General features: G+C 47.7%; 2 protein-coding genes across 2 annotated transcripts; both read left to right on the top strand.

Annotated features, from left to right (window-relative positions):
* The first annotated feature begins 13,466 nt into the window (after positions 1 to 13,466).
* On the top strand, positions 13,467 to 16,983 carry LOC123085655 (acetate--CoA ligase CCL3). Its single transcript, XM_044507325.1, has 3 exons — positions 13,467 to 13,802; positions 14,724 to 15,314; positions 15,803 to 16,983. The coding sequence occupies exons 1-3, from the start codon at positions 13,551 to 13,553 to the stop codon at positions 16,697 to 16,699; spliced, it is 1,740 nt and encodes a 579-aa protein (XP_044363260.1). The 5' UTR covers positions 13,467 to 13,550; the 3' UTR covers positions 16,700 to 16,983.
* Positions 16,984 to 31,906: 14,923 nt separating this feature from the next.
* Positions 31,907 to 38,248, top strand: LOC123085654 (acetate--CoA ligase CCL3). Its single transcript, XM_044507324.1, has 3 exons — positions 31,907 to 32,252; positions 34,758 to 35,348; positions 37,183 to 38,248. Exons 1-3 carry the CDS (start codon positions 32,037 to 32,039, stop codon positions 38,077 to 38,079), a joined length of 1,704 nt encoding a protein of 567 aa, XP_044363259.1. The 5' UTR covers positions 31,907 to 32,036; the 3' UTR covers positions 38,080 to 38,248.
* Positions 38,249 to 72,089: the final 33,841 nt, after the last annotated feature.

The raw sequence follows: 72,089 nt of genomic DNA, 5'->3' as shown, positions 1-72,089 counted from the left end.
CTAATGCTCGCAGTAGCACCTGGGTATTTGATACTGGTTCTGTTGCTAATATTTGCAACTCAAAACATGGACTACGGATTAAGCGAAGATTGGTTAAGGACGAGGTGACGATGCGCGTGGGAAACGGTTCCAAAGTCGATGTGATCGCAGTCGGCACGCTACCTCTACATCTACCTTCGGGATTAATATTAGACCTAAATAATTGTTATTTGGTGCCAGCGTTAAGCATGAACATTATATCTGGATCTTGTTTGATGCGAGACGGTTATTCATTTAAATCAGAGAATAATGGTTGTTCTATTTATATGAGTAATATCTTTTATGGTCATGCACCCTTGAAGAGTGGTCTATTCTTATTGAATCTCGATAGTAGTGACACACATATTCATAATGTTGAAGCCAAAAGATGCAGAGTTGATAATGATAGTGCAACTTATTTGTGGCACTGCCGTTTAGGTCATATCGGTGTAAAGCGCATGAAGAAACTCCATACTGATGGACTTTTGGAACCACTTGATTATGAATCACTTGGTACTTGCGAACCGTGCCTCATGGGCAAGATGACTAAAACGCCGTTCTCCGGTACTATGGAGAGAGCAACAGATTTGTTGGAAATCATACATACAGATGTATGTGGTCCGATGAATATTGAGGCTCGTGGCGGATATCGTTATTTTCTCACCTTCACAGATGACTTAAGCAGATATGGGTATATCTACTTAATGAAACATAAGTCTGAAACGTTTGAAAAGTTCAAAGAATTTCAGAGTGAAGTTGAAAATCATCGTAACAAGAAAATAAAGTTTCTACGATCTGATCGTGGAGGAGAATATTTGAGTTACGAGTTTGGTGTACATTTGAAACAATGTGGAATAGTTTCGCAACTCACGCCACCCGGAACACCACAGCGTAATGGTGTGTCCGAACGTCGTAATCGTACTTTACTAGATATGGTGCGATCTATGATGTCTCTTACTGATTTACCGCTATCGTTTTGGGGTTATGCTTTGGAGACGGCCGCATTCACGTTAAATAGGGCACCATCAAAATCCGTTGAGACGACGCCTTATGAACTATGGTTTGGCAAGAAACCAAAGTTGTCGTTTCTGAAAGTTTGGGGCTGCGATGCTTATGTGAAAAAGCTTCAACCTGATAAGCTCGAACCCAAATCGGAGAAATGTGTCTTCATAGGATATCCAAAGGAGACTATTGGATACACCTTCTATCACAGATCCGAAGGCAAGACTTTTGTTGCTAAGTTCGGAAACTTTCTGGAGAAGGAGTTTCTCTCGAAAGAAGTGAGTGGGAGGAAAGTAGAACTTGATGAGGTAACTGTACCTGCTCCCTTATTGGAAAGTAGTGCATCACAGAAAACTGTTTCTGTGACACCTACACCAATTAGTGAGGAAGCTAATGATAATGATCATGAAACTTCAGAACAAGATACTACTGAACCTCGTAGATCAACCAGAGTGAGATCCGCACCAGAGTGGTACGGTAATCCTGTTCTGGAAGTCATGCTACTAGATCATGATGAACCTACGAACTATGAAGAAGCGATGGTGAGCCCAGATTCCGCAAAATGGCTTGAAGCCATGAAATCTGAGATGGGATCCATGTATGAGAACAAAGTATGGACTTTGGTTGACTTGCCCAATGATCGGCAAGCAATTGAGAATAAATGGATCTTCAAGAAGAAGACTGACGCTGACGGTAATATTACTGTCTACAAAGCTCGACTTGTCGCAAAAGGGTTTTCGGCAAGTTCAAGGGATTGACTACGATGAGACCTTCTCACCCGTAGCGATGCTTAAGTCTGTCCGAATCATGTTAGCAATTGCCGCATTTTATGATTATGAAATTTGGCAGATGGATGTCAAAACTGCATTCCTGAATGGATTTCTGGAAGAAGAGTTGTATATGATGCAACCGGAAGGTTTTGTCGATCCAAAGGGAGCTAACAAAGTGTGCAAGCTCCAGCGATCCATTTATGGACTGGTGCAAGCCTCTCGGAGTTGGAATAAACGCTTTGATAGTGTGATCAAAGCATTTGGTTTTATACAGACTTTTGGAGAAGCCTGTATTTACAAGAAAGTGAGTGGGAGCTCTGTAGCATTTCTGATATTATATGTGGATGACATATTACTGATTGGAAATGATATAGAATTTCTGGATAGCATAAAGGGATACTTGAATAAGAGTTTTTCAATGAAAGACCTCGGTGAAGCTGCTTACATATTAGGCATAAAGATCTATAGAGATAGATCAAGACGTTTAATTGGACTTTCACAAAGCACATACCTTGACAAGATTTTGAAGAAGTTCAAAATGGATCAAGCAAAGAAAGGGTTCTTGCCTGTGTTACAAGGTGTGAAGTTGAGTGAGACTCAATGCCTGACCACTGCAGAAGATAGAGAGAAAATGAAAGATGTTCCCTATGCTTCAGCCATAGGCTCTATCATGTATGCAATGCTGTGTACCAGACCTGATGTGTGCCTTGCTATAAGTCTAGCGGGGAGGTACCAAAGTAATCTAGGAGTGGATCACTGGACAGCGGTCAAGAACATCCTGAAGTACCTGAAAAGGACTAAGGATATGTTTCTCGTATATGGAGGTGACAAAGAGATAATCGTAAACGGTTACGTTGATGCAAGCTTTGACACTGATCCAGACGATTCTAAATCGCAAACAGGATACGTGTTTACATTAAACGGTGGAGCTGTCAGTTGGTGCAATTCTAAACAGAGCGTCGTGGCGGGATCTATGTGTGAAGAGAAATACATAGCTGCTTCGGAAGCAGCAAATGAAGGAGTCTGGATGAAGGAGTTCATATCCGATCTAGGTGTCATACCTAGTGCATCGGGTCCAGTGAAAATCTTTTGTGACAATACTGGTGCAATTGCCTTGGCGAAGGAATCCAGATTTCACAAGAGAACCAAGCACATCAAGAGACGCTTCAATTCCATCCGGGATCTAGTCCAGGTGGGAGACATAGAGATTTGCAAGATACATACGAATCTGAATGTTGTAGACCCGTTGACTAAGCCTCTTCCACGAGCAAAACATGATCAGCACCAAAGCTCCATGGGTGTTAGAATCATTACTGTGTAATCTAGATTATTGACTCTAGTGCAAGTGGGAGACTGAAGGAAATATGCCCTAGAGGCAATAATAAAGTTATTGTTTATTTCCTTATATCATGATAAAAGTTTATTATTCATGCTAGAATTGTATTAACCGGAAACATAATACATGTGTGAATACATAGACAAACAGAGTGTCACTAGTATGCCTCTACTTGACTAGCTCGTTAATCAAAGATGGTTATGTTTCCTAACCATGGACAAAGAGTTGTTATTTGATTAACAGGATCACATCATTAGTTGAATGATCTGATTGACATGACCCATTCCATTAGCTTAGCACCCGATCGTTTAGTATGTTGCTATTGCTTTCTTCATGACTTATACATGTTCCTATGACTATGAGATTATGCAACTCCCGTTTGCCAGAGGAACACTTTGTGTGCTACCAAACGTCACAACGTAACTGGGTGATTATAAAGGAGCTCTACAGGTGTCTCCAAAGGTACATGTTGGGTTGGCGTATTTTGAGATTAGGATTTGTCACTCCGATTGTCGGAGAGGTATCTCTGGGCCCTCTCGGTAATGCACATCACTTAAGCCTTGCAAGCATTGCAACTAATGAGTTAGTTGCGGGATGATGTATTATAGAACGAGTAAAGAGACTTGCCGGTAACGAGATTGAACTAGGTATGGGATACCGACGATCGAATCTCGGGCAAGTAACATACCGATGACAAAGGGAACAACGTATGTTGTTATGCGGTCTGACCGATAAAAGATCTTCGTAGAATATGTAGGAGCCAATATGAGCATCCAGGTTCCGCTATTGGTTATTGACCGGAGACGTGTCTCGGTCATGTCTACATTATTCTCGAACCCGTAGGGTCCGCACGCTTAAGGTAATGATGACAGTTATATTATGAGTTTATGCATTTTGATGTACCGAAGGTTGTTCGAAGTCCCGGATGTGATCACGGACATGACGAGGAGTCTCGAAATGGTTGAGACATAAATATTGATATATTGGAAGCCTATGTTTGGATATCGGAAGTGTTCCGGGTGAAATCGGGATTTTTACCGGAGTACCGGGAGGTTACCGGAACCCCCCCGGGAGGTATATGGGCCTTAGTGGGCCTTAGTGGAAGAGAGGAGAGGTAGCCAGAGATGGGCCCCGCGCTCCTCCCCCCCTTGGTCCGAATTGGACAAGGAGAGGGGGCCGGCCCCCCCTTCCTCCTCTCTCTCCTCTCCCCCCCCCCCCTCCACGAATCCTATTCCAACTAGGAAAGGGGGGGAGTCCTACTCCCAGAGGGAGTAGGACTCCTCCTGGCGCGCCTCACCTTGGCCGGCCAGCCCCCCCTTTGAGCCTTTATATACGGAGGCAGGGGCACCCCCTAGAGACACAAGTTGATCCACGTGATCATATTCTTAGCCGTGTGCGGTGCCCCCTTCCACCATAGTCCTCGATAATATTGTAGCGGTGCTTAGGCGAAGCCCTGCGACAGTAGTACATCAAGATCTTCACCACGCCGTCGTGCTGACGGAACTCTTCCCCGACACTTTGCTGGATCGGAGTCCGGGGATCGTCATCGAGATGAACGTGTGCTAGAACTCGGAGGTGCCGTAGTTTCAGTGCTTGATCGGTCGGGCCGTGAAGATGTACGACTACATCAACCAAGTTAACGCTTCCGTTGTCGATCTACAAGGGTACGTAGATCACACTCTCCCCCTCTTGTTGCTATGCATCACCATGATCTTGCGTGTGCGTAGGAATTTTTTTGAGATTACTACGAAACCCAACATGTGGGTCATCAGGAACCTTTGTATCCTGAAGGCCATCCTAAGAGAATTGAGCAGGATTCTCAGAGAAATAATATTGATGCACCTAGTCCTTCTAAAAGAAAGAAAAAGAAAAATGATAGGACTTTGCATGCTTCTAGTGAACCTGTTGATGACACACCTAAGAATCCCAATGATATTTCTATTTTCGATGCTGAAACTCAATCTGGTAGTGAGCATGAACCTAGTGATAATGTTAACAATGATGTTCATGTTGATGCTCAACCTAGTAATGACAATGAAGTAGAGATTGAACCTGCTGTTGATCTTGATAACCCACAATCAAAGAATCAACATTATGATAAGAGAGACTTTGTTGCTAGGAAGCACGGTAAAGAAAGAGAACCATGGGTTCAGAAACCCATGCCTTTTCCTCCTAAACCATCCAAGAAAAAGGATGATGAAGATTTTGAGTGCTTTGCTGAAATGGTTAGACCTATCTTTTTGCGTATGCGATTAACTAATATGCTCAAAATGAACCCTTATGCTAAGTACATGAAAGAAATTGTTACAAATAAAATAAAGATGCCGGAAGATGAAATTTCCACTATGCTTCTAATTATACTTTTAAGGGTGGAATACCTAAGAAACTTGGATATCCTGGAGTACCAACTATACCACGCTCCATTAAAAATAAAATATGTTAAAACTGCTTTATGTGATCTTGGAGCCGGTGTTAGTGTTATGCCTCTATCTTTATATCGTAGACTTGATTTGAATAAATTGACATCTACTGAAATATATCTGCAAATGGCTGATAAATCAACTGCTATACCTGTCGGTATATGTGAGGATGTGCCTGTTGTGGTTGCAAACATTACTATTTTAATGGACTTTGTTATTCTTGATATTCCCGAGGACAATAGTATGTCATTATTCTTGGAAGATCCTTTTTGAATACTATAGGGGCTGTTATTGATTGCACCAAAGGCAATGTCACTTTTTATGTTAATGGTAATGAGCATACGGTACACTTTCCGAGGAAACAACCTCAAGTCCACAGTATCAATTCTATTGGAAAAATTTCAACTATTACTATTGGAGGTTTTGAATTTCCTCTTCCTACTGTCAAGAAGAAATATGATATTCTTATTGTTGGGGATGTGCATATCTCGGTTGAGGTAACCTAGTGTTATTCGAAAATTCTCCGGTTCCATGTTATTCGGAATGAGTTTGTTAACAAGACCTGATCAATCTTGTTAGTGGATTCCTTTTGATGAGCATGAGATGGATGAATTTAGAAAACACAACTCTCTGTACCCTCTTTTTACTTTCTGTTATTTATATTAAATAAAGCAAAAATAGTATATTCTGTCCGTTTTCTGAATTATTCATGCAATAAAAAAATACCCCGAAAATAAAAGTCCTCTAAATGCCCTGAAATTTAAATATGATTTTTTCCTGGAATATTTGAGAATATTTGGCAGTGAGAACACAGCAGGGGGAGCAAGCACCTGGCCACGAGGGGGGAGGGCGCGCCCTACCCCCCTGGGCGCGCCCCTGCCTCGTGTGCCCATGGTGGCTCCCCTCCACTTATTCCAGCTACCACACACTCCTTCTTCCTCCCACAAACATCACTAACTGATAATCCCCAACTGCAAGGAATCATCGTAGCAATTTCCAAAGGTGGAAGTGATAAGTATGGAGTGTCAAACCTACAAGGAGCTAAAGGTAAGATCAATATTCTCTCAAGCCCTATCTGCCACTGATACGACTCTACGTACACCGAACGTTTGCTTCCAACTAGGAACGAGAAATAAAACTATGTTGTGGGTATGAAGATGATAACTTTGTATGATATTGGAGAGTTAAAATATAAAAGTAGGTGCTATTATCATGAAGTTAGAATATATTACCAAATATTATAAACAGCGAGTGTGGTATAATGGTGGATCGGTGTGCGAAATTGTCCTAGGCAATTGTTAACAAGACCGGTAATCACTATTGCAGTTTCATATGAGCGAGAGGCATAAGCTGACATACTTTCTCTACTTGGATTATATGCACTTATGATTGGAACTCTAGCAAGCATCCGCAACTACTAAAGATCATTAAGGTAAAACCCAACCATAGCATTAAAGCATCAAGTCCTCTTTATCCCATACGCAATAACCCCCTTACTCGGGTTTGTGTTTCAGTCACTCACCAACCCACTATAAGCGAATCATGAACGTATTGCAACACCCTACAGCGGGAACCCCTCACGCTCACGCGACACGGAGGACACCATAGGACAGCATCAAAGTAAAACATACAACTCATACCAATCTAGATCATCAATCAACCCAAAGACAAAAGATATCTACTCAAAACATCATAGAATGGCAACACATCATTGGATCATAATATGTGGCATAAAGCACCATGTTCAAATAGGGATTACAGCGGGGTGCGAGAGAGTGGACCACGTAAAAGAGATGAGGGTGATGATGATGATGATGATGTTGATGAAGACGATCACCGCGGTGATGATTCCCCTCCCGATGGCACTCCGGTGCCACCGAGAGAGAGGAGGAGAGGTTCTCCCCCTTGTGCTTCCTCCTCCATGGCCTCCCCCCTAGATGGGGAGAGGTTCTCCCTCTGGTCCTTGGCCTTCAGAGTGATGATGGCCCCTCCGGGATCCTCCTCCATGCCCTCCCCTCCGGCAGGGTGCCAGAGAGGGCCTACATTGGTTTTCGGTGGCTACGGAGGCTTCTGGCGGCGGAACTCCGGATCTAGGTCAATTTTCCGAGGTTTCTGTATTTATAGGAATTTTTGGCGTCGGTCTCATGTCAAGGAGGTGCCCGAGGTGTCCACGAGGCAGGGGCCCATGCCCAGGGGGGTGGGCGCACCCCCCACCCTTGTGGACAACCCGAGACTCTTCTGGCCCAACTCTTTTACTCTGGAGTCTTCTTTTGGTCCATAAAAACTCAAAAATAAGGAAAAAACAGAAACTGGCGCTGGGCTCTAGGTTAATAGGTTAGTCCCAAAAACCATATAAAATAGCATATAAATGCATATAAAACATCCAAGGTTGATAATATAATAGCATGAATACTTCATAAATTATAGATACGTTGGAGACGTATCAGCATCCCCAAGCTTAATTTCTGCTCGTCCTCGAGTAGGTAAATGATAAAAATAATAATTTATGAAGTGTGAATGCTAGAAAGTGCATAAGTTTCATCAATGATAGTTCCAATCACTTTTTCTAGCATCATTATATATCATAACAGTAGCTCATTTTCATAAAACTTTTCATGATCAAGTAACAAGCTATTCACATGTTAAAGTATAGATCATAAACTCTCTTGAAACTAAAAAACTATATTCTCAGTCATCAAACAATTGCAATTCATCTTACTTTCAGGAAGGGTCTATGTCAGAGCTTTGATTTAGCAAACTCCACATACTCAACTATCATTTAGTCTTTCACAATTGCTAACACTCACGTGATATTTATGGGTTCAAAGTTTTAATCGAACACAGAGAAAAATAGGGGCTTATAGTTTTGCCTCCCAACGTTTTACCTCAAGGGTAATGTCAACAACAATAGTTCATGAAAACTTACATCCAATTGGATATATATATATCAGGATCTTTCCAACACAATGTGCTTGCCAAAGGATAAAATGTAAAAAGGAAAGGTGAAGATCACCATGACTCTTGCATAATGGTAGAAGATAAAAGTAAAAGATAGGCCCTTCACAGAGGGAAGCAGAGGTTGTCATGCGCTTTTATGGTTGGATGCACAAAATATTAATGCAAAAAAACATCACTTTATATTGCCACTTGTGATATGGACCTTTATTATGCAGCCCGTCGCTTTTATTTCTTCCACATCACATGATCGTATAAAGCTTATTTTCACCACACTAATAGATCATACATATTTAGAAGGCAATTTTTATTACATGCACCGATGACAACTTACTTGAAGGATCTTACTCAATCCATAGGTAGGTATGGTGGACTCTCATGGCAAAACTAGTTTAAGGAATGTTTGGAAGCACAAGTAGTATCTCTACTTGGTGCAAAGAATTTGGCTAGCATGAGAGGGAAAAGCAAGCTCAACATGTTGAATGATCCAAGACAATATACTTTATTTCGGATATAAGAAAACATAACCCATTACGTTGTCTTCCTTGTCCGACATCAACCTTTTAGCATGTCATATTTTAAAGAGTGCTCACAATTACAAAAGATGTCCAAGATAGTATATTTATATGTGAAATCTCTCTTCCTTTAATATTCTTTCATGAATTGTTCAAGTGACTAATTCTACGTTTGCTAACTTTCAATAAGTTTGCTACCTATACTTATTCTATGTGAAGTCATTACTCCCCATGGTATAAGCATATGAAACATATATAAATTCAGATTTATTATGTTCAATTATTCAACCATTTACTCATAGGATATACGTGAATCACGTGAGTAAATGACAAACTACTCCAAAAGATAATAGTGAAGGACACTGAGTAGTCAAATAATTAACTAGCCATGGGAGGATTCTTTTTCATTTAATATTTCAGATCCAATTATTCTATTCAAACGACAAGTAAAATTGAAAATACGCTCCAAGCAAAACACATATCATGTGATAAATAAAAATATAGCTCCGAGTAAGGTATACCGATAGTTTTGAAGACGGAAGAGGGGATGCCTTCCGGGGCATCCCCAAGCTTAGGCGCGTGAGTCTTCCTTGAATATTACCTTGGGGTGCCTTGGGCATCCCCAAGCTTAGGTTCTTTCCACTCCTTATTCTCCTCATATCGATATCTCAGCCAAAGCTTGAAAACTTCAATCACACAAAACTTAACAGAACTTCGTGAGATAGGTTAGTATGATAAAGAGTAAACCATTCACCTTGGTACTGTCAAAGACAAAGATCATAATTTTTCTCACACAATTCCTACTGTATCATATCATTTATACAATTTATATTGAGAAATATAAGTCATAGAAACTAAAAAACAAGCAAACTATACAATGAAAACAAAATCTGTCAGAAACAGAACAGTCTGTAATGATCTGAACACTAACCATACCTCTGATACTCAAACAATTATGAAATAAATTTGTGGATGTGAGGAATTTGTCTATTAATCTTCTGCAAAAAGAATCAACCTAATCTCACTCTCCAATAAAAAATGGCAGCAAATCTCGTGAGCGCAAAGTTTCTGTTTTTTACAGCAAGATCACATTAACTTTCATCCAAGTCTCCCCAAAGGTCTTACTTGGCACTTTATTGAAACAAAAACTATAAAAAATTATTACTACAGTAGCTTAATCATGAGAACACAAAAAACATTAAGGGTAAATATTGGGTTGTCTCCCAACAAGCGCTTTTTTAATGCGTTTTAGCTAGGCATGATGATTTCAATGATGCTCACATAAAAGATAAGAATTGAAACATAAAGAGAGCATCATGAAGAATATGACTAGCAAATTTAAACCTAACCCACTTCCTATGCCTAGGGATTTTGTGAGTACACAACTTATGGGAACAAGAATCAACTAGCATAGGAAGGAAAAACAAGGATAACTTCAAACCTTTAAGCACATAGAGAGGAAACTTGATATTATTGCAACTCCTACAAGCATATATTCCTCCATCATGATAATTTTCAGTAGCACCATGAATGAATTCAACAACATAACCATCACATAAAGCATTCTTTTCATAATCTACAAGCATAGAAATTTTTCTACTCTTCACATAAGCAAAATTCTTCTCATTCGGAATACCGGGATCACTGGTTCCTAGAGTTGACACTCTTCCAAACCCGCTTTAGATGATAGTATTATTCATACTCAAAAAGATATAAGTGAAGTTCATGGAGCATTCTACAATTAATATAAACTAACCAATGTCCAGGCTCAAAATGTATAAGTGAAGCACACGAAGCATTATATAAAACGATACTCAAAAGATTTAAGTGAAGCACAAAAGGCAATTCTATAAGATCATACGTAAAATATATAAGTGAAGCTCATTAAGTATTCTATAAATTGATGAAGAGGCATCTCATACTAGCATGGTTATTAAATAAAAAGAAAAACACAAAGGACACAAATCATGTGAACAAAACAAAAACCGAGGTGTACCGATAATTGTTGAAGAAGAAAGATGAGATGCCAACCGGGGCATCCCCAAGCTTAGATGCTTGATTATCCTTAGAATATTTATTTGAGGTGCCCTGAGAATCCCCAAGCTTGAGCTCCTGCCTCTCTTTATTCTTCTCATATTGATAGCTCCTCGATCTTCGAACACTTCATCCACACAAAACTTTAACAAAAACTTTGTGAGATCCGTTAGTATAATAAAGCAAATCACTACCTTTAGATACTGTTGTGAACTCATTTTAAATTTATATTGGTGTAACATATACTGTATTACAACTCATCCATGGTTCATACCCTCCGTTACTACTCATAGATTCATCAAAATAAGCAAAGAACACATAGAAAACAGAATCTGTCTAAAACAGGACAGTCTGTAGTAATCTGGAAGTTTACTAAACTTCTGTGACTCCAATAATTATGAAATAAATTTGAAAATTTGAGAAATTTATACAGAAGTAATGTGCAAAACGTTTCAGGCCCATTTAAATTTCCAGTAAAAAATGTAAAATCACGCGCTACAGCCAAAGTTTCTGTTTTTGTTCTGCACATAGTAAACAAGCAATTTAATCATCCTGAAACCAAAGCTTGGCACATTATTTTTATAATACAATGGATATATACAGGGGGATAATTATTTACAGAGAAACTTCCATAAAAAATTCTACATTATTTCCGTGAGCATGAACACAAGTGCTCAAGGTCGACCCTCACTTCTTCAATGCATAACTTTCCAATCACTTCTCCTTTTGAAAAACTTTTTAGGAATGAGAGGCAAGTAATAATTTTTTTTGTATTTTCATCCTTTAAATTATTCTTTTGTATGTTTCACCCATAAGTAAACAAAAATGAAAAATGAAAAATAAAATCTACTTAGTGAAGAAAGCAAACAAGCACACACGAGAATATCAACCCCACGCTATTGCTCCCCGGCAACGGCGCCAGAAAAGAGCTTGATAATCCCCAAGTGCAAGGAATCATTGTAGCAATTTCCAAAGGTGGAAGTGATAAGTATGGAGTGTCGAACCCACAAGGAGCTAAAGGTAAGATCAATATTCTCTCAAGCCCTATCTGCCACTGATACGACTCTACGTACACCGAACGTTTGCTTCCAACTAGAAACGAGAAATAAAACTATGTTGTGGGTATGAAGAGGATAACTTTTTATGATATCGGAGAGCTAAAATATAAAAATAGGTGCTGTTATCATGAAGTTAGAATATATTACTAAATATTATAAATAGCGAGTGTGAAATAATTGTGGATCGGTGTGCGAAATTGTCCTAGTCAATTGTTAATAAGACCGGTAATCACTATTGCAGTTTCATATGAGGGAGAGGCATAAGCTGACATACTTTCTTTACTTGGATCATATGCACTTATGATTGGAACTCTAGCAAGCATCCGCAACTACTAAAGATCATTAAGGTGAAACCCAATCATAGCATTGAAGCATCAAGTCCTCTTTATCCCATACACAATAACCCCCTTACTCGGGTTTGTGTTTCATTCACTCACCAACCCACTATAAACGAATCATGAACGTATTGCAACACCCTACAACGGGAACCCCTCACGCTTGCGCGACACGGAGGGCACCATAGGACAGCATCAAAGTAAAACATACAACTCATATCAATCTAGATCATCAATCAACCCAAAGACAAAAGATATCTACTCAAAACATCATAGGATGGAAACACATCATTGGATCATAATATGTGGCATAAAGCACCATGTTCAAGTAGGGATTACAGCGGGGTGCCGGAGAGTGGACCGCGTAAAAGAGATGAGGATGATGATGATGATGGTGATATTGATGAAGACGATCACCGCGGCGATGATTCCCCTCCCGATGGCACTCCGGTGCCACCGAGAGAGAGGAGGAGAGATTCTCCCCCTTGTGCTTCCTCCTCCATGGCCTCCCCCCTAGATGGGGAGAGGTACTCTGCTAGCAAGAACAAGTACGGAGATATTGTGTTCCCTTGTGTGATTCCTCGAGATGGCTCAAACTCTTCAAGTTTCTTCCCATTAAACATGACTGAAAATTTGACAGTAAAGACCAATGACATTACTATATTCACCCAAGTTTCGCTGTGACCATACCTTCCATCTCATCCGCATCCTCGAAAAGTTTCTGCTTTTTTGAGAATTCTCGCATCAACCTACGCACTGACTGACGGAGTGATGGGTCTTGGAAGTACGGCCCGTGGGCCGTGGGCACTGCGTGTTCAGTGTTCAGTGATTCTGTTTAGCCCATTCCATGAAGGTGGCGAAATCCAAATTAAAGTCTCTCGCCTACCACACGCGTTCGATCCTCAGCGTCCGCCCCTGATCGGACGGGCGTCGAGGCGTGCAAGCCGTTCGCCGATCGTACCCACCTGGACACTTTCTCGAACTATAAATGGCCCTGGGCGGCTCGTGCTGTCACTCACACCTACACTCTCGTCCCACGCTTTCGACACACTCCCGATTCGTCGCCTTCGTCTTCTTCCTAACAGAAGGAGAGCAGACCAAGAGAGGATGGGGTCGGAGGGGCCGGGGCATGGGTTCGGATCCGGGGCGGCGGAGCGGGACATCGACGATCTCCCGCGGAACGACGCCAACTACACGGCGCTGACGCCGCTCTGGTTCCTCGAGCGGGCCGCCCTGGCCCAGCCGGACAGGGCGTCCGTCGTGCACGGCCCGGTCCGGTACACCTGGGCCGAGACCTACCGCCGGTGCCGCCGCCTCGCCTCTGCACTGGCGCGCCGATCTGTCGGCCACGGCTGCACTGTAAATTTCTATCCCCTGTTCCTAATTCCTAAAGAGTTGGTAGATATTTTGTCCCTTGGGCAAAAAAAGCAAGCACGAGAGAGCTGATTGTGAGTCGGGGTAGATTCTGTGTTGTATGACCTTCATCCAGACTTAGTGTTTGATTTTTAGTATATATTTTGGAGGAATTCGATCCTATTTGGCACCCTGTGAAACTGAAACCTTGAGGATCAAATGGATTCAGTTAGTAAATTGTGGGGCGCTTAACGGGAAGAAGAACCATACTGAACTGGATTTCTTGTCATATTTATAGTCGGAGCCATGCTAGTGTTTCTTTTTTCTATATAATGGGAGATACGATCCACTTACTAATGTAAACTTTTGTTCTACTTTTGCGGGGCACTAAGAACTGCAGGAAGTTTACCTGTCATTTCCAGTAGGATGGAAACATGGGACCTCCATAGTTCGAAAAAGAAACGAAATGAAAAGAACAAGTATAAGACGAGCACCGTCACTGTTTCCAAATTAATGGAAACATATGCTCATACCTCCACAAGGTGCTCCTGATATGTTGCCAAAAAAGGGTGCTCCTTACCAAACACTAGTTCAGTAGCTCTGCTCATCAAAGAAAACACGGAACCGTCACTGTTTCTGGTCAAATAGGATAAGCTTATCTCTTTCTTGTGTTGAGCGTCTCTGTCCAAGATATTATTTGTAAGTCTGTTCAGACTATGAAGGTTATACTGACGTATCTTTCCTGCAAGCGCCAAAGAAGCATGTGGAATGATGGTTTATTTTTTGTTTGCCAAGTCATAATTTGTACCAATACCTGCTACTATTTTTTAACTGTATTGTGATTTTATATGGTTCTGCATATTGCAGTGGCTTTTTAAGATTTTAGGATTAGACAGTAATTATTTGTTTTTCTACTTGCTTGATTAGGTTGCTGTGATAGCTCCAAATGTTCCGGCAGTGTACGAAGCTCACTTCGGTGTTCCAATGTCTGGAGCTGTGGTGAACTGTGTAAACATCCGGTTAAATGCTGAGACGATCGCGTTCCTTCTTGATCATTCCGTGGCAGAAGTTGTGATGGTGGACCAAGAATTCTTTACCCTAGCCGAAGAATCCCTGAAGATAGTATCAGAGAAGAAGAAACAGAATTTTCAGCCTCCAATCCTAATTGTTATCGGCGATCCAACATGCGAACCTAAGTCTCTACAATACGCTCTAGGACAAGGGGCCATTGAGTATGAGGAGTTCCTGAAAACCGGTGACCCAGAATTCAATTGGAAGCCACCTAAGGATGAATGGCAGAGCATTGCCTTAGGTTACACTTCTGGGACTACTTCAAGCCCAAAAGGTGTCGTGTTGCACCACCGTGGCGCCTACCTCATGGCGCTCAGTGTTGCTATGGTGTGGGGAATGCCTGAAGGGGCTGTTTATCTGTGGACTTTGCCTATGTTCCATTGTAATGGTTGGTGTTACACCTGGGCGTTGGCTGCCTTCTGCGGAACCAGCATATGTCTTCGTCAGGTACGTTAAAGATCTGTTCTATCATTGGCAGCTGCTTAAATTAGCTTTGTAATGTCTGCAAATTGAGCTAATTTTGATGAATGCTATGTTAATGCTGGCTGAGCTAATAATAGAGGTTATGTTATTGGAATGCACTCCTTACTCATTGTTGCCAATTATTAAATGCAAGTTATGGTAGAACTGCCAAGTTGCACAGATAGAAAATTGCATCCGACACACCCAAAAAATCCACCTGCTGGGAGGAGTATGTAGCAAGAATGGAGTACATCATCTCTCACCCGTTGATATTTTAGACTGTTCTAGAATGCATTTCTGGTACCAAATGTGTTATCCAATTATGCGAACTTTATTTCAGCCTTCTAATACTAAGTAACATGAATATCACTTGCAAGAGTAAAAAAGGCACAAGAAAAACAACTGTGCAATACATTCATTCCTATGATGCTACCTGTCAAGTTTGATTCTCAAGACCCATTGTGCTTGTGCAGGTGAGCACAAAGGCTATATACACTGGAATTGCAAAACAAGGAGTGACACATTTCTGCGCTGCGCCGGTCGTCATGAACAACCTCATCAACGCTCCTGCAAGCGAGACCTTCCTGCCACTCCCCCGTGTGGTCAATGTAATGCTGGCCGGAGCCGCCCCGACACCGTCGCTTCTTGCGGCGCTCTCTATCCGAGGTTTCCGTGTCACCCACACTTACGGTCTGTCTGAGACTTATGGCCCGTCGACCTTGTGCGTGTGGAAGCCCGAGTGGGACGACCTGCCGCTGGAGGAGCGCTCCCGTCTGCACTGCCGGCAGGGCATCAGGTACACCGCGCTGGAAGGCCTGGACGTGGTTGATCCGAAGACGATGGTCCCCGTCCCGGCCGACGGCAAGTCCTACGGGGAGATCGTGATGAGGGGCAACGCCGTGATGAAGGGGTACCTGAAGAACCCCAAGGCCAACGCGGAGGCGTTCGCGCACGGCTGGTACCACTCCGGCGACCTCGGCGTGAAGCACCCCGACGGGTACATCGAAGTCAAGGACCGGATGAAGGACATCATCATCTCCGGCGGGGAGAACATCAGCACCCTGGAGGTGGAGAAGGTGGTGTACATGCACCCGGCGGTCCTGGAGGCCTCGGTGGTCGCCAGGGCCGACGAGCGCTGGGGGGAGTCGCCCTGTGCCTTCGTTACCCTCAAGGAAGGGGCCGGTGGCTCCGACGAGGTGGCGCTGGCGAACGACATCATGAGGTTCTGCCGGGAAAGGATGCCGGGCTACTGGGTCCCGAAGTCGGTCGTGTTCGGGCCGTTGCCCAAGACGGCGACGGGGAAGATCAAGAAGCACGAGCTGAGGGCCAAGGCCAAGGAGCTTGGCCCTGTGAAGAAGAGCAGGATGTGAGCTCCGTTGCTGAGATACATATAGGAATAGTGGACCGTGGACGCTAGCGCCATCGTGAATAAAGGTTATGCTCTCGGGAAATTCCTTAGTGAAGACTTGTCTGTATAAGAAATTCAAGCACTCGATAGGGCACGAACACGAACAAGAGGGAGATATAACACGAACTCTGCTTATGTGCTCCGCTGTGTTTCGTTGTTCAGATAAAGACCTCATGGCTTACGCTGTGTAGCCTCTTCTAATCTTGTGTGATGTGCAAAGACCAAATGGAGGAGGTTGTTGTGGTCGCTTGAGCGTGCAGTTCACCTTTTTGCCTTGACTTCGTCCCACCAAGCGCCCCGTTTTCTTAGAAACCGTATATCAATTTGAATCGTTTTTTTTTGTTTTTTTTTGCCGAAGATTTGAATCGTGTGATGAGTACCAACTGTAATGCCCAGGCGGATCCCGATCTAGAATTGATGATGAGGGAGGAAAGAGCAGAGTAGGTGAGAGGCTTGGAGAAGGGGGAAAGGAGGACTCGATCAACACTCGCTGCCTCATTCGTCTTGTGAGCCGTACATATGTAGCTGCCCCACTGGGCCACCCTTACAAGGCCGCAGCCTAATCACAAACCCACACACGCACTCGACCCAAGCCCAACAGTGGGTTGCAGGTTATAACTGAACTGCACTTGTTAGTCCGCTGCAGGTGCATTAGCAGCATTTGCAGGCGTGACATTGCCTCCCTCTTGCGATGCAGACTCCTCCCAGATGCAAGCGGATGGGTACCGATGACGAAGGACGTCGTAGTCTTCCCAGGTTGTAGCCGATGGTGGCATGTTTGCCCATTGAACTTGCAGTTGCACCACCGGGGCATCCCCTTTCTTCATCATGCGCCATTGTAGAATTGTCACTGGTTCGGTTTGCTCTCCGGCGAGGTCCGGTACTCGTGGCAGTTCAGAGAACACCGGAGTATAGTCAGGAGTAAATGGCTTCAATTGAGAGACGCGGAATACCGGGTGGATGCTGCTGTTTGGGGGAAGTTGCGGTCGATACGCCAGCGTGCCAATGTGTTCTGTCACCAAGAAGGGACCGAAGAACTTGTAGGCGAGCTTCTTGCAGGGGCGATTGGCGACAGAGGACTGTGCATATGGCTGCAGCTTGAGAAGGACTTGTTCGCCAATGTCGAAGGCTTGTTCTGCTCGGTGTCGATCCGCTTATTTCTTAAAGCGAGCTTGGGCACGCGCCAGCTGTGCGCGCAGCAGGTCCGTGTGTGCAGTCCAGTCCAGGTCGTCGGATGCCGCGTCGCTGGGGAGCGCGACGCTCAGGTGTGGTAAACCCCCCAGGTTGGGCTCTCTGCCGTACAGCGCCTTGAAGGGAGAGCAATTCAGGGAGGCGTGATGTGCCGAATACCAGAACTCCGCCGCTGGTAGCCACTTGCGCCATTGCCACGGCGTGTCGTGGACTGCACACCGCAGGTACATCTCCAAGCACTGTTTGACGCACTCGGTTTGGCCGTCCGTCTGGGGGTGGTACGCGGTGGAGTAGAGTAGTTTGGTTCCAGCGGCGGCGAGCAATTCGCGCCACATTGTCGCGGTCGGAGACGATCGAATGTGGTACACCATGGAGCTTGATGATGTGCTCCCAGAAGGCGCGAGCGACCTGAACGGCGGTGAAGGGGTGACGAAGCGGCACGAAGTGCGCGTACTTGGTCAGCCGATCGACGACGACCATGATTGCGTCAGAGCCTTCAGACTTCGGCAGCCCTTCCACGAAATCCATGGTCAGCTCCTGCCAGGGTTCCGTGGGAATTGGAAGGGGTTGGAGCATGCCGGCAGGGTGCGTGTGCTCGTGCTTGGCGTGTTGGCACACGGTGCACTGCCGGACGAAATCTTTCACGGCACGCTTCAGCCCGTGCCAGGCGAACAGCTTGCGGACGCGGTGGTAGGTGGCCGTGGCACCGGAGTGATCACCCACTGCACTGTGATGGAGCGCGGCGATGAGTTTGGTCTGCAACGCAGAGTTTGCGCCAATCTAGAGCCGGCCGCGCTGCCTGGTGACGCTGTTCTGCAATGTGCGGCCTTGGTCGTCGGTGGTGGTGACCGCGAGCTTGGCCAACAGCTCTTGCGCGTCAGGATCAGTTTCGTATGAGTTGGCCACCTCTTGGAGCCATTGGGGCTGGCACAGAGAGAGAGCGTTGAGCGCGAGAAGATGGCCCACGCGGGACAACGCGTCCGCTGCTCCATTGTCGACGCCTTGTAGCGGAAGGACAACTGTAGCCCCACCAGCTTGGACATGGCTTTCCGCTAGAGGTCCTTAGCCAGCTGCTGATCTGCAAGCGCACGCAAGCTCTTGTGGTCGGCGACAATCTCGAACGGAGCGCGCTGCAAGTACGGCCGCCACTTGTCAATCGCCATCATCACCGCCAAGAACTCCTTGTCGTAGGTGGACAACTTCTGATTCTTGACGCCTAATGCCTTGCTGAGGTATGCGACAGGGTGGCCGTTCTGTGTGAGCACCGCCCCCACGCCGGTGTCACACGCATCAGTCTCGATCGCAAACGGCTTGGCGAAGTCGGGGAGTGCCAGCATGGGCGTGCTCACCATGGCTTGCTTCAGCAGCTCGAACGCTTGTTGCGCCTTGTCGTTCCAGGCGAAACCTTTCTTCGTCAGGAGCTGGGTCAGCGGCTTCGCGATGATGCCGTAGTGGGGATGAATTTGCGGTAGTAGCCGGTCAGGCCGAGGAAGCCGCGGAGCTCGGTGGTCGTCGTGGGCACGGGCCAGGCCTGCATGGCGCTCATCTTGGTCGTGTCGGTGGCGACCCCGTCCTTGGAGATCACGTGCCCCAAGTACTCGATGCCGGTTTGCGCAAACGAGCACTTGGATTCCTTGGCGAAAAGCTGGTGTTCGCGGAGCAGTTGCAACGTGAGCCGCAGGTGCTGCTCATGTTCCTGCAAGTCAGTGCTGAAGACAAGAATATCATCGAGAAATATGATGATAAACTTACGAACGTATCGCCCGAAGACAGTGTTCATGAGGCACTGAAAAGTTGCAGGGGCGTTGCACAGACCAAATGGCATCACTCTGAAGTGATAGTGCCCGTGGTGAGTTTTGAAAGCGGTCTTCTCTTCATCCTCCTCGCGCATACGGATCTGATGATATCCAGCATGTAGATCGATCTTGGAGAAATAGGTGGCACCGGCCAGTTCATCCAGCAGCTCATCCACGACCGGCAGAGGAAATTTGTTTTTGACAGTTGCAGTATTCAGTCGTCTGAAATCAACACAAAATCTCCAGCTACCGTCTTTTTTCTTAACCAACAGAACTGGTGCAGCGTAGGGGCTCATGCTGTGCGCAATGATGCCAGTTTTTAGCATGTCCTGCACCTGCTTCTCAATCTCGTCCTTCTGAGCAGGTAAGTAGCAATATGGCTTTGTATTGATAGGAACAGTGCCTGGTTCAAGGTGAATACCATGGTCATACTGTCGACGAGGCGGTAACGTGGTGGGTTCGGCGAACACATCCTTGTATTCAGACAACACTTTCTGAATATTTGGTGGAATTGGTTCCGGGACTGCTTTATCTGCCCGCTCAACTGTAACCAGGACTGCAGTCCAGATGTCGTTAGCCACTTCCATGCGATGAAGTTCATATGCATCCAATTCTGTGATTGGTGGGAGATCTGCGGTTTTGACGCCCTGAAGGTGTACTGTCTTCCCTTAGTTTGGAACGTGATCGTCTTCAGTTGCCAATGGCAACTCATGGGACTGTGTTAGGCCAACCAATCCATGTCGAGGACTCCATCGCATGCTCCCAGTTGTAGTACTTTGAAATCCGTGTGAAACGTGTGTCCAGGCACCTGCCATCCCAGTTGCCGAACGATCTTGTTGCAGTGTAGCCGCTGCCCATTTGCCACTTGAACTGACACTGGTGGTAAGGCCTCTGTTTTTGCTGCCACGCGCTGCACAAAGGAGTCGCTGATGAAACTGTGTGAGCTGCCCGAATCCGCTAACAACAGCATGTACTGATCTCCCACTTGTGTGTGCAGGCGAATGGTAGATGGGGCTTCTTCTACTGAAACTGCATGTTGCGAAATTGCACAACATCCAAGCTCATGGGCGACAGGCGGGTCCAAGAGTTGCAGAGCATGCACTGTGTCGTCCGATAGGATCTCTCCAAAATCCCCTACTTCGATCATCAGTATTTGACCGGTGCGCTTGCACTGATGCTCGCGTGAATACTTGTCTCCACAGCGGGAACAGAGGCCGTTGGCTCTTCTGAATTCTTTGAGCTGCCGTTCTCAAGCGTACTCGTTGCCGCCTGGACGAGGTTGAGCGCCTGCGCGAGCCTGTGTAGCTGCTGCAGGTGCGGCTGGAGGTGGTCGCCCCACAGGAGTGATGCGGCTGCGTGGTGCTCTTTGTTTTTCCAGCTCTTCCTCTTGAATGCGTACAAACACAGCAGCTCGGGTAATGCTGGTTGGGGCTTGTAACCCGACGCCCAACCGCAGTTCATCCTTTAGTCCCAACAAAAACTGAGAAATGAAGAATTGGGTGCTCAGTGTTGGATCCAAGGAAAGCAGATGATACATTGAGGTTTCGAATTGCTGACGGTACTCCTGAACACTGCCAGTCTAACGCAGTTGAACGAGATGATGCATCTGCGCCTCAAACTCTTCGGGGCCAAATTCTGCTTCGACATCGGTTCTGAATGCTGTCCATGACATAGCAGGGTGTATCTGTCGATATGCTTGTAGCCACATCGCTGCGATTCCATCCATGTACAACCCCGCTGTTGTGACCCAATTGTGTTGTGGCACTCGGTAGAGCTCGAAGTACGAGGTGCACCGATCAAGCCAGATGCATGGCGCATCGCCATCGAAACGGGGAAAATCATGCTTGGGCGGCTTGGTGTAGTGGTCGTTCCAGCGATGTTGCTCGTACGCGGTTGGCGAGTGCTGGAGCAGGAGCGGGGGACCGTGGTTGACGAGGCGGGCAAACGGAAGCTGCGCGGCGCCCTCTGTGTAGAGTGGTGGAGGTGGTGGTGGGCGAGTCGTTGGTGGTGGAGGGGGCGGCGCTTGACTGGAGGATCCAGAGGCCGACGTCGTTCCCGTCACAGATGTGCCTGGGTCGAGCGGCGGAGGGGACTTGCGGGCCTCGTTCACATCTGCTTGCGTCAGATCTATCTGCTTGGCCAGATGCTTGAGCTCGTTCGAGACCTGGTCATTGTAGACGACCTGGGCTTCGTGACGCTCGTCCGCCGTCTTCTGGTTGGCGTCGAGGCGGCGGATGACGGACTCGAGCAGGGTCTGAAGCTTGTCCTTCGTCTCCGTCATCGCGTCCAGCACGCGACGTGTCTGGGCGGAGGGTTTGGACGGCGCCGTGATCGCGCTCCGAATCGAGGCGAACCCCAAGTAGGATTTTGAGTGAGCTTGCCGGGGCGGCTCGCACCTGGCTCGGTGGATGTTACCGCTCGATCTGGAGGATTAGCGAGCAGCGGCGGCCGATCGGAGAAAAAATTCTGGAGGATTTGTGGAGGCTCTAAGTACCACTGTAATGCCCAGGCGGATCCCGATCTAGAATTGGGGATGAGGGAGCAGAGAGTTGAGTAGGTGAGAGGCTTGGAGAAGGGGGAAAGGAGGACTCGATCAACACTCGCTGCCTCATTCGTCTTGTGAGCCGTACACATGTAGCTGCCCCACTGGGCCACCCTTACAAGGCCGCAGCCCAATCACAAACCCACACACGCACTCGACCCAAGCCCAACAGTGGGTTGCAGGTTCAGATAACTGAACTGCACTTGTTAGTCCGCTGCAGGTGCATTAGCAACATCTGCAGGCGTGACATTGCCTCCATCTTGCGATGCAGACTCTTCCCAGATGCAAGCGGATGGGTACCGATGACGAAGGACGTCGTAGTCTTCCCAGGTTGTAGCCGATGGTGGCATGTTTGCCCATTGAACTTGCAGCTGCACCACCGGGGCATCCCCTTTCTTCATCATGCGCCGTTGTAGAATTGTCACTGGTTCGGTTTGCTCTCCGGCGAGGTCCGGTGCTCGTGGCAGTTCAGAAAACACCGGAGTATAGTCAGGAGTAAATGGCTTCAATTGAGAGACGTGGAATACCGGGTGGATGCTGCTGTTTGGGGGAAGTTGCAGTCGATACGCCAGCGTGCCAATGCATTCTATCACCAAGAAGGGACCGAAGAACTTGTAGGCGAGCTTCTTGCAGGGGCGATTAGCGACAGAGGACTGTGCATATGGCTGCAGCTTGAGAAGGACTTGTTCGCCAACGTCGAAGGCTCGTTCTGCTCGGTGTCGATCCGCTTATTTCTTAAAGAGAGATTGGGCACGCGCCAGCTGTGCACGCAGCAGGTCCATGTGTGCAGTCTAGTCCAGGTCGTCGGATGCCGCGTCGCTGGGAGCGCGGCGCTCAGGTGTGGTAAACCCCCCAGGTTGGGCTCTCTGCCGTACAACGCCTTGAAGGGAGAGCAATTCATAGAGGCATGATGTGCCGAATTGTACCAGAACTCCGCCGCTGGTAGCCACTTGCGCCATTGCCGCGGCGTGTCGTGGACTGCACACCGCAGGTACATCTCTAGGCACTGTTTGACGCGCTCGGTTTGGCCGTCCGTCTGGGGGTGGTACGCGGTGGAGTAGAGTAGTTTGGTTCCAGCGGCGGCGAGCAATTCGCGCCACATTGTCGCGGTCGGAGATGATCGAATGTGGTATGCCATGGAGCTTGATGATGTGCTCCCAGAAGGCGCGAGCAACCTGAACGGCGGTGAAGGGGTGACGAAGCGGCACGAAGTGCGCGTACTTGGTCAGCCGATCGACGACGACCATGATTGCGTCGGAGCCTTCAGACTTCGGCAGCCCTTCCACGAAATCCATGGTCAGCTCCTGCCAGGGTTCCGTGGGAATTGGAAGGGGTTGGAGCATGCCGATAGGGTGCGTGTGCTCGTGCTTGGCGTGTTGGCACACGGCGCACTTCTGGACGAAATCTTCCACGGCACGCTTCAGCCCGTGCCAGGCGAACAGCTTGCGGACGCGGTGGTAGGTGGCCGTGGCACCGGAGTGACCACCCACTGCATTGTGATGGAGCGCGGCGATGAGTTTGGTCTGCAACGTAGAGTTTGCGCCAATCTAGAGCCGGCCGCGCTGCCTGGTGACGCTGTTCTGCAATGTGCGGCCTTGGTCGTCGGTGGTGGTGACCGCGAGCTTGGCCAGCAGCTCTTGCGCGTCAGGATCAGTTTCGTATGAGTTGGCCACCTCTTGGAGCCATTGGGGCTGGCACAAAGAGAGAGCGTTGAGCGCGAGAAGATGGCCCACGCGGGACAGCGCGTCCGCTGCTCCATTGTCGACGCCTTGTAGCGGAAGAAGAACTGTAGCCCCACCAGCTTGGACATGGCTTTCCGCCAGAGGTCCTTAGCCAGCTGCTGATCTGCAAGCGCACGCAAGCTCTTGTGGTCGGCGACAATCTCGAACGGAGCACGCTGCAAGTACGGCCGCCACTTGTCAATCGCCGTCATCACCGCCAAGAACTTCTTCTCGTAGGTGGACAGCTTCTGATTCTTGATGCCCAATGCCTTGCTGAGGTATGCGACAGGGTGGCTGTTCTGTGTGAGCACCGCCCCCACGCCGGTGTCGCACGCATCGGTCTCGATCGCGAATGGCTTGGCGAAGTCGGGGAGCGCCAGCACGGGCGTGCTCACCATGGCTTGCTTCAGCAGCTCGAACGCTTGTTGCGCCTTGTCGTTCCGGGCGAAACCTTTCTTCGTCAGGAGCTGGGTCAGCGGCTTCACGATGATGCCGTAGTGGGGGACGAATTTGCGGTAGTAGCCGGTCAGGCCGAGAAAGCCGCGGAGCTCGGTGGTCGTCGTGGGCACGGGCCAGGCCTGCATGGCGCTCATCTTGGTCGTGTCGGTGGCGACCCCGTCCTTGGAGATCACGTGCCCCAAGTACTCGATGCCGGTTTGCGCAAACGAGCACTTGGATTCCTTGGCGAAAAGCTGGTGTTCGCGGAGCAGTTGCAACGTGAGCCGCAGGTGCTGCTCATGTTCCTGCAAGTCAGTGCTGAAGACAAGAATATCATCGAGAAATATGATGATAAACTTACGAACGTATCGCCCGAAGACAGTGTTCATGAGGCACTGAAAAGTTGCAGGGGCGTTGCACAGACCAAATGGCATCACTCTGAAGTGATAGTGCCCGTGGTGAGTTTTGAAAATGGACTTCTCTTCATCCTCCTCGCGCATACGGATCCAATGATATCCAGCATGTAGATCGATCTTGGAGAAATAGGTGGCACCGACCAGTTCGTCCAGCAGCTCATCCATGACCGGCAGAGGAAATTTGTTTTTGACAGTTGCAGTATTCAGTCGTCTGAAATCAACACAAAATCTCCAGCTACCGTCTTTTTTCTTAACCAACAGAACCGGTGCAACATAGGGGCTGATGCTGTGCGCAATGACGCCAGTTTTTAGCATGTCCTGCACTTGCTTCTCAATCTCGTCCTTCTGAGCAGGTAAGTAGCGATATGGCTTTGTATTGATAGGAACAGTGCCTGGTTTAAGGTGAATACCATGGTCATACTGTCGACGAGGCGGTAACGTGGTGGGTTCGGCGAACACATCCTTGTATTCAGACAACACTTTCTGAATATTTGGTGGAATTGGTTCCGGGACTGCTTTATCTGCCCGCTCAACTATAACCAGGGCTACAGTCCAGATGTCATTAGCCACTTCCATGCGATGAAGTTCATATGCATCCAATTCTGTGATTGGTGGGAGATCTGCGGTTCTGACTCCCTGAAGGTGTACTGTCTTCCCTTCAGTTTGGAACGTGATAGTCTTCAGTTGCCAATGGCAATTCATGGGACTGTGTGAGGCCAACCAATCCATGCCGAGGACTCCATCGTATGCTCCCAGTTGCAGTACTCTGAAATCCGTGTGAAACCTGTGTCCAGGCACCTGCCATCCCAGTTGCCGAACGATCTTGTTGCAGTGTAGCCACTGCCCATTTGCCACTTGAACTAACACTGGTGGTAAGGCCTTTGTTTTTGCTGCCACACGCTGCACAAAGGAGTCGCTGATGAAACTGTGTGAGCTGCCCGAATCCACTAACAACAGCATGTACTGATCTCCCACTTGTGCGCGCATGCGAATGGTAGATGGGGCTTCTTCTCCTGAAACTGCATGTTGCGAAATTGCACAACATTCAGGCTCGTGGGCGACAGGCGGGTCCAAGAGTTGCAGAGCATGCACTGTGTCGTCCGATAGGATCTCTCCAAAATCTCCTACTTCGATCATCAGTATTTGACCGGTGCGCTTGCACTGATGCTCGCGTGAATACTTGTCTCCACAGCGGAAACAGAGCCCGTTGGCTCTTCTGAATTCTTTGAGCTGCCGTTCTCGAGCGTACTCGTCGCCTCCTGGACGAGGTTGAGCGGCTGCGCGAGCCTGTGTAGCTGCTGCAGGTGCTGCTGGAGGTGGTCGCCCCACAGGAGCGATGCGGCTGCGTGGTGCTCTTTGTTTTTCTAGCTCTTCCTCTTGAATGCGTACAAACACAGCAGCTCGGGTAATGTTGGTTGGGGCTTGTAACCTGACGCCCAACCGCAGTTCATCCTTTAGTCCCAACAGAAATTGAGAAATGAAGAATTGGGTGCTCAGTGTTGGATCCAAGGAAAGTAGATGATACATTGAGGTTTCGAATTGCTGACGGTACTCCTGAACACTGTGTAACGCCCCGAGACCATGTGCCAGGTGTCGTTCAGTTATTCGTTGTCGTTGCCGTGTCTTTTGCTTGCGTGTTGCATTTCATCATGTCATCATGTGCATTTCATTTGCATACGTGTTAGTCTCATGCATCCGAGCATTTTCCCTGTTGTCCGTTTTGCATTCCGGCGCTTCGTTCTCCTCTGGTGTCCCTTTCTACCTTTCTTTTGTGTGTGGGGATTAAACATTTCCGGATTGGACCGAGACTTGCCAAGCGGCCTTGGTTTACTACCGGTAGACTGCCTGTCAAGTTCGTATCATTTGGACTTCGTTTGATACTCCAACGGTTAACCGAGGGACCGAGAAGGCCTCGTGTGTGTTGCAGCCCAACACCCTTCCAATTTGGCCCAAAACCCACCTAACTCTGCTCCATCATCTCGATGGTTCGATCACGATCGTGTGGCCGCAAACCGCACCTCATTTGGACTCTCCTAGCTCCTTCTATGCCTATTTAAACACCCCCCCCCCCGAAATTTGGATCTCCTTCTTCCCCGAAACCCTAACTTCGTCCTCCTCGCGCCACCGGACGCGTCCACCCCGCGCCCGGACAATGTCCGCCGCTCGCTGCCACGTCCCTCCGACCAATGGGGGCGAGCCACGTCAGCTTCGCCGCCCCTCTCCTCCACACAGACGCCGCCACATGTCCTCCCCGCGCCCCACTTCATCGGGGCCCGGAGGAGCCCAGATCCGGCCCTCCCCGGGCCCGAGCCGGGCCGCCGTTTCCCCGCACAACCGCCGCCCACGTCCGTCATCTTCACCATCTCTGGTCGCCAGAATCGCCCGCCGGAGCGCTCCGCCTCGCCGGCGCGGTTCCCCACGCCTGTCGCCGGCCACCGCCAGGTCTTCGCGCCGCCACCCACACTCGGCGCCGCCACTTCGCCCATCGCCTCGCGCCGCCTCCCGGAGCGCGTCGCCGCCGTCGACCCTCGCCGGAGGCCCGCCGCCCGCGCCGTACTTCGTCGCCGCCCCTGCCTCCCCGATCCGATCGGGATCGAGGGAGCCGACGAGCGCGCCCCGTTGACCCTCCGCGTGGGCCTCGCAGGCCGCAGCGCGCCAAGGCCCAGCGCCAGCCTCTCCTCTCTGCTGGGCCGCCAGCCAGCTCCGGTGGCCCATCTCCCACCGGCCTGCCTCCTCCTCCTTCACGGGCCGCAGCCCAGGGGTGAGCCGACCCCCAGCGCCCCCTCCTCTTGTTTTTTTACTCTTGTTGGGCTGCCCAGTGCACTGTTCAGATTCGGCCCGATTCATGTTTTTTTCTGCGGAACGATTTTTCCTATTTATCCTGAGCAGCAGTTTGGCAGATTAGTCCCCCTAGTTCATGCATTTAATAACTCACTAACCGTGCATCGGATTAAAATGTTTTATATATGAAACTTGCTCAGAATTTTGTGTAGATTAATAATATCCAACTTTCATCTATGTTTAAAATGCTTAAAATGTTGTTTGGTTAAATTTGCTCCTATGCCATGTTAAAATGATTTAATTCATAACTATTCAACCGTAGCTCCGAATTTAATAAACTTTATATGTAATTGGGGTGGAATTTTGCCTAGTTTAACATGGTGACCTTTATTTGCATGTTAAACAACTCTAAAATTGTGTTTAGGGCAGAAAAGTTCCAAATCTAAAATATGCTATGGGGATTTACCGGAATTGTTGTTCGTTGCTTCCGGCCTCATTTAAACTTGACTAGATAGGTAGTTTTACTTTGCTTCACTCTCTTGCCATGCTAACAACATTTAATATTGTTGGGTACATAAACGAGAGAGAACTAAATAAGTCATGTGGTGTTTTCTTCAATATGCAACTCGTTGCATGTTTGAGCTCCACTTAATTTGTAGGATTGTTTGTGCACTTTGCCATGCCATGCCTCATTAAACCGGACATGCATCACACTTGTTTGCGTTTCATGCCATGTTTATGTGATGGTTGTTTACCATGATTGTTTGCTGCTTCCCGGTGTTGCTTCTTCGGGTTGGTTCCGTTAACGTCGTGTTGTGAGGATTCGTTCGACTACGTCCGTTTGTCTTCTTCATGGACTCGTTCTTCTTCCTTGCGGGATTTCAGGCAAGATGATCATACCCTCGAAATCACTACTATCTTTGCTATGCTAGTTTGCTCGCTCTTTGCTATGCCAATGCTACGATGCCTACCTTTTGCTTGTCAGCCTCCCAATTTGCCATGTTGAACCTCTAACCCACCTTGTCCTAGCAAACCGTTGATTGGTTATGTTACCGCTTTGCTCAGCCCCTCTTATAGCGTTGCTAGTTGCAGGTGAAGATTGGAGTCGTTCCTTATTGGAACATTTATTTACTTGTTGGGATATCATTATATTGCTATGTTATCTTAATGCATCTATATACTTGGTAAAGGGTGGAAGGCTCGGCCTTATGCCTGGTGTTTTGTTCCACTCTTGCCGCCTTAGTTTCCGTCATATCGGTGTTATGTTCCCGAATTTTGCGTCCCTTACGCGGTTGGGCTATAATGGGAACCCCTTGACAGTTCGCCTTAAGTAAAGCTTTTCCAGCAATGCCCAACATTGGTTTTACCATTTGCCACCTACCCCTTTTCTTTTCCCTTGGGGGTCGCGCGCCCAAGGGTCATCATTATTTTACCCCCCCCCCCCCGGGCCAGTGCTCCTCTGAGTGTTGGTCCAACTTGTCAGCCGCCGGTGGCCACCAGGGGCAACTCTGGGCTGGCCTACCGGAAGTTTAGACAATCCGGTGTGCCCTGAGAAAGAGATATGTGCAGCTCCTATCGGGATTTGTCGGCACATTCGGGCGGTGTTGCTGGTTTAGTTTTACCCTGTCGAAATGTCTTGTTGTACCGGGATACCGAGTTTGATCGGAACGTCTCGGGTGGAGGTCTATTCCTTCGTTGACCGTGAGAGCTTGTGATGGGCTAAGTTGGGACACCCCTGCAGGGATTTGAACTTTCGAAAGCAGTGCCCGCGGTTATGGGCAGATGGGAATTTGTTAATGCCCGGTTGTAGATAACTTGAACCTTAACTTAATTAAAATGAATCAACCGCGTGTGTAACTATGATGGTCTCTTTCCGGCGGAGTCCGGGAAGTGAACACGGTGTTGGAGTTATGCTTGACGTAGGTAGTATAGGATCACTTCTTGATCATAGATTTCTCGACCGTGCTTTGCCTTCTCTTCTCGCTCTCTTTTGCGTATGTTAGTCACCATATATGCTAGTCGCTTGCTGCAGCTCCACCTCATACCTTTTACCTTACCCATAAGCTTAAATAGTCTTGATCGCGAGGGTGCGAGATTGCTGAGTCCCTGTGGCTCACAGATACTTCCAAAACCAGTTTGCAGGTGCCGATGAGTCCGTGCAGATGACGCAACCAAGCTCAGGAGGAGCTCGATGAAGATCTTGTCCTTTGTGTTGTTTCGTTTCAGTCGATCAGTAGTGGAGCCCAGTTGGGGTCGATCGGGGACCTTTGTCGCATTTGGGGTTCTTCTTTTATTTTGGTTCCGTAGTCGGACCTTGATTGTATCTGATTAATGTAATGCTTTATTCATGTAATTGTGTGAAGTGGCGATTGTACGCCAAATATGTATCTCTTTCCCTTATGTATTACATGGGTTGTGTGAAGATTACCTCACTTGCGACATATGCCTTCAATGCGATTATGCCTCTAAGTCGTGCCTCGACACGTGGGAGATATAGTCGCATCGAGGGTGTGACACACTGCCAGTCTAACGCAGTTGAACGAGATGATGCATCTGCGCCTCAAACTCTTCGGGGCCAAATTCTGCTTCGACGTCGGTTCTGAATGTTGTCCATGACATAGTAGGGTGTATCTGTCGATATGCTTGTAGCCACATCGCTGCGATTCCATCCATGTACAGCCCCGCTGTTGTGACCCAATTGTGCTGTGGCACTCGGTAGAGCTCGAAGTACGAGGTGCACCGCTCGAGCCAGATGCGTGGCGCATCGCCATCGAAACGGGGAAAATCATGCTTGGGCGGCTTGGTGTAGTGGTCGTTCCCGCGATGTTGCTCGTACGCGGTTGGCGAGTGCTGGAGCAGGAGCGGGGGACCGTGGTTGACGAGGCGGGCAAACGGAATCTGCGCGGCGCCCTATGTGTAGAGTGGTGGAGGTGGTGGTGGGCGAGTCGTTGGTGGTGGAGGGGGCGGCGCTTGACTGGAGGATCCAGAGGCCGACGTCGTTCCCGTCACGGATGTGCCTGGGTCGAGCGGCGGAGGGGACTTGCGGGCCTCGTTCACATCTGCTTGCGTCAGATCTATCTGCTTGGCCAGATGCTTGAGCTCGTTGGAGACCTGGTCGTTGTAGACGACCTGGGCTTGGTGACGCTCGTCCGCCGTCTTCTGGTTGGCGTCGAGGCGGCGGATGACGGACTCGAGCAGGGTCTGAAGCTTGTCCTTCGTCTTCGTCATCGCGTCCAGCACGCGGCGTATCTGGGCGAAGGGTTTGGACGGCGCCGTGATCGCGCTCCGAATCGAGGCGAACCCCGAGTAGGATTTTGAGCGAGCTTGCCGGGGTGGCTCGCACCTGGCTCGGTGGATGTTACCGCTCGATCTGGAGGATTAGCGAGCAGCGGCGGCCGATCGGAGAAAAATTTCTGGAGGATTTGTGGAGGCTCTGAGTACCACTGTAATGCCCAAGCGGATCCCGATCTAGAATTGGGGATGAGGGAGGAGAGACCAGAGTAGGTGAGAGGCTTGGAGAAGGGGGAAATGAGGACTCGATCAACACTCGCGGCCTCGTTCGTCTTGTGAGCCGTACACATGTAGCTGCCCCACTGGGCCACCCTTACAAGGCCGCAGCCCAATCACAAACCCACACACGCACTCGACCCAAGCCCAACAGTGGATTGCAGGTTTAGATAACTGAACTGCACTTGTTAGTCCGCTGCAGATGCATCAGCAGCATCTGCAGCCTGACACCAACATTTTCTTATAGCGTCGTGGCTGGACAGAGTGGAAGCATAAGTTGGCATTGCTGCCGACTGCAAAAAGAAGCTGCGATTAGTTGGACGCGAATCGTTCACCGCGGGACGATACCTCGGTTTTTCTCGCCCTTGGTGCTGAGGCAAGGATCGTGTGACCGGGAAAACCAATGGTGGTCAAGTCCCGGTAACGACAGACGCGAGCTTGATTTGGTGCACGCCAACAGGGCACGTCCAATCCCAAGACCCTTCCCGCTACCGTACAAGCGCGGCGCATGGCGACTGCCCCGCTACGGCACAGAACCGCGAATTCGTGATGGCGCCAGTCGACGTTGCAGGATCTCCCCGCTCGCAACGCGACCATACATTACACCGGAACCGGACGGACGGGCGTCGCCGATAAACTAACAAGAGAACGTCACCCACCCACCCTGGCCGGCTGCCCGCGCCACGAGCCGGGGCGGCGGATCCCCACCACCCGCTCCCCACCCCCCTCCGCACGATCGCCCCATCCCCCACCGGCATGGCACATATAAAACGCAAGCCAAGCCGAGCGCGGCGCTCCCATTTGATCGGCGATTCCGTGCCAAGTCAAAGTCACGCGAGGGAGCCACTCGGTAGAGAGAGAGAGAAAGAGAGGGCGTGGGGCGGCCGGCCGCGGCGTTGGGGGAGAAATGGCGGCGGAGAGGGACATCGACGACCTGCCGCGGAACGCGGCCAACTACACGGCGCTCACGCCGCTCTGGTTCCTCGAGCGCGCCGCGCTGGCGCACCCGGCCCGCGCGTCCCTCGTGCACGGCGCCCTGCGCTACACCTGGGCCGACACCTACCGCCGCTGCCGCCGCCTCGCCTCCGCCCTCGCGCGCCGCTCTGTCGGCCACGGGAGCACGGTACGGGATGCCATCCCTCTTCTCCTCCCTCTCTCCCCCCTTCCCCCACGTGCGCCTCTGGTCCGGTGTGTTCTGACTTCTGACTTTCTGAGTGAACCATACGCCGTAGCCGTAACTCCCTAGACTTGCACGCTCGTGTCCTATCAACTTCACACATCAGGTCCTATGGACTTGTACTATAAGTCTATAAGTGTGTCAGTAGAGACCCGAAGTTATTTTGATTGTCAGACAATGATCCTGTGACACTATAACCCTATTGAATCCAAAGTTTGACCATCTGGTTGCTTAGTAAGATCGATCAAATATTGCAAAAATTTCACCAAATATTCGAGTTACATATACCAGTCCCCCGTTGATTTCACTCGTGAGCACATGATAAAATTCAGTTGGTATTTAGCTCAAGTGTCGTACCATATCTGCTTACAAATAGTGGACTGGAATGTGTGGATTCAAGTTCGCACAAGTGCAAGGAGCTGGCTATACTGCATTCTATTCGAAAAAACAAAACATAGAAACTTCCCATTCGGTCATTCAAACTTGCCTTGAGAGGTAAAACGTTATTTTCTGAGTGTGTCAGTAGAGACCCGAAACAGTTTTGATTATCAACCAATGACCCTGTGACACTTTAACCCTATCGAACCCAATGTTTGACCATGTAGTTGCTTAATCAGATTGGCCAGATCTTGTAAAAATTTCACCAAATGTTTGAATTCCATATGACAGTTCCTCGTTGATTTCAATTTTGAGCGCATGGTAAATTTCAATTGGGATTTAGCTCAGGTGTCATACCATCTCTACTTACAAATAATCGACTGAAATGTTTAGATTCAAGTTCGCACGAGTGTAAGCACCTGGCTATACCGCATTCTATCCGGAGAAAAAAACATAGAAACTTTCCATCCAACCATTCAAATTTCCAACTTGCCTTGAGTGATAAAACGTTATTTATGGAGAGTGAGAAATAGATAGCATCTCGTTATTCACTTACGCTACCTTCAATTTTTTTTCCAAAAACAAAACATAGAAACTTTTCATTTGACCATTCAAATTTGCCTTGAGCAGTAAAACGTTATTTTCGGCGAGTCAGAAGTATATATATTCTCGTTATTCCCTTATGCTACCTTCAAAAGGTTATATACGTAGCTATTTGTGGTCATAAATGAGCTTTCAGCTCCTGGATTTCTTGTGACAGATATGAGGTCCCATCATTTGATAGACTATTATTAGATGGGTGGGTGAATGTTGTGCTTCTTCAGCCCTCAACTTCTCGTATGATAGGAATGCATGTTAAAGCTTCTCCTTTCAACACACATGTCTTGTGCATTTCAATTAAACAAACACATGCTGAGATTTGATGGTTCACATGAATACATAAATGGAGTGGCATACTTCTCAAAGTGAAATTATAAAGGATATTGTTTCACATATTGCTGTATCCACATGGTGTTGTCTTTTCTATTGAATGAATGGCATACAGCAACCAGTTCATCCAAAAGTCCGAACTGATGGAGAAGGGTGGACAATGTATTTCAACATTTCCATGTTTCTGCACAACCAGTTAGTTTCAAGTTTGCACCATCCCGGGCTTGGGCTAGTGAGCAGAGAGGTTGGTTACAAATTTCAAACAGAGGCCAATATTTAACTTTAAGGGAACAATCCCCCAGCCATGTGTCATGCCAGAAGCTAACACTTTTCCAATTCCCTACATTCCATTTGTAAAAAGTGTTAGAGGCACTTAAAGCCCATGTAATGCCTTTCCAGAATGGAGATCCAACCCCATTTCTAGACCAATACATTAGGGTTTTCTGTATTGTACTTATGATCAATCAGAATTCTCCAATCCCTCCCCTCACTATCAAAATATCTTTTCCCCGCAAGAGGCCAGAAGAGCCATAGTAAAATTGCTAATAATTGGAACACCCAGTTCAAAAAAAAAAATCTTTCCTTCTGGACACCAATCCCCAGTTGGAAAGGTGATGTTTATGATTATCACCTATATTCCTCCAAAAGAAGTGGGCCATCTGGGAGTTGATTGCATTTATCACCCATTTTGGAAATTTAATAATTGCCATAACGTTTGCAGGGACACGTTCCCCTGTAGGACAGAGTCCTACCCATCCAGCCAGAGATGTTTCTAATTACCCTATCAATAATAGGCTGTAGATCTTCTCTACGCAATTTATCATAGTGCAGTGGAACACCCAAGTATTTGATGGGAAAAGACCCCAATTGGCAACAGAAAATTTGACCAAAAGATTTACAACCTATTACTCCCATCACTCTATTCATCTTGTCGACACCAAAACTTGTGTTTTCTAAGTTCAAACGTTCAATAGATTTGCGTTATATAGAAGATTAACTGCAGAAATCACCTTGAAGACTGTAATATCTCTTCAAGTGCTACTATAGTAGTTTCATTGACTATTTCGTGCTAGTTAATACTACTGCATGTATAGAGTATATTCTGTTATGTTTATATTGATTATCTTCTCTTATATCTGTTAGGTGGCTGTGATAGCTCCAAATATCCCAGCAATTTATGAAGCTCATTTTGGAGTCCCCATGGCTGGAGCAGTGGTCAACTGTGTCAACATTCGATTAAATGCTCCCACTGTTGCATTTCTGTTGGAGCACTCGTCAGCTGAAGTTGTGATGGTTGACCAAGATTTTTTCTCCCTGGCAGAGGATTCTTTGAGGATTATAGCAGATCAAAAGAAAGGTTCTTTCAAAAAGCCACTAGTAATAGTTATTGGTGATCATACCTGTGATCCTTCAGCCCTCCAAGATGCTCTGAGAACAGGGGCAATCGAATATGAGAAGTTCTTGGAAACTGGAGACCCTGAATTTGCATGGAAACCACCGCAGGATGAATGGAAGAGCATTGCCTTAGGTTATACTTCTGGAACGACATCTAGCCCAAAGGGTGTGGTTTTGCATCACAGGGGTGCTTACCTAATGTCACTCAGTGGTGCTCTTGTATGGAAAATGAACGATGGCGCGGTTTATCTGTGGACTTTGCCGATGTTCCACTGCAACGGCTGGTGCTATACATGGGCGCTTGCTGCTATCTGTGGAACAAGCATATGTCTTCGTCAGGTATGCCTCACTATCTTGTAATCATGCTTCATTAGAGACCTTCTTACTGTGAAATGTCTGTAACATAAACCCTGGCACAGAACTTAAGTAGTAACATTTATTTTCGAATGTACACATATGAGCTACTCACGAAATCTAATGCTTCAGGGAATATTTGTTACTATATGAATGGAAGTTATTTATGTATAGAACAGTAAGTATGAGACCACGATGGTCTGGTGAGAAGTATATTTCATAGGTTGATGCAATAAATGTAAATACCATGATGAATTCTAACAATAAATGATGCTACTCTACTGAAAGTAATCATTAATCGAGTCATTGAGTATGAATACTCACAGACAAATTATAACTAGCTTGATTCACTGTATCAGCCTTACTTTGAACACTAAACCTGCAATAGCAACGCAGTTGAATCATAAAAAATATTACACCAAGATATGCAAAATACTAGAATGATCCTGGGTTCTGGTGTACCCATTCTCCAAAACTTAGCAAAAGAAAAACGTATTTCTATGTTTTCGAAAAATTCTGGAAAAAAATCACGCACATAGGTATCAAGTTGAAACTTATCCATGTAAAATTTCTCAAAATAATACGACAATCAGCTACCTGTATGAAAACGATAAAATGATATTGCTGCAGTTTAAGTTTCGAAACATAGATTGTAGCACTATCATTTTCTCTTCTTTATCTAGGCTACAAATGGGCATATTATTTTATGAAAACTTACATGGGTAAGCTTCTAACAAATACCTATCTGCATGGTTTGTTCGGAATTTCCCAAAACATAGAAATACATTTTCTGCCAAGTTTTATGAAGTGGATTCCGCTGTACCCAGGTCCCAAAAATCCTCTCCCACCAAGATATATAAAAGGAGGTACAAAGGATGCCTCGCACGAAACCAAGCCCAAGTAGTAGAATCAGTGCAACACGTGGTCTGCAATTTAATATGATTACTTTCTGATCTCTTGATTTTTTTTAATTGGAGGAGAATTATAGATCATCTTTCTTTTCCACTGGCAGCCTCTGATGGAGGTTCACTTAAACAAATGCTCATTGATGCCTTTGTATGTGATGCAGTTGCCACATAAATGAATGAATAAGATATCATATACTCCCTCAGTCCCTCCATCCTCAATTAGTTGACTTAGATTTGTCTAGATATGGATGTATCTAACAGTAAAACGTGTCTAGAACTCACAGTAAAACATGTCTATAACTCTACATACATCCGTATCTAGACAAATATGAGACAACTAATTCGGGAGGAGGTTGTATTTGATAGGTTGAAAACTTGGAATTTGGACCCTTGCGGCTGTTTATGTCATGTGATTATGCACCCAGTTCGTTGCCAACTAGATATTCAACCATAGCGATTAGTTTTACTGCACGCTTAGCTAATGATTTGTTATCCATATGCTAGTAACAAGAACTTGCTTTGTCATGAACTGCTTGAAACAAGTTGGGCATACTTGATTATTGTTTTGATACAAGGATGTCGATGCCTAGAATGTGTAAGGTTGGAAATTAAGGGATTTAGCTTGGCTGAACTTCCTTTTGCCGCTCAGTAGGATACACTGAGCCACAACGTTCATACGAAATATTCAAAATGAGAAACAGAAGGGAAAGCAAAACAAGTTTGACAACAGCCCTGTGGCTGAAACAAAGAATTACTTAGATGAGTTCACTTTGAACCACTTGTATTGATTTTGAACTTTGAGGGTAAATGTTGTTGACAACTCACTGGATCATTCATTCTTGTGAGCAATTTAACTATCTCGTCTCACAAGCATATATGGTTCTCTTGTGTTGACCCATATTTATTTACAGGTCACAGCGAAGGCCATCTTCTCAGCGATAGCCAACCAAGGAGTGACTCACTTCTGTGGGGCGCCAGTTGTGCTCAACACCCTCATCAACGCCCCTCCAGCTGACACCATTCTCCCGCTGCCTCGCGTTGTGGATGTCATGACTGCTGGCGCTGCTCCACCGCCCTCAGTCCTTGCGGCAATGTCGAAGCTCGGCTTCCGTGTCTCTCATACGTATGGCCTCTCGGAGACATATGGGCCATCCACGGTGTGTGCATGGAAGCCAGAGTGGGACATCCTGCCAGATGACGAGCGTGCCCGCCTCCAAGCTCGCCAGGGCATTCGCTATGTAGGCCTGGAGGGGCTCGACGTGGTCGACCCCAAGTCCATGGCGCCAGTCCCAGCGGACGGCTCCACCCTCGGAGAGATTGTCATGCGAGGCAACGCCGTCATGAAGGGTTACCTGAAGAACCCCAAGGCCAACGCCGAGGCATTCGAAAACGGGTGGTTCCATTCCGGCGATCTGGGCGTTCGACACCCGGACGGCTACATCGAGGTGAAGGACCGAGCCAAGGACATCATCATTTCCGGCGGGGAGAACATCAGCAGCCTGGAGGTGGAGAAGGCGGTGTACCTGCACCCGGCTGTGCTGGAGGCGTCCGTTGTGGCGCGGGCCGACGAGCAGTGGGGGGAGTCGCCATGCGCCTTTGTCACGCTCAAGGTCGGCGTGGACGGCTCCGACGAGGCAGCAATGGCTGCTAACGTGATCAAGTTCTGCCGCGAGCGCCTGCCCGGCTACTGGGTCCCCAAGTCCGTGGTGTTCGGGCCGCTGCCCAAGACGGCGACAGGTAAGATCAAGAAGCATGAGCTGAGAGCTAAGGCCAAGGAGCTGGGCCCGGTCCGGAAGAGCAGGATGTGAGCTAGGCTAAAACTCGTTGTGTCCTCGTCCAGAGCTGTCAGTTTGGCGTCGGTGTACTGTATTCTTAGGACACCATACTGTATTTTGTTATATATATACGTATCACGTAACTTCTGTACGAATTAACGCCCTTGCTGAATTGTTTCTTACTGGCTGCTTATCGTGTGTATGACGGATGTATTAGAGTGATGTAAGTCTTCTGCAACGCAGAGACGCGCTGATTTCTCATGGTGTTGGTGAAAATTAATCCCCCCCCCCCCCCCTCTCCCTCTCCCTCTCTCTCTCCCTCCCTCCCTCTCCCTCTGAGATTGGTGCTGTATACCATGGTGAAAATACTGACAGCTCTTTCTTGTGGAGGTTCAGAATAGGCGATTCCTTCAGTTTAGTTGCATGGAGGAATAGCCTTCAGAAGCGATTTCAGTTTAGTTGCATGGAGGAATAGCCTTTAGAAGTGATTTCAGTTTAGTTGCACGGAAGAATAGCCTTCAGAAGTGATTGGTTCCAACATCTCGTTGATCGAGTTTGTCAGAAATTAAAAGGCTGGAAAGAGAAAATGCCATCTCTAGGTTAGAAGGAAGATCTTGTTAAAAGTTGTGGCAGAAGCAAACCCATCTTATGCTATGTCAGTGTGGAATTTGTAAGGCGCCCTTGGGAAATTGTAAGGCAATCACTAGTGAAATCTCAGCGTTCTGGTGGATGATGATTTGAAGAAAAGAATACATTGAATGGCGTGGTGGAAAATGAGCATTCTGAAGATGATATGAGAAATGGCTTTTAGGGACCTTCGTAGCTCTAATTTTGTTATGTTGGCAAAGCATTGTTGGCGACTAATCCAGAATCTAGAATATTTGTAGTGCAGGTGTTCTTAGAGCAAAAATATTTTTTAGATGGTGAAATTTTGAAGGCCTCCGCTTCGTATACATGGCAGAGTACATTTGCAGGAGTCCAAACTTTTAAAAGGGGATTACTAATTACTGAACAAAACATAAACATATGGAATGACCCATGGATCCCTTCAAGCAATGACATAAAGATCATTACGCCGAGAGGTTACAGAATGCTATCAAAAGTAGAAGAGGTTATTTATCCACATACTGGAGCATGGGATGAAGTTCTGATCCAAGAAACTTTTTATGCATTTGAATATTTGATGCTCGCCGCATATTGAAGATCCCATTTAGTGTACAATGTATTGATGACGTCGTTGTATGGCACTAAATCAGAGACCTTCTCTATCCGTTCAACATATCACAAGTCTGTTCAGCATATCACAGGGAATGCTCACAAATTTGGTCATTGTTTATACCCGGAGAATGGACAAAGATAGGTAAACACGAACCCTATCTGATCTAGAATTTGGAAACTGATGGTTCTCGGGAAAGTCAAGATCTTCATGTGGAAAGTTCTACATGGAATCTTGTCATGCATGGGTACTTTGATGAACAGACACGTGGTAACCCAAGCTCAATGTCTGGTTTGTAGGTTGGGGGCTGAGGATATAAAGCACTGCTTGTTCTGGTGTAAGCGCATCAAGGAAATCTGGAAGTAGCTGGGCTTTATGGAGTTGGTTATCAAAGTTGTTGAGATAGACCAGGTTCACTCATCATGAGTCGGCTGCTTGTTGACAATGCAGAGAAGAAACTCCCAGGAGATTTACTAATTACTGTGCTTGTAGCCATGGCTTCTGTTGGAAACATGAGCAATTTACCATATGATTTTATTAACAGAAAGTCAGAAATAGTAGATAAAACATGACTATTGTAGCAGAGATAAAACAAGTCATGCAATCTGACAAAGAGAAGGTAAATAGCATCTGCATATATGAATTAGAAACGAACATATCTAGAGAAAACACTAGAGCAAGAAGCTGAGGTAGCACCTCAAACAGAAATAGCATGAGAACGTACGGAACAAGAGCAGAAGCACTGGTCTTGGGATCAGTGTCCTCGCCAGCCATGTCGTTGAAGAGGTTGTCGACGTCGGGGAAGAAGTCGTCGTCGGGGAAGTAGTCGTCGGAGTTCGGGCCGTCCGTGACGAAGAAGTTAGTAGTCGCGCGGAGCGCTCCCCAAAACCTTATCACCCCTCTCCCGTACAGGACTCAAAGATGTGCGGTTTCGGAGTCCTACTGTCCTGACCTGCGGTGCACGCGTGCACGCCTCAAGCCAATATGGGCAAGATTGTGGCAGTAGCTCAGTGCCCAGGAACTCGGTGGCGAGAGGAAGAGAATCTTCTGGTGTGTCACTCTGGAGAGGAGCGATCTTTCTTTTATAGGCACAGGAGAAGGAGGCGAGAGACTGCGCCGGGAGCTGAAGGGAACGAGGGAGACGAAACATACAGGCAGCAGCCGAAGGGTGCAGCGTTCGTATTCAATATCCACTACAGCAAAAACTTTCCAGCTTCCGAGTGACCTTTCGTATATCCGTAGTGCGTGGCAAAAATTTAGATATCGGCTCGGCTCATTCCCGCAACCCGCGGCGCATCGTGACGAGGCGGGCGGTGGAGGAGGAGCGCGCATGAGTGTCCCTCTTGTTCTCATGCTCAAACAGGTGGGGAAACATCCTCCCTTATAAGGAGGGCCAACTCCCACTAAACTAGCAATGTGGGACTAAACTTTAGTTCCATCTCTTGCCTTGCACGAATGGGCTGCGTGGGCCTCTAGGATTTATTGGGATTTTCTGAAACTGCTATTGGGCTGGCCCAAAATAGACAAAATTACAGCAATCTCCCACCAGATCCCAGAGGCACACAAAATTTTCCTTTGGTTCCAAAACACTGTTTTTGATATTGCATTGGAGATAGTTAAGTTGAACTTCCGTCTAAAACTCTATCCTATATACTAGTAAGCAACTTGAACAATGGACTGGGCCTTGAACTGCAGGTTTTATGCGAATCTAGCTTCACACAAAGCGTTGACTGATACTAGGCTACCGTGGGTCTTCCCCGTGGGTGGAGCTTATGCATCATACTCTGAGACCTTTCACGAGTTTACTAGAGATCACCCTATTCTCATAGATTGCGACGTTCAACAATCATACTCATATAGGTGTGTTCTTCAAAAGATGTTTTGCAGGACATCTCTACTTTAATGAGCCACTTAGAACACATTAAGATATACATCAACCAGCCATGCAGTTTAGGAGAGTATTGCATCTTCATGGAGTGGTATTGTTAGTACTAAGGATACTCTCCTGTCAGTTGACCAATGCTTGTCTTCCACATCTAATTCACGGGATCTCTGGTCACATAGACTAGGTTACCACTGTGAACAACTCATATTATGGGTCTCATACCCATCTCCTTTGATGCATTATCAATCACATTATGTGATAGGCCCTTAGTAAAAGGATCTGCCAGATTTTTAGACGTTTGGATATAATCCAATGCAATAACTCCAGAGTTTTTCATTTTTCTGACAGACTTTTACCTTCTCTGAATGTGTCTTGATGACTTCATGTTATCCTTTGAGCTGCTCACTTTCTTGATCACAGTTTGATTGTCGCAGTTCATAAGGATACCCAGCACATGTTTCTCAACAACCGGCAAGTCATTCAAGAGCCGATGAAGCCAATCTGCTTCGACCGTAGTTGTATATAGTGCTGTGAGTTCTGCTTCCATTGTTGACCTCGTTAAGATGGTCTGCTTGCAAGACTTCCAAGAAACAGCACCACCTCCATGAGTGAATAAATACCTGCTCATGGCATTTATCTCAACAGCATCTGAGATCTAGTTTGAGTCACTATACCCTTCTTGTACCTTTGGGTACCCAGTGTAGTGAATTCCATAACTCGCAGTGCCTTTCAAGTAATGCATAACTCTCTCTAGAGCTTTCCAATGCACATCTCCTGATTTTGAGACAAACCGGCTCAGTTTGCTAGCAGCAAAAGAGATATCAGGTCTTGTAGCACTGGCTAAGTACATAAGCGAGCCAATAATGTGAGAATATTTCAATTGATCTCTAGCAATTCTTCGATTCTTTCGAAGTAACACGCTAGCATCATATGGTGTTGGAGAGGGCTTGCAGTCACTGTAGCCAAAGCGACTCAAGATCTTTTCCACATAGTGAGATTGGAACAATGTAATCCCACCATCATCGTTTCTCCACAACTTGATGTTCAACATGACATCAGCCACTCCTAAATCCTTCATCTCAAAACAAGGAGATAGGAAATCCTTGACCTCCTTAATAACATTCAGATTTGTTCCAAAAATCAGCATGTCATCAACATACAAGCAAAGGATAACTCCCTTGTCCCCACCATGGTGATAGTACACACATTTATCAGCTTCGTTTACAACAAAGCTCGCAACTGTTAAAGTTCTTTCAAACTTTTCATGCCACTGCTTCGGTGCTTTCTTGAGTCCATACAAAGATTTCAGCAACTTGCACACTTTTCCTTCCTGACCATCGACTACAAACCCATCTGGTTGTTCCATATAAATTTCCTCGTCCAACTCGCCATTTATGAAAGCACTCTTAACATCCATTTGATGAACGAGAAGACCATGTGAGGCAGCTAGTGAAAATAGTACTCAAATAGTGGTCAGTCGAGTCACGGGTGAGTAAGTATCAAAGAACTCTTCACCTTCCTTTTGGGTATAACCCTTAGCCACGAGCCGAGCCTTGTACTTCTCAATAGTACCATCAGTCCTAAGCTTCTTCTTGAATACTCATTTGCACCCTATAGGTTTGCACCCATAAGGACAATCAGTTATCGCCCAAGTTTCATTTGCCAAGATGGAATCCATCTCACTACGGACCGCTTCCTTCCAGTAGTCACTATCCTCAGATGCACAGACCTCTGAAATAGAACTGGGAGTGTCATCTATGAGATACACAAGAAAATCATCACCAAAAGACTTTGCAGTCCTCTGTCTATTGCTCCTAGTAGGAACTTCATTGTTCTCCTCCACAGGATTTTCAAAGTGTTCCATCAAAATGATAGGTTCGGTAATTGTAACTAATTACCGATTCGAGGAACTAGGCATCTCCTGATTTGATGAGCTCGCCATATCCTTCATGGGAAAGATATCTTCAAAGAAAGTCGCATCATTCGACTCCATGATTGTACCGACATGCATGTCAGATACCTCAGATTTTACAACTAAGAAGCTATAGCCAATGCTATGAAAAGCATATCCCAGGAAAACACAATCCATAGTTTTTGGTCCAAGTTTGCGCTTCTTTGGAATTGGCACATTGACTTTCGCCAAAAAACCCCATGTTCGTAGGTAAGAGAGTTTTAACCTTTTCTTCTCCCATTCCTTGAATGGAGTTATTTCTTTGTTCTTTGTGGGAACTCGGTTTAGGACATGACATGCAGTCAATATCGCCTCCCCCCACCATGCCTTGGAGAGACCCGATGTGTCTAACATGACATTAGCCAAATCAGTTAGAGTACGGTTCTTTCTTTCCGCTACCCCATTTGACTGAGGTGAGTAGGGAGGCGTCCTCTCATGGATTATACCATGTTCCTCATAGAAGGAATCAAATTCATTTGAGAAATACTCTCCACCACAATCGGACCTAAGCCTCTTAATCTTTCGATCAAGTTGGTTTTTCGCTTCAGCTTTATAGATCTTGAAATAGTTAAAAGCCCCATCCTTAGATTTCAGAAGATACACATGGCAGTATCTAGTGGATTCATCAATTAACGTCATAAAATACTTCTTTTCACCTTTTATCAATACACCATTCATTTCACAAAGATCAGAATGTATGAGCTCTAGTGGTGCAAGATTTCTTGTTTCCGTAGTCGTATGAAACTTATGAGGTTGCTTAGCTTGCACACACACTTGACACTTAGATCCCCTGACAGTGGTGAAACTAGGGATTAAGTTCAACTTCGCTAGTCGCAACATGCAACCAAATTTAACATGACAAAGACGTGAATGCCACACATTTGATTCACTGTTGTTGCAAACATGATTAACAAATTTATTGCAAACATCTGACAAGGATAAACGAAACAGGCCTCCTGACTCATAGCCTTTACCAACAAAGGTTCCATACTTGGATATTACAAATTTATTCGACTCAAAGACAAGCTTGTAACCATCTCTACACAGAAGAGATCCGCTAACAAGATTTTTATTGATGGAGGGGACATAATGCACGTTCTTCAGCTGCATGATCTTCCCCGAAGTAACCTTCAGATCGACCGTGCCAACACCACGAACAGAAGCACTTGAACTGTTACCCATCAGCACGGTGGAAGTCCCTGCGGTCTGATAAGGCAAAAACAAGGAAATATCACCGCATACATGCACATTAACACTCTTGTCAATCAACCAATCAGGAGAATGACATACTGAAAGAATAGTGGGAAATATACCATACCGCCTTTCCCAAGATGATGCTTGTCATAGCGATTAGGGAAACTAGGAGCCCAGTGATCAGGATCTCCACACACATGACAAACACCTTTCTTTTTGTCATTCTTCTTCTTGAAGTTTGTGTGCTGTACAGCCTTGTTCTTCCCATCAAACTTTGCTTTACCATCAAACTTTCCCTTGTTCTTGAACTTGTGGGCCTGGAAGTTTTTCTTCTGTACCAGATTGGCACTAGATCCTCCATCAATACCTCGAGCACGTACGTATTTTGCTCTCGCCTTTTCTTCCACATCAAGAGTACCAATGAGATTCAGAACAGAAAACTCCTGCCTCTTATTCTCCAGTAAGGTTGCAAAGTTCCTCCACGAAGGAGGAAGCTTAGTGATGATGCCTCCGACAACAAACTTGTCCGGTACGTAGCATACAATTGAAGTGCTCATGTTCTCCAGCAAACAATTGTAGCTCATGAGCTTGCTCAACCACGGAGCGCTCTTCAGTCATCCTGTAGTCATAGAATTCACTGGTACAACAACGTTCTATGCAAACGGTTTTTAACCCTTTTCCACGACGACATTTGGAACCGTCGCCAAGTGAGTGTGGGCGATAGGGGGGTCCGTCCCACACGACCCAGAAACCGTCGGGTATAGGCCCTCCTGGGACACCAAATGAGCTCGTGTGCGATCGGGCGAGGCATCAAAACCCAATCATTTCCATAGGTATGTACATCCCACACGGTGAATCCCAGAAAATCATTTCCGTAGGTATGTATATCCCACACGGTGAATCCTAGAAAATCATTTCCGTATGTATGTACATCCCACACGGTGAATCCTAGAAAAACATTTCCGTAGGTATGTATATTACTCACAGTTCTTTGTGTGGATACGTTTGTGCAAGGTGGCCTAACGCAAACAGTTCGTTGCCGGAAGTCGTGTGTGATTGTTAGTTGATCGAACACGCCTACTTTCTGGAAACCGTGCGGGTTGTTTGAGTTCATCGCACACGTGCTGTCTGAGTAACCGTCTGCAATAGAAAAACCCTAATAAGCAGGGTAATTAGCCTATTATTGATAATCCATGTACTAATCAAACTGATATTTCTTATAAAACACGCAAGATATTTCATATCTGTATAAAAGCAACTAGGATTTTATAATCGAATTACATCAGATAGCTTCGGCACTCAGTTACGCCATTACACAACAGCACCAAGTTTCACATGCAACATCAATAACCTTTGGAAAGTAGCATCATACACGGTAAATAGACAGATGAATCTCATCTGGGAAACTGTAGAAGCGGAAGGCAAATATTGAGCCTTCAGTGATGTTGAATGTCCTTGCAACTTTAGGCCAGTGGCTATGGATAATTGCCCGCCCAACCTTCGTCCTCTTCAGCAAGACTTCAATATTGTACCGTGGGTGTTGAATGAATACCTTCCTCGCCTCTTGACCATGCGGGTGGTTTAAGAGGTAATCATCGGTGAACTGCTTTGAAAAGTACTGAAAACAAAGCTATGCATAAATCGCCGTTGTAAATTTTGAAATGGTGCAAGGGTTAAAAACAAGGTAAAAGAGTTGGTACCACCCTATAGTTGACTGATGTCTTCTTTATTGTGCAAGCAAAGATCTTGTTGTTATTCGTCACAAGTTTCTTCATCCTAACAATCTTTCTGAGTTTCTTAACTTGACTGATATTCATGGACATCTTATTTCCCCATATGCAAAATGGGTCGAACAGTGGGTCTAAGCCTCTGACAGCAGGACCTACATGTGCAAGACCAAATTGTAAGAAACCTAAATATTAAAATGATTCCTGCAACTGCAAAATAATGTGCTATTAGCCAAAGGACCCTGCTTGAACAAACCTCAATGGTCCGCACTGTCTCCCATTGTTTCCCTGCAACACACATAAGGAAGATCTTGATCAAGTTAACTAAGAGTTGTCATACTATCAGTAGAATATGTATTGAGTACAGCCAAATTTGATTGGTGTCAACAATACAAAATTGTACCCACAACAAATGAAAATCAAATTGCAGAACTGAGCCAAACAGTTAAATGGACAGCAGACCAAATGAACCAAAATAGTTAACTGAGCACGACATTGCAGAATAGAAACATGTACTAGAAGATAAGACAGTTAACAAAACAAAGAATGCTTGAGAATAGTACTACGAAATGTAGCAATTGTTGGACCAAAGTGTTAACTGAACATTACATTTCAGAGGACCAAACTGTTAACTGAACATCAGATTGCATATTAACATTACAGAGAAAAAAGTCACTAGAAGGCACTGGCGGTGGCCTCGAGAAAACAACACGAACTATATTTTAAAGTAGACAACCACGTGGCGGTGTCAACGAAGGCCTCGAAGACGAGGTGCTCCTCCAAGATCAGGCGGTCGACACGTATGGCAGCCATAGCGGCCTCGTGCGCACGTGCGGCCGCATGCTACTGAGCTCCAATTTATACTTCATGCAAAATGGCAGTGGGCGGCGCTTAATTGGAGGAGGGGGCAGTGATTTCGGTGGAAGGTGTCGCACCGTCGGTCCGGGCATGTGGGACGGGAAAGGAGGAGGATGGTGTGGGTGGGGTATGGATTACCTGACCATATCGACAAGGCCGCGCAACAAGAAGAAGGGTCGGTGGCGAGGAGGCCGCGCATCAAGAAGAAGGGTCCCCGGCGAGAAGGCGGCGCTGCAAGAAGAAGGCTCGTCAGCAAGGAGGCGACGCTGCAAGAAGAAGGGTAGCCGACGAGGAGGCGGCGCTGCAAGAAGAAGGGTCGCCGGCGAGGAGGCCGGGCTGCCAGTAAGCACTAATGAAGGTTTGAATTTGGAAAGCAATGATGAACAGTGGAAATGTGGCTTTTGACAGGAGGGAGGGGGCGGGGAGATAGATATTTCCGCGGTGGCAAAAAAATTCGCTCGGTACCGTGAGAAACTGGCGCGCAAGTGTGGTTCAAGCGAGGGAGGTGGACTGTAGATGATGAAGCTTCCTGTGTAAGCCAGACAAGACGGTGGGCCAAGATATTTTATATCACATCCCACACAATTTTTTCTAGTAAACTGTTTGTGATATACTTGATTTTTCATTATGTTTTTAAAGACAAAATGGTGTTACGGAGGGAAAGGATGGTGTTTGAATTGTTAGAACATTTACGTAGAGTGAACATGCAACTAGTACATGAGTGTCGTGTTTAAATTTGGAATTATTCCGGGTTTGTTTGACATTTTTATGCATTAATTGAGTTTCTGGGCATTTAATGTGCATAATTTAAATTTGAACTACAAGCACATGCTCCAATGCACCAAAATTTGTTGAAAAATCACATGTGTGTCTTTGGGTGAATTTATAGGTCCCATGCAAGAAATGAGAATAAAATTTAAACATCTGGGCGTCGTGACTCGGCCTAAAAGATTGAGAAACTTGGTTTTTTAATTTCTGTAAATCGAAAACACATCTGAAAATCATGAAACTTGGCATGGTGTCATGACATGGCACAAACATGTTGCGGTAATTTTTTGGCCGAATTGGGACAAACTTTGGTGTAAGCTTCTTGCAAACCGGAGTTTCCCTCAAAAAGGCTCATGGTTTTGAGAGTGAATGTGTCACCTTCGTGTGCGAAATGACATACGTACACTGCCTTCACCCGCCTTAATTTTTGTGCACTGGCAGATTAGACCAAATAGAAATATCGTGCTAAATTTTGGAATTATTCCGGGTTCGTTTGACATTTTTATACATTAATTAAGTTTTTGGTCATTTAATGTGCATAATTCAAATTTGAACTATAAGTACATGCTTCAGTGCATCAAAGTTGGTTGAAAAATCACATGTGTGTCCTTGGGTGAATTTATAGGTCCCATGCAAGAAATAAGAATGAAATTTAAACATCTGGACGTCGTGGCTCGGCCGGAAAGATTGAGAAACTTAGTTTTTTAATTCCTGTAAATCCAAAACAAGCCTGAAAATTATGAAACCTGGCATGGCGTCATGACATGGCATCAACATGCTACGGTAATTTTTTTGGCCGAATTGGGACAAGATTTGGTGTAAGCTTCTTGCAAATCGGAGTTTCCCTCAAGAAGGTTTGTGATTCCAAAAGGGAACGTGTCACTTCCGTGTGCGAAACGAGATACGTACACTGCTTTCTTCCGCCTTAAGTTTTTTACACTGGCAGATTAGACCAAATAGAAGTATCGTACTAAATTTTGGAATTATTCCGGGTTCGTTTGGCATTTTTTATACATTAATTGAGTTTTTGGTCATTTAATATGCATAATTCAAATTTGAACTACAAGCACATGCTACAGTGCATCAAAGTTGGTTGAAAAATCACATGTGTGTCCTTGGATGAATTTATAGGTCACATGCAAGAAAAGAGAATGAAATTCAAACATCTCGGCGTCATGGCTCGGCTGGAAAGATTGAGAAACTTGATTTTTTTAATTCATGTAAATCTAAAACACGTCTAAAAATCATGAAACTTGACATGATGTCATGACATGGCACCAACATGCTGCGGTAATTTTTTGGCCGAATTGCGACAAGCTTTGGTGTAAGCTTCTTGCAAACCGAAGCTTCCCTCAAGAAGGCTCGTGGTTCCGAGAGGGAATGTGGTTCCGAGAGGGAACGTGTCACCTCCATGTGTGAAATGACATACGTACACTGCCTTCCCCCGTCTTAATTTTTTACACAGGCAGATTAGACCAAATAGAAGTATCGTGCTAAATTTTGAAATTATTTTGGGTTCGTTTAGCCTTTTTATACATTAATTGAGTTTCTATGCATTTAATGTGCATAATTCAAATTTGAACTACAAGCACAGACTCCAGTGCACCAAAGTTGTTTGAAAAATCGCATGTGTGTCCTTGGGTGAATTTCTAGGTCCCATGCAAGAAATGAGAATGAAATTCAAACCTCTGGGCGTCGTGGTTCGGGCGAGAAGATTGAGAAACTTGGTTTTTTAATTCATGTAAATCCAAAATACGCCTGAAAATTATGAAACTTGGCATGGTGTCATGACATGGCACCAATGTGTTGTGGTAATTTTTCTTTTCGATTTGCGAAGGCGCACACATTAGCAATCAACAAAGTCATTTTGGAACAAGTGATGTCACGTTACAAATTGAAAACACAAGTATTATTGAAACCGTGAGCGTTCTACTTACCAATTACGTGCTGCCACGCGTCCCTTTTTTATTGGCTAGGAGGTGTCGTGCGGGGTAGCTATTTGAGTACGGGAGGCATGCGATTAGACCCTTGTGCGTGCTTGTCGGGAGGAGAGCCCGTTGACCGCTACCCGCCGTGCACCTTCCTCCCAACGTCTCCATTAATGGCGCCCGAGCCCTTATTCTACGGCGTGGCTATATGTCTCACTGGACTGAGATTTAAAAGAGGGAAATGAAAATTTGAAAAGAAAGTTTTGCACAGATCTTGATGTAAGATCTGACGAACCTATATAACATCGACTGCGACTTATAGCAAGCATGATGAATATAAGGACGATGTCAGTGGATAATAATTGTCTTACATATTTAGGAACATAATTAAAAAAAGCCACATGCCGCAACACCCGAAATACACAAGGGTAAAAGAAGAAGGAAGATAACGATCTGGCTCGCTGATCTCTACTTTCTTGATGCGTTACTGCAGCCCGCGGGAACTAGTCTTCACGGTGAGCGGCGATGATATCTTTCTTGTCCTCAAGATGCTGCTTGAGAGCATCCACAGATTCCTCCACCAACCTTCTGTGCTCGATGCGCAGCATGACATTCTTGTCCATAAGTTTCTCAACGAAGATGCTGGTCCTCTTCAACAAGGCAGTGGTCTCCTCCTACTGCTCTACACTTCCGACGATCTTCACCCTCAACAGGTCGCGCTCGGCCCGGAGCTTCGCATTGGTCTCATTTAGTTTCCGGATGACACCGGCAAAAGAGGCTTTCATGTCGTCCTGCAACCTCGCCCAGCCCGAGATCTGATCCATCTGGCTATGGACGACCGCATGCATGCACCTGTAAGTGTCCTCGCCTGCCCGCGAGACATTTTCCCAGGCTGCCGCGGCGCGGGAGGACATCTCTGCTGCATTCGCGACACGACGGGACATCTTTTCTACTTCCGCGGCGTGGCTGGACCAGTCTGCCGCATCGACGGCGCGACGGGACCTGCGTGCTACTTCGGCGGCGCGGCGTGACCTCTGTACTGCTACGGCCATGCAGCAGGACATGCCGGATGCGTTCGCGATGAGGCGGAACATCTCTCGTGCTTCCGTTTCCATACTCGCATCTCCCTGGTGGCAATCTCTCGACCCAGAACTCATGCTGGCCATGGCAGACGCAAGGGAACGACGATGAATGACTTGTTTGTTTTTGTGGATAAGGAGTTGATGAGGAATGTGTAGTCATCTTGGAGTATTATTATTATTATTATTATTATTATTATTATTATTATTTATAACCGAGTAGTAATACGCTCCTAAGTGAGAAACCGTTTAGGTTTTGATCGGTGTGAATAGGTTTGCAATTTGGAATGTGACGGGACACATGCTCAAAATTTACTGACGCTTATAAGTGCGTCACTATCCCGGAAGGCGTAACATGGGCACGCACGTCTTCTCGGCCGCGTACATGGCGTCTGCACCATAGGATGCACCGCAATAGGCAATGTCAGCACACGTCTTGTTCCAACAACCGTGCGCACTCGTTATTATCATCGTGCATGCTTTTTTTAATTAAAATGTGTGTGTCCGTCTAGCACACACATGTTGATCTATCTAATTGTTTCAGTTTGTTACGGCTAATCGCAAACAGTTTATCCATGTGAAGTGTATGCCATCAATCGCAGACATTTTGATCTGGCTGACCCGTTTTTATTCTGTTGCCTAATCGCAAACAATTAATCCTTCTGAAGCATCTTCCCTCACTCACACACATCTTGGTCTAGCTGACCGTTTCTTTTGTGTTGCCTAATCACAAACAGTTCATCCGAGTGAACCTTATATTGTATATCGCTCACGCCTTCATCAGGTTGCCTGTTTCTTTTGTTCTGCCTCATCGCAAACAGTTCATTGGACTGAACCGTATGCCCTACGTCGCACACAAAATTAAAATCTGAACCGTGTTTGATGGCTCCACTATCGTAAACGTTTTGCATCTTTTTTGACGATTCTTTTACACCACCGTTTGTGATTATTGCATCGCACACAGTTTCGTCAAAGGGTCTCTGATCATAGTGTCGCGTTAACAGCATCATGCAGTAGTGGTTGTTCCATGATGTACAGCTCAGTGCCGGCATCTGAGACCCCAAACTTGGCCTCGAGTGTGTCCCACATATCTTTTCCATTGTCAATTAATGCATAAGCATCAACTATGTTCTCACCAAGAACACTCAAGAGAGCAGCCATAAACAGAATATCCATTTTCTAAAAAGCTTGTTCCTGTTGAGCATCATACTTTCTTTCGGGTTTGCCGAGAGTGGCGTCATAGCAACTCATGGTTTGAAACCATAAGACTGATCTCACGCGCCATCTCTTATAGTGAATACCCTCAAACACAGGAGGTCTCATGGAAGCAGCAAAACCACTCGGGGTAAATTGCCTATAATAAGGGTTTTGAATTGTTGAAAATATGAGCAATTTATCATATGATTTTACTAACAGAAATAGTAGTTAAAACATGCCTATTGTAGCAGAGATAAAACAAGTCATGCAATCTGACAGCTAGAAGGTAAATAGCATCTGCATATATGAACTAGAAACGAACATATCTAGAGCAAACACTAGACGGGAACAAGGGAGATGAAACGAACAGGCAGCAGCCGAAGGGTCCAGCGTTCCCGTCACGAGCGGGGCGAGGCGGAGGAGGAGCGCACGTGAATGTCCCTCTTGTTCTCATGCTCATACATGTGGGGAAAATTCTCCCTTATAAGGAGGTTCAACTCCCAATAAACTACCAATGTGAGGCTAAACTTTAGTTTCACCTCTTGCCTTGCATGAATGGGCTGCGTAAGCCTCTAGGATTTATTAGGACTTTTTGAAACTGCTATTAGACAGACCCAAAATAGACAAAATTTCAGCAGCTTCTTGGTATGACAATGTCGTCCATTGACGAAGGGCGAGACTACCGAGAGGTGAATGGGGGCAATTTATAGCTGCTACAACATTGTTTATTTCTCATGTTTCTGATGTTGCTACAACCGAAACGATAACACTTTAGAATGGATTGAATTTGGTGGCACATATAGGGCGCTCCAAGATCGAAGCTGGATCTGATTACTCAAGGTTGTTAAAGACCTATCTTGATTCTTTGCGGCGCAGGACGCAACAATTGAAAGGCCATTGGCCGAACTTTATTAGATAGAAAAGAGAGTACAACAAGGAAAGTCTAGGAAACTTAAACTGAACCCAGAGTTTACAAACAGCCCTGCCAGGGGTCGGCCTCCAAAAAACAGAGGCGCCCCCGCTACAGCAACGATCTCGGACCACCCAGGTGAGGGCCGGTCTTGCAAAACATGAACACCCGCACAACAACTAAGTTGGCAGATCAACGATGCATCCGGCGGCCCTCCACATGGCCACATCTTCTACTACCCGCTCCAGAACGCCGGACGGCGAAGCTGCCACTTGGTCAAAGATCCTGGAGTTTCTCTCTTTCCATATGCTCCAATGCATCAAGATCACTACTGTGTCAAAATTCCTTCGGATGTGCTTGGGAATGACAGCCCTAGTCTGCAACCACCACTCCCGAGTGGAGGCAAAGGTGTTATCGGGGATAAGGAAATCGGCGCCAGTCCAAGATCTGAAGCGCGCCCAAACTTGTTGTGTAAAACGGCAGTGGAGAAACAAGTGGGTGCAGTCTTCCGGCGCTTGAAGACACAAGGGGCAGACTCCGTTGGAAGGCCAATTTCTTTTCTGCAGATTGTCCGTCGTAAGGCAACGACGGTGCACCATGAGCCACATGAAGAATTTGCCGCGGGGGGGGGGGGGGCTTGGATTTCCAAATAGGCTTGTAACAGTCGAAGCGAACGTTGCCCAGAAAGAACAGGCGGTATGCACTTTGGACAGAGAACTGCTGATTTTCCGTCAGGAGCCATCGCGGCATGTCTCTCGCCTCAGGATTTAACACAGTGGCGTGTGCAATATCCCAGGCCGAGAGGTACTGAGCAATGGCAGGGAGGGAGAGCCCACCCGCAATGTCATGTACCCAAGCCTGCCCGGTCAGCGCCTCCTTGACAGATCTCCCCTGTCCTTGACGAATGAGTAGGGTTGCGGTGCTGCTTGAGCAATTGAGCAGCCGGTATCCAACCACCTATCAGTCCAAAACTTGGCTACCTCTCCTGACCCGAGCGTGATGCGGCAGGCTGCATTGAAGATTGCATGGACCTCCTTCTCCGTAGTATCAGGCAGGCCATGCCATGGCCGCTCCTCTGCACTCCAACGTAACCAAGGCCATCTGCAGCGCAGCGCGAACCCAAACTATTTGATATTCAAAACACCCAAACCTCCGAGCTCCCGCAGCATGCACACCCTGCTCCAAGGCATAAGGCAACGGCCACCACTAGTCTCCTCCTCCCCCTTCCAAATAAATCCACGGCAGCGGCGGTTGATAGTCTTGATAGCCCAGGCCGGCAGCGGGAGCGCTGCCATGATGTGCATGGGCAGTGCCATGAGGACCGAAGAGGTGAGCATGAGCCGACCTGCAACTACCAACATCTTCGGTTTCCAGCCCTTCATCTTGTTCGAGAGCTTATCAACCAAGGGCAGCAACTCGTGCCGCTTGAGCCTGTATATCGATAGAGGTATACCGAGATATAAGATAGGAAAGGCCTGTTGCCTGCACTGGAAGTGTCTAGCTACCTCTGCAGCCTGCACCTCATCACATCGTATGCAAGTGATGGTGCTCTTGTGCATATTGATCCGAAGCCCCGACGCCTCCCCAAAGAGCTGCAGAAGGGTTGATATAAGCAGGAGATCGTTACGCTCTAGCTTGAAGAACAGAACCGCGTCATCGGCAAAAACAGATGCACGCGGCACCCCTCTGTCGCAGCCAAGATCAAAGAAAAGATGGTGCTGCCTTGCCCATTCCAACATGCCGTGAAGGGCGTCCATAGCCAGAATGAATAAGGTCGGGGAAACAGGGTCGCCCTGGCGGACGCCTTGGCCGATGGCGAAGGGGGGGCCAAGCTCTCCGTTGATAAGGACGGAGGTGGAGGAAGTGGATAGCAACCCGCAAATCCAGGAATGCCACCTCCGACCGAATCCCCGAGCAGACAGCACCTCCAGAAGAAATTCCCAAGATAGAGTATCAAAGGCCTTGGATATGTCAATTTTCATTAGCACCGAGGAGCAGCGCCGTCTGTGCAGCCACCTAGCTTTGTTCCTCACAAACTTGAAGTTCTCTTGGATATTGCGGCTAGTCACAATAGCACTATGAGCTTTCGAAATCAGACTTGGCAGAAGCGGAGCCAGACGGGTAGCGAGGACCTTAGCAAATATCTTGGCTACCCCGTGTATCAGGTTGATGGGTCTAAAGTCACCGATCTCCAGTGAGTTGGCTTTCTTGGGCAGGAGGGTAAGTATCGAGGTGTTAAGACCTCCAAAGGAGTAGAAGCGGCCATCGTGCAGAGCCTTCATCACCGCCATCAGATCCGTGGCTATGACGTCCCAGCATGATTTGAAGAAGAGCCCTGAAAAACCGTCCGGCCCTGGTGCCCTGTCAGGGGGCATGTCCATGACCACACGCTTCACCTCATCGATCGTGAACTCCGACTCAAGCCTGTCGGCAATCTCTGGTGACAGCATCCTCAAGCCCAATTCTTCTAGGCGTAGGCAGGCTCTCCTAAGGTTCTGATCCGGTGCGCCCATCAGCCTGCAAAAGAACTCGCTGGCCATACTCAATTTGTCTTCCATGGCACTAGCTGTTCTATCCCCATGTTTGAGATACGGTATGAGGTGTTTCCGACGTCGCCCATTGGCCTTCATATGAAAGTATCTGGAGTTGGCATCCCCTTCCCGAAGATCCCAAACCCTGGCTCTCTGCCGTAGCCGCAGCCGCTCGAGGGATGCGAACGCCAGGCACTTCCCCCTGAGAAAAGCACGCAACTTCTTTTCCTCACTGGAAAGAGGACGTCTTTCTTGCGCGCTGTCAAGGCGTAAGATCACCTCGCTGGCCACCTGGAACTGAAGCGTCAGTTGGCTCATGCTCCTTTGACCCCAGCTGCGTAGGGCTTTTGCAGTTCTGTGAAGTTTAGTGTTGAGGATTTTCATGGGGTCACTCCCCGGAACCTCTGGAGCCCAGGCGTCTTTCACCACATCCAAAAAGCCAGGCAGCTTGCACCAATAATTCTCAAAGCGAAACCGAAAATCCCTTGGTCGTATGGACGAACAGGTGAGCAGCAGAGGGGTATGATCTGAGATACTGGAGCTAAGAGGAAGCAAACCACTGATGGGGTACAAGTCCTCCCATGCATTGTTGAAGAGCACACGGTCCAGCCTTGCCAAGATGGGGTTCTCCTGTTGATTGCACCAAGAGAAGCGACGCCCAATCAAAGGCATGTCATGGAGCCCTAACCTGTTGATCGTGTGCCAAAGCTTATTCATCAGCCTCCTGTTCACTCTCCCAGTGCTGCGCTCCTCTGGGTTGCACACAATGTTGAAATCTCCATTCAGGATCCACGGCAAGCTCACGCGGTCTCCAAACTGCACAATTGCCTCAAGGAATCTTGCTTTGTCTATGTCTTCTTGCGGCCCATACACCGAAGAAACCAACCACTCTTTGCCCTCTGCTAGAGAAAGAACTTGTGCCGATATCATGAACTCCTCTTTCTGGATGTTAGTCACCCATAGTATATCAGACTTCCAAGCCAACAATATGCCACCACATGTTCCTTCAGCCGGCAGGAAATCAAAACCATCGAAGGCAGGCCCCAGAGTTTCCCGAACCACAATGTCATTCACCAGTGCCAACTTGGACTCTTGAAAGCAAACTAGGGATACATTGAGAGATTCCACGAAAAGCCTAACTGTGTTCCTCCGAGCAGGGTTATTGAGCCCCCTTACATTCCATACCATGACATCTAAAGACATACTCATGATGATAAAAGCAGAACCACCGATAAAACAGAGCAGCATTATGCGCCACACGGCTCTACCATCTCCGGCAGGGAGAAGGCATTAAAGCCCGCCTGTGGAGGCTCGTCGAAGTCGACCTCCCCGGGAGCGAAGATCGCGATGATTGCCTTGACGTGGTGTGGAGCAAGCGGCTTGTCGAACAACTTGAGGTACTCGTCCAGAGCTTCTGAAGAGACCTGTTCTTCAGCCTGAATCACCCCCATCCGCTTCAGGAGCACCGATTGCGCCCGCTGCACAGGCCCCGTGTTGTGGGCTGGTGCATTTTTGCACAGCCTAGCGCTCCTCCTGGGCGTAAAATTGGGCGGGAGGGCCTTCCTGCGCCTGACAGGGGCCGACGCCGCCGGCCTGGGGCCAAGAATGGACGGCGTCGGGGACGCCACCAGGCCGAGCCTCAGTGTCTCCGATGCCGTCATAGGCCCCTGCATAGTGCTCGTTCCAACCGCAGCCGATGCCGGCGGCAGCAGCATGTGCTGAGGCAGAGGAACGGCGAAGGGGGTCTGGATTGGGCTGGAGCTGGCACTGCGAGTCAGCGCTACCCGCATGGATAAGCCCACCACCTGGAGCAAGTCAGTGTTGTCCTCTTGATGAGCTTGTGGGTGCCCCAGGCATCCCTAAACCTCCACCTCCTCTTCCCCAGCCTGGTCAGCGTGTATCATCCCCGCCATCTCCTGAGTGCCTTTCCCCGCCTGCATTTGAGACGCCGGGCTGAAGGACAGCCTTCGATGCGGCGGCGTGCCCCAGAGCGCGGAATTCCGAACGGGAGGTGTGCTTCCAAGTGCCTTAGATCCAACTGCAGTGGAAGCCTCGGAGCCGAGCAACAAGGGCGTGTCCGCCAGGGCCCTCGAGCCAACAGCAGTTGATGCCAGAGAACCACAAGAGCGCACGGCGGCCAGGGGCGACCCGGCGACTGGACTCCCAGCCACATTCCCAGCGTGCGCACCTGCTGCGACCGCCGAAGAGGATGACGAGCCAGGCCTCCCAGGGGCCGCCATCAGCGTCGAGCGCGTCGCCTGGACCGGAGCTTCCCGAGGATGAGCGACCACCTCTCCAGTCGCCTGCCATGCCATAGCCACCAGGCCCGCTGAACGGATGCCCACCAGAGTTGGGCACATTGCCCCTTCCGGTACCATCAATCCTGCCCCAGTAGCAGCTTCTCGAATAGTCGTGCCGCCTTGTGAGATCCTCGTCGTCATCTGGTTGAAAATTGGGGCGCAGCTCCAAGTATGGGACAGTACGATCCACCACATCGATGACATGGATGGTGAGCGGGTGGATGAGCGTGATCCTCTCAGTCGGCGGGGCAGGGAGAGGAGGAGATGCCGGGTTGTCTTCTTCGAAGGAGGCCGGTAAGCCCACCGGCTCCGGAATCTCCAAATCATAGATCTTCGGGACCGCCGATGGATTCTTCAACCAGGCAGTGACTTGGAGTTGCCACCGGTCATCCGGCGGAAGGATTTCAACCAGCTGGCCATTGAGATTGTTGAGCAGCTGGCTGATGGCGCCGCACTCCCATGCATTCGCCGGCAGCCCCTCAATCCCCAGCCGACAAAAGAACTCCATAGAGCCACTGGAGGCAAGCGCGCTCCGGTGCCAACGCTGGAACGCGATAGGCGCCCCCTTGCAGCGCAGCTTGCCGGAGTCGAGGAAGACCCTATCACAGTCCGCAGTGGAAGCAAAAGTGATGAAGAAATCCGCCGGATGAGAGACCTCCACCCGGACATGTCGCCGCTCCATGCCGCAGATCCGGGCGAGGGATTGGACCAGGGCCTCCGGAGAGATGGGCGGCCGTCGGCCCCCCACCGTGGCCAGCAGCGCCCGACTGCGAAAGTCCGCCTCCAGCACATCCATACCCGGGGTGCGGGAGATGATTCCGCCGCCACGCTCCGGCCGCAGATCTGGGTCCCCATGCGTGAGGACCTCCCCTGGGAAGCGCACCTGGGCCAGCGGAGGGTAGTGCGCCATGGACTGCAGTGGTGGCGGGCGGTGGTGATGACTCGGAGGAGGGGGGCGACCGGACCAGCGAACGGGCGGCGCCGCGCTGGGTAGCCCGACCGGATCTGGGCGGCGGGGGGGGGGGGGGGGAGGCGAGGAGCGAGAGGAGGGGGGCAGTCACGGGCGATGTGTCCAGAGATCCAGCACTTATGGCAACGGATCTCACCGGTGCACACCTTTTTATGGTGCCCCGACTCCAGACACCTAAAACACCTGTCCAGCAGCCACCGAGAAATCCGAAGCTTGGGCCCCGGCGAACGGCTGACAGTGGGCAACTTCTCTTGACGGCGCTGGTGGCGACGGCTGCGCACCTCCGTCCAGCCATCATTATTAGGTTCAAGATCCATCTAGGCGGGCCTGGAACGGCCCGGTAACGGAACATCGGAGGCCGGACGGGCGGAGCCATCCGTACCAACACGCGAGCAGGCAGGAGCGTTATCTGGCCGACGGGCGCCGGAGCGACGGACCGGCGGGTGGGGCTGGGGGTGGGCACGACGGGGGCCGGAGGCGTCACGGAACGCGGGCGGAGCGTGGGAGCAAGATGACCGTTGGGACACCATCTCTTTGGCTACACTCCGAAGCTCCGCAGGCTGCAACAATCCCTGCATGCTCACAACTTGCACAAGAATTCGGACGATTCCATTTCTCTGCATGTAGGGCTTCTTTGGATCACAGGATTTGCAAAACAAAGGAATAGGAAAAATGGAGGATTTGATCATAGCCAATCCTGTGGATTTTTTCCAGAGGTCAGACCTCATGTGTAAATTCCTTTGGAATCAGCACCTTGGAGACCCAATCCTGAGGAATTTTAATGGCCCAATCCTTTGATCCAAATGCGTTTCATAGGAAACAATCCCGAGGATTGATATCCCATGAAAATCCTGTGAAAATCCTCCAATCCAAAGAAGGCCGTAACCGGGAAGCAAACCAAGTGGCAGATTCCTCAGCTAAAGAAGCCTTCGTGTCAACAAGTTGTTCCGTATGTGAAAATGACATGCTTGACTTCATTTCATCTTTTATTGAAAATAAAATTGCGGTTATTTGATGAATGAAATATAAACCCTGTCAAAAAAAGCGCAGAGTTATTCAGTAATTGGCATCTGAAGCCAGGCTCATCTGCACCCAATGAATAATATATTGAGAAAATAGTAAAAAGTTCAAAAATGCTGATTTTTGTTATAAAAGATGCTCCAACGCGCTTGGTGCATGCAAAATTTTGGGGTGAAATGACATTCAAGAAGCTCTACACACAAAAAAAACTACTCTGCACATTGTTCTTTTTTAAAGTTTCTGTGAGACTAGAAATTTTGCCGAGAGCTCCTTGAATATTAATTTACCACAAGTTTTGGCACCCACCTAGTACATTGGAGTATCTTTGGTGCCGCAATTTTATGTTTATTTTTATTTTCTAGCTATTTTATTTGAATTTACTGTTCATGTCTAGGTACAAATGCATCTGGGCATCGAATCGCTGCACAGTTATTAGTGAACTGGACAATAATAGAAGACTAGAAAATATTTATCTTGGTAATATTGTCTCGGATGTTTATGAACAATTAGAGCTACATCTTGTGATTTGCGAAGCTTGACAAAAACGTAGCCAGGACCAACACACAATACAAGAGAGGATTAATCTTCGTCAATCTATCTCTTTCTTGGGAAATGGAAAATATTAAAAAACTAAAAAATTGTTCAGGAATTATTTTAAATGATCGTGAATTTTAAAAAAAATGTTCATGAATTTCAAAAATATATTCATGGATTTAATATTTCACTAATGTTGAAAAAAGTTCATGACTTTTTAAAACATTTTATGGGTTTGAAAATTGTTCATGAATTTTAGTCAAGAATTTGAAAATTGTTCATGGATTTGAAAAGAATTCACCAACTCAAAAAAATGTTCTGGAATTTTTCAAATGCTCGCATAGTTAAGAAAATGTTATGAAATTTTAAAAAGTTCTTAAATTTTAGAGATGTTCACATATTTAAGAATATATTCAGGAAATTATAGAAAAATAATCAAAATTATAAAAATATTTGTAACTTTTGTAAAAATCATGAATATTAATAGAGGTGTTTAGCAATTAAAATGTAAGAAAAGAACAAAAGGAGAAGAATAAATAAATAAAAGAACATGAAGTCGACAAGGAAAACTGACAAAGAAAAAAAATGATTGAGAACTTCCCAAAGCTGGGCGGAAGTTTACCAAAAGTATGGGACAATCTAGTAGCGCACACGAGTGCCCATTTGCTCGAAAACTAACATGTTACTCCCTCTGTAAATTAATATAAGAGCGTTTAGATCACTATTTTAGTATTCTAAACGCTCTTATATTAGTTTACAGAGGGAGTACATGCGAAGTTGGAAACACCTGGGAGAAGAAAAGATAACTCCACACGTGGCCACCTGGTTATGTAAATGGGCTATCTATTGAGAGTTACTGAAGAATTTTTGTTTGGGCTAGGATTTATGACCCACTCTGGTCACAACAAAGCACCTCGGAGCATGTTTGTCTCAAAAAAAAACCCTAGGAGCATGTCCATGGACATTCCTAGGCTAACCAACAAGTCAACCTATGTTTTGCGTGCCTTTTCTGTTAAGTTTACAAGTTTATTGTTCTCTTCAATGGAGAACCTCTGGAAGAGTTTAAAGCCACCATGAGAATCAGCCAAGAATACGGGAATTGTCGGCATATTCAACTACCGTCGCCATATTTATTTCTTGTTGCGGTGATATGATTGTCGTGTGTGCTTAAAGCAAGTGGACCCGATGCTAATTTGGAAGGACTTAAACAACCCCATCAGTGGTGGATGCGAGACATTTATTTTTTGCTGACGATACTCCGGTTTGTTCTTACTAGGCTAATTGGGAGATCTTTAGGTGTTAAACGATCTCTGGAAGCCTATCGTAATGCCTTAGGGGAACGGATGAACTTGAGCAAATCCACTGCCCATTTTATGAAGGGATGTCTTGAGGTGGAAAGAGGGGAGATAAAAACTGTTTTGGAGATCGAGTAAAAGTTTTGAATGATAGGTATCATGGAAGGCCTGCTAATGTAGGGTGAGAAATGGCATCTTTAAATATTTGAAGGGTTGGTTATGGCACAAGATACAAGGATGGACAGAGAAACTCCTATCATCGAGAGGCAAGGAGGTATTTCTCATATCAGTATCAGTGGCTCAAGGAGTGCCGACATTTTTGTTTGGAATATGACCTAGAGGCAAGAATACAATATTTTTTTTCATGTTTATAATTAAGTTTATATTCCTGTCATATAATTGAATGGTTCTTGAATGAGAGATTCAGAGGAAAACTCATTTACATGTGTGAAAACATAAATCCCAAATAGATCCCTGGTCTTCCCTCTAAGACTAGCTCATGTATTATTGATGATCATGTGCATTGTTAAAGTAACAAGAATGCCGATAGTAATGAGAACACATTATTGGCAGAACAATAGCATTGGATAGACCCAACACTTATCATATGCTACGAGATCATATTGTCACTTAGCTGTGAGTATTATCCGTATAATAAGTTAGACTATGAGAATATTCTAGAGCTTCATGTCGGATGGTTGCTTTGGGGTTGCAAAGGTTTCCTGTAACTAGCGGCAAGTGTTTCCTACGAGTACATTGAAAAATTATGTCACTAGCGGCAAGTGTTTCCTCGCACCCGCCACTTTTTCTTGTAATCTTATGGTTTTAGTGTTTTAGGGAGATTTTTGTTCCGATTTTTTTGGGAGTCGAAGTTACTTCATAAAAAGAGTCAAGGGAGGCTTTTGTCACTTTTTGGGTTGATTTTCTATTTTTAGGGCATTAAATAAATTTCTACCTATTAAAAAAATCCTTCTTGATTAAAAGTAGATGTAAATGAAGTTTTCAAAGCGGTGAAACTTGGCATGACCCATAAAGGGTGTGGTAAAAAATTGTGAGAGTTAAGGAAATTTTCTGATGCACTTCATGCAAAACTTGAAGAGTCTCCTGGGAAGTATTAGTGTTTTGAAGGGAAACTGCTGGCTTTGAACGAAACTATACTTTTTTTTACAATTTCTCCTTCAAACTTTTTCTATATTAAACATACACCATTAAAAGTTCCATGGTCAAATTTGGGGGTATGATTTGTTTAGGGCATTTAACATTTCTAGTGATTTCATGGAACTTTAATGATGTCATCGTATTCCCAAATGCCCTTGTGCCCAATTCAAAATTGGAAGGTGAAAGAACCACGAATCATCGTATTCAAGTATAGATTAAGCTTCTTTTGTGTTAGATTTATGTGTCCATGTCGTCAATGTCTCGAACTGTGGAGACACAAATATTGGAGAGCATGTGGTGTTTTGGTCTCGTGCACCATCACCCAATTGATCTTTTGGTTTTTTGTCCATGCTTAGGCCTATCTCGGTGGTGGCAGTAACGACGAGGATGATGGTGTCAATTCTGTTTGGTTGGTGATTCTCTAGTTTTTCTCTTTCATGTTCTCAATCTTCTTCCATGACAATACGATGACGAAGCAGCAACACAATTGTTTACCTTACAAGGGTTGTGTTCCCAACCACAGTGCACCCAGTGAATTAAGGTTCTCACATGCTGGAGTGGACGGCTCATGCGACTTTTCAAAAGTTTTGAGGTTAGTCTAGCTTGTGTAGGTGTGGTCATTAACGATTTCTGCACCGAAGGTATACATGATTGCTCGGAGAAGGTGAAACTAGAGAAGATGACTTTCAAAACTTTAATGTAACACTAGCAAAAGAACTTGTGACAGGATACAACACATCCCTAGCATGATAACCATGACTGAAGACCCAACAGGTCCATGTGCATCGCATTTGTATTGCCACTAATCCTCATTCCCACCCTCTTCAACGGTGGCCTCAATGCTCACACGACCACAACGTGTTTGAATGTAGTCAATTCTAAGGTCCGCATAAGATGAGAAATGTGCTTTTTTTACCTTCAGGTTTTGTCGAGACGTGCATGCGTGATTATAGATAGTTTTTCGTCTTCAAAGAGATTTTGCTGAGATGTTGACTTCTAATCCGGATCTACACCGGTACAAAATAAAGACAAATCGTGCGCTATTGATTAAGATTGCACCATAAATAGATTTTTAAAAAAATGTTTAACAGGTAAAACAACATCATATCCGGATTCTACACATTTTTCTAATCAATTTGTGTATATAACATGTCAAAATTGAAGTGAGGGTTTAAAATATATTGATATTTTTAAAAGGCCTTTAAACTCATTTAAAATATAACCACAGGTTGATTAAGCAAAAGAACATGGGGTTTACTGAAATACAACGAACATTGTTTTTCACTTAAAATAGGACCGCTGGTTAATTTCGGAAAACTGCATGGTGTTTTCTGCGAACGCGAGTTGTCACTAAAACTTGAACTGCAGGTTATTTCAATAAAGTGCACGGGGGTTTCTAAAAAAATCATGACAGACGGGCAAAACCGCTCCTCCCTTTATTAGTATTAGTAGGTATAAATATAGATTTTATTTTATCTATGATCTTCGCTCCATGTTTTGGTGTAATTATTTTATCTGACACGCTTTCCATCTAGTCAATTACTAGTAATAAAATCAGATCAGTTTTTCTAATTCAGTTCACTTGTAAGTAAGACCCTCTCAAAAACTCACATGAAAACCCTGCAAAAAAAATCACATGAAAAAAAATATATCACAAGCCAGTCCGTGAAGGCATGCAATATACTATATTTCCGCAAAAAAAGAGTAAAAAATATACTCTCCGAAACACCGATTGAACAGCAGTATCTTTCCCAGCTTTAGCTTTCTGGCCTAGGATCAAAAAATACACCAGCAGCAGAGCTAGCGCGAAACCAAACAGCTAGCTCAGTCACCAGCGCCCACCGGGACAACCAGGCGCGCCCGCCGATCCTCTGGGCAGAAAGGCCAGGACAACGTCTATCAAAGCCTCTCGCTTCACGTCCCCTAGTCCTAGTCCTAGGAAAAAAGCGCAAACGCGAGCGCTCTTTCTGCATGCGCGCAGCGCCTCGTCCATGGGAATTTCTCTTCTCTTGAGGTAAAAATCCCCGGTTGCCTTGGTGGACTGCACGTCCGGCCGACACCGCGGCGCCAGTGACATCGGACACGTAGTCATCATATTCGTGGCACAGTGACAACAGTCTGCAGCCCTGCAGAGGATGAGCAGCCTGCGTCGACTCCTATGTCTGCGTTTCGGCAGACGCAGAAGGAGCAGAGATACTACAACCCGTTCCTCCTCAAGCAACACGGGTTGGCGGAGGGTCAAATCTACGGTGAGTGTGCAAGCAAGGTGGCCGTGACCGCTATGACCACGATGAACCCGAATTTCATTGCGAAGCAGCCGACGCTCTATGAGGCCGCCGCACATGCTCAATGTGATTTGGGAGAATGAATGGCTATCGCACCTTAGGTGCTGCCGCTGTATTGCACTTGCTTATATAGGTACATGTACAGAGAGCGCATGAGAGCGCGGGCGACGTGCATGGAGATCGTGTGATCATGCATGACGTGCGAGAGAGAGTGGGAGAGAGTGGGCTAACTACAGACTACTAACACCCCGCCGCAGTTGGAGCGTCCGGTGGACGGACGCATAAACTGGACCGGAATTCTTCGAACGCCGCTGTAGGCAACCCCTTGGTGAGCACGTCGGCGAACTGGTGGGTCGTAGGGACATGCAACACACGCAGCTGCCCGAGAGCCACCTTCTCACGGACGAAATGTATGTCGAGCTCGATGTGTTTCGTCCGGCGATGATGGACGGGATTGGCCGCCATGTACACAGAGGAGATGTTGTCGCAGAAGACCACGGTGGCACGAGGGAGTGTGATGGAGAGCTCGCCGAGGAGTTGTCGAAGCCAGCAGCTTTCAGCAACCGCATTGGCGACGGCGCGGTACTCAGCCTCCGCGCTGGACCGGGACACCGTGACCTGTCGTTTGGACGACCAGGAGACGAGAGAATCGCCGAGGAAGACGGCGTAGCCGGACGTCGAACGGCGCGTGTCGGGGCAGCCCGCCCAGTCCGCGTCGGAGTAGGCGACGAGGTCCAGCGTGGGTGAGCGGCGTAGATGGAGACCATGTGTCGAGGTGCCGCGGAGGTACCGCAGGACACGCTTGGCCAGCGCGAGGTGGGATGTGCGCGGGTCGTGCATGACAAGGCAGCACTGCTGGACTGCATAAGCGATGTCGGGGCGTGTCATGGTCATGTACTGGAGCGCGCCGACGATGCTTCTGTACTCGGAGGCGTCAGAGACGGGAGCGCCGTCCTTGGCCGACAGCTTGGAGCGCGAGTCCACAGGCGTCGTCGCCGGCTTGCACGTCTGCATGTTCGCTCGTTCAAGGAGCTCCTCCGCGTACTTGGTCTGAGAGAGGAAGAAGCCGTCCGCGGTGCGAGTGACGGCGATGCCGAGGAAGTAGTGTAGTGGGCCGAGATCTTTCATGGAGAACTCGGCGAACAGGAGCTGTTGGAGGTGGCGAAGTAGCGTGGTCGACGACGCAGCGAGGACGATGTCGTCCACGTACAGCAGGAGGTAGGCGGTCCCGGCGCTGGTGGAGAAGATGAAGAGCGACGGGTCCGCCCGAGAGCTGCGGAAGCCGATGTTGCAGACGAACGTGGCGAACCACGCGAACCAGGCGCGCGGGGCTTGTTTTAGTCCGTATAGCGACTTGTCGAGGAGGCACACATAATCAGGGTGGTCGGCGTCGATGAAGCCTGCAGGCTGTTGGCAGTACACCTGCTCGGTGAGACGGCCGTGGAGGAAGGCATTGTTCACATCCATCTGGTGGACAGGCCACTGGCGCGACGCGACGATCGTGAGGACGACCCGGATCGTGGCAGCCTTGACAACGGGCGAGAAGGTTTCGTCGAAGTCCACGCCGGGACGTTGAGAGAAACCTCGAAGCACCCAGCGGGCCTTGTAGCGCTCCAGGCTGCCGTCGGAGTTGAGCTTGTGGCGGAACAACCATTTGCCGGTGACGATGTTGGCGTTCCGAGGGCGCGGCACGAGTGTCCACGTCCGGTTCTCCATGAGCGCCCTGTATTCCACCTGCATTGCAGCAAGCCAACATGGATCCCGCAAAGCCGTACGCACACTTTTTGGGATGGGCGAGATTGGCGTGGTAGTGGAGACGGAGAGGTTCTGCTCATATTTAGGGTTTGGGAAGAACTTGCCAGCTTGGCCGCGTGTGCGCATGGGGTGGGTGGGGGCGGGTGGTGGAGGACGTCGGGGAGGGGAGGCAACAACCTGGTGTGCGGGGCTCGCTTGCTGGGGGGGCGAGACGATCGTGGGGGAGCTAATCTCGCCGATAGGCGACGGTGCAGACCTCGCAGGAGAGGAATCGGTGGGCACAGCAGTGTTTTGGGTGGAAGGGGAGGCGGGAGGCGTTTGGTCTGCTAGGAGTGGCATGGCAGCTGGTGTAGATGTGGTGATACAAGGAGTTGGGTGGAGGTGTGGCTGTGGTGGAATGGGTGGTAGGTCGTTAGTGAGATCGTCGATGGGAGGTGTGGCCTGTTTGTCGTTGCGAAAGGGGAAGGTTTGCTCGTCGAAGATGACATGCCGTGAGATAATGACACGGCCCGTGGTGCGGTTTAAACAACGGTATCCTTTGTGGTCAGTAGAATACCCGAGAAAAACACACGGCGCAGACCTGGGCGCTAGTTTGTGAGGGGCTGTTGCGGCGAGGTTGGGAAAGCATGAGCAGCCGAAGACGCGCAACGCTGCATAGTTAGGGTGCACGCCGTGGAGTAGGAGGAAGGGGGTCTGATCGTGGCGGGGACGACACGGCCTGCGGTTCAGCAGAAAGGTAGCTGTTTGGAGAGCCTCAACCCAATACGGAAGAGGCATATGGGCATGGATAAGAAGTGAGCGCGAGATGTCGTTCAGTGTGCGGAGCACACGTTCGGCGCGCCCGTTCTGGGGTGAAGTGTAGGGGCAGGACATGCGCAAGATGATGCCGAGGGACGCGAAGAACTGCCTCGAGGCATTGTTGTCAAATTCTCTACCGTTGTCAGATTGGATAGTTAGGATGGGGAGGTGAAAGTGATTCTGCACAAAGGCAGAGAACGTGCGCAGTGTAGGCAAAACCTCGGATTTGTGACGTAGTGGGAATGTCCAAGTAAAATGGCTATAATCATCAAGCAACACAAGGTAGTACTGATAACCTGAAATGCTAGCGAGCGGAGATGTCCATACATCACAGTGAACAAGCTGAAATGGAAAGTACGATACATGTTCGGATGAGCTAAAGGATAGACGAACACTTTTGCCTAACTGACACGACGAACAAAAACTGGAAGATGCGATGGTGTGGGCGAGCGAGGACGACCGGAGCGTGCGTTCCAGAGCTTCGTCGCCGAGGTGACCAAGGCGTTGATGCCACAGATCGCGAGAGGCCGCAGCGGTGAGGGCATGATGAGTGCGTGTGGGGGGCGACGGAGACAGCGGGAAGAGCTCGTCGTCGCCGGAGTTACATCGGAGGATCACCCTCCTCGTTCTTCGATCCTTGACAGAAAAGCCAGAGTCATCAAACTCCACATTTACAGGGTTATCACGTGCAAGCTTTTTGACGGAAATGAGGTTTTTGATGAGGTGCGGGGAGACGAGTACGTTGTTGAGGGAGAGAGATGTTGTGGTGGTCGGAATGCTGGTGTGGCCAGTGTGTGTGGCAGGGAGCGAGGAGCCATCGCCTACTACAATGTTAGTGAAATTACAGGGGCGCGAGGAGGAGAGCATACCGGAAGAGGACGCCATGTGCGAGGTGGCACCACTGTCGAGGTACCAGGTGGAGCTCGGCGTCGTGGGTTGCTGCTGCTGCTGCAGGGTCATGGCGTTGAGAGCGTGCACAAGCGCACTCTGGTCCCATGCCGGCGTGTTGGAGCTGGGGCCGCCAACGGGAGGTGCCTCGTAGAGAGGATGGGGCGGCACGACGCCGGGCTGCCAGACGGTGGGCGGCCCGTAGGGGTACGGGGGAGGTGCGCCAGCGTGGTGAGTGGCCACCCCGGCGAATGGTGATGGCGCGCCGGGGCGTGGGCCGAGGATGCCGGCGCCGGGGGCATGTGGGCGCCACGGCATAGGCCATGCATGCACCATGCCCATCCACGGGGCCGGCGCAGGAGCGGGTGGACGGGGCGCGGCCACCCCGCCGGTGTGCGACGAGCTCCCCCCGCCGTTGTGCCAGGTCTGTCCGCCACCACCACCAGAAGCCTTGCCCTTGCCCTTGTTGCGCCCGCCCCCACGGGAGTTGCGGTCGCCGCCGCCGTTGTGGGAGTTGGCAGGCGTGCGGCTGACGTGGAGTGCTGTTTCAGTGGAGCGCTCGTCGGATTGCCGGCTCTCCTCGATCAAGAGAAAAGCGCGACAACGGAGGAACGAGGGAAATGGAGTCTGCATGGTGAGGATGGGCACAGCATAGCGATAGCGTGGATGAAGACCATGGAGCATGTTCAGAACCTGATCGCGGTCGCCGACCGGTGCGCCGAGGTCGGCAAGGCGATCGGCACACTCCTTGAGCCGGGCGAAGTAGGCGATGATCGAGGAAGAGCCCTGCTCGATCCGGCGAAACTCCGTGGAGAGAAGCACCTGCTGGTGCTCGCGATTCTCTAGGAATAGCGAGCAGATGGACGCCCAGACGTCGGCGGCGGTGGCGCCGCGCTGATGGATGAGGCCGAAGATTTCCGCGTTGACGCGGTTGTACAGCCAACTGACGACGTGCGCATCATCTTGGAGCCAGACGGGATCAGCTGGGCGAGGTGGTCCGGCAAGGTGGTCGGTGACGGCGTACTTCTGAAACATCACCTCAAACAGAGTGCGCCACTGGGAGAAGTTTGGTGGGTTGAGGGAGAGAACCAGGGGCACATGCTGGTTGATGAAAACGCCGGAGAGAGGTGAGAAAGTGGGAGCCGCCGAGGACGAGGCACTGAAGTCCGGGAGGAGGAGAGGACTGGTGCGAGCGAAGGCGGAGGGCGTGAGCAGTGACTGCGTCTGCTGAGGGCGGGCGGGCGTCGCCGGTGAGCTAGTGCTGGGGCTGCCAGGGTTGGGATGTGGAGGGGGTGGAGGGGGTGGGGGTGGAGGGGGTTGAGGTGCAGCCATGGCGAGGTGGGGAGAGGGAGGAGTGCAGCGGAAGGGAGGGTCACAGACGGGGAAGGTAACCGGCGTCTGATACCATGTGATTTGGGAGAATGAATGGCTATCGCACCTTAGGTGCTGCCGCTGTATTGCACTTGCTTATATAGGTACATGTACAGAGAGCGCATGAGAGCGCGGGCGACGTGCATGGAGATCGTGTGATCATGCATGACGTGCGAGAGAGAGTGGGAGAGAGTGGGCTAACTACAGACTACTAACACTCAAGGCTCCGCTCACAACGCAGAGCCAGCGCAGCCGGACGTGGACGCGGCCGCACACGCAGTCGAACCTCGCCGTCGTTCATGTAGACGACTGGAGGACGTGGTCGCCGATGCAAAATACAAAGGAAGATGACGTTGGGCGCCGCCGTCGGATAGGTTTAAGGTCCAGTCGCTCTTTTATTTGGTATTTTTTATATGAAAATTTGTTCGTATTTGCATAAATTTCGTCCGATTAATTGATACTTTGTTCAGCGATGGATGGCCGGCTCTCACTCGTGGACAAATGCCTGGGCAAACTTATGGACCAGCAAGATGCCATTAGCCTCAGGGCCTACGATCGAAAACAGCCGCAGCTAGCGCGAAACCAACAGCTAGTTCAGTGAACTGCGCCCACCCGGACAACCAAACCAAGCGTGCCTGTCGATCCTCTGGGTATCAATTCCAGCCTCGCTTCACGTCCTAGGAAAAAGCGCAAAAGCGAGCGCTCTTTCTGCATGCGCGCAGCGCCTCGTGCATGCAAAATTCTCTTCTCCTCAGGTAAAAATCTCTCGTTGCCCCCGTGGACTGCTCGTCGGGCCGACACCGCGGCCACGAGTGACATTGGACACGCAGATGCAGCGACCATGAAAAGGGTAAAAAGACGTGTCCATCTCATCGCACTCGTGGCAGGCACAGTGACAGCAGTCTGCAGCCTGCAGGCACGGAATAAACACGGGAAAGCGAGTACTCTACTGTGCATGAACCCTTGGTTTCATTACCAACCCGTCCGACACAAGTTGTCATTCGTTTCGGCGCAATGCAGCAAGGGCATCTCCAACGTCGACATGTTCGTTGCCTGGACTCCTTTTCACCCTTCGCAAATCTAGGAATATATTCCGGTCAATTTCTTTTGGGGTCACTTCATGGATACGGCGAATATATGATGAATGAGCCCGGAGCAGAGCAGTACCGGCGCTACGGACACACGGAACAGAAAGATTTCCTGGCTTTGATGATTGGTGCTGCTAAAAAGAACAGCACCAAGCGAGAGGAAAGTGGAGGCACTATGAGCATGCATCAACAATGCCACGCAAGTCGCAAGTAGCACGACAGTTTCACTTTATTTCAAATAAAACCACAACCTAGCGTATTTGATTGGTGAATGACATGCATATGCTGCAATGCCAACCAATTGACCGAGGTTGGTGACATCCAATTCTTGTCTCTGCAAGGAGAAACGTTGCCCGCATAAATCCTCTCGCATTTGGAGGATCGCTTCGTGGACACGAATGTAGGAGGACGTCATTCAACTATAGCCGTAGGGTATCAACTGGGCGGGCTGTGGCCCGTCTAGGCCATGCTATTATTTTATGTCGATCAAATATCCAGCCTAAATATTATTTTTTAAGATGAAAATGGCTAGCCCAGCTATACTTTTTTTACGGAATACCCAACCCAGGTCAACTTGTTATTCTCCGCCCCGCTGGGCTGTAATTATTTCTTAAAGCTCGTTTTCTTTCCTATTAGGCCTAACAAGAAAATGAGGTTTAAAAAATAATAAATGAGATGTAATTATAAAACTGAGCTATAAATATACAAAAATGCACCAAGCAGGTAATTAGTTTAAAAAATATTATTGTTTGAATTTGGAAATTTTCATTTCATTACTTATTGCGCGCGCAATATTTTTTTAGATTTTTATCTAATATAAATTCATTTTGAAATTATATTTAATCTGACTCGAAATTTTAGGATAATTTTTTTCAGATCCCATTAAAATGTGGGATTTTTGGTTGAATTCTGTTTTGAGAGGTTGGTTTAAATTATTAATCGTTGTCCTGGCTAGAAAATGGGTTGTAATTTTAATAGACTGTAAGTGAATTGTAGTAAATTCCATTAGAATTCAAAAATGAGTTGTACATTATTACGAATCGCAAATGGGCTATATGTTCTCTGTCACATATGTAATGCTCACTTATGGGTCTACTATTTTTTAAGAATTATAGTTAGTGACGCGTACGGAAGGCTTGTGGGCCTACTAAGGCATACGGAAGACTTTGTAAACTTATAGTCAAGACACGATTCTAGCAGCAGTTGCCGTTGGATGTTTATCCAACGGCTGTAGTGTTTCTTCAATCTCGGATATTCTTGCTTCAGCAGCTCAAACCACCGTCGGTGGTACCGCCTGCTACCGTCTCCCGTGGCCGGCTGTGCTGCTGCGCAGACTT

The sequence above is a fragment of the Triticum aestivum genome, chromosome 4A, assembly GCF_018294505.1.
Source record: "Triticum aestivum cultivar Chinese Spring chromosome 4A, IWGSC CS RefSeq v2.1, whole genome shotgun sequence".
NCBI classification, from domain to species: Eukaryota; Viridiplantae; Streptophyta; class Magnoliopsida; order Poales; family Poaceae; genus Triticum; species Triticum aestivum.
Note: the sequence above shows the minus strand (reverse complement) of the source record. Positions and strands in the feature narration are given on the sequence as shown.

What these genes read in the sequence shown, in the direction of transcription:
- LOC123085655 (XM_044507325.1), top strand. Translation starts at nt 13,551, where the DNA reads ATGGGGTCGGAGGGGCCGGGGCATGGGTTCGGATCCGGGGCGGCGGAG. An exon ending in CTGTCGGCCACGGCTGCACT is followed by an intron (nt 13,803 to 14,723) that starts GTAAATTTCTAT and finishes TTGCTTGATTAG; the next exon opens with GTTGCTGTGATAGCTCCAAA. An exon ending in CCAGCATATGTCTTCGTCAG is followed by an intron (nt 15,315 to 15,802) that starts GTACGTTAAAGA and finishes GTGCTTGTGCAG; the next exon opens with GTGAGCACAAAGGCTATATA.
- LOC123085654 (XM_044507324.1), top strand. Translation starts at nt 32,037, where the DNA reads ATGGCGGCGGAGAGGGACATCGACGACCTGCCGCGGAACGCGGCCAAC. An exon ending in CTGTCGGCCACGGGAGCACG is followed by an intron (nt 32,253 to 34,757) that starts GTACGGGATGCC and finishes TATATCTGTTAG; the next exon opens with GTGGCTGTGATAGCTCCAAA. An exon ending in CAAGCATATGTCTTCGTCAG is followed by an intron (nt 35,349 to 37,182) that starts GTATGCCTCACT and finishes ATTTATTTACAG; the next exon opens with GTCACAGCGAAGGCCATCTT.